The 61,185-nt window shown below is 42.8% G+C and overlaps 2 protein-coding genes across 3 annotated transcripts in view; one reads left to right on the forward strand and one right to left on the reverse strand.

Moving 5' to 3' along the window:
- The window catches only part of LOC103612874 (trefoil factor 2), a 3,807-nt gene extending 3,709 nt beyond the window's left edge, over positions 1-98 (forward strand). Inside the window, exon 4 of the mRNA XM_008630585.1 lies at positions 1-98. This exon is cut by the window's left edge and continues 40 nt beyond it. Within this exon, the coding sequence (XP_008628807.1) occupies positions 1-98 (98 nt within the window).
- Positions 99-9,971: 9,873 nt separating this feature from the next.
- Positions 9,972-59,042, reverse strand: ABCG1 (ATP binding cassette subfamily G member 1). Of its 2 annotated transcripts, none has more exons than XM_008630581.2 (14): positions 58,769-59,042; positions 28,861-28,978; positions 27,983-28,115; positions 26,521-26,571; positions 24,395-24,540; positions 23,615-23,738; positions 22,410-22,524; positions 21,558-21,706; positions 21,275-21,376; positions 19,984-20,152; positions 19,126-19,226; positions 18,535-18,693; positions 17,565-17,683; positions 9,972-16,221 (listed from the first exon to the last, which is right to left on the reverse strand). In XM_008630581.2, exons 1-14 carry the CDS (start codon positions 58,986-58,988, stop codon positions 15,993-15,995), a joined length of 1,935 nt encoding a protein of 644 aa, XP_008628803.1. In that variant the 5' UTR covers positions 58,989-59,042; the 3' UTR covers positions 9,972-15,992. The 2 variants fall into 2 exon arrangements, with proteins under 2 accessions (XP_008628803.1, XP_017585665.1); XM_017730176.1 differs by lacking the exon at positions 58,769-59,042 and adding an exon at positions 32,291-32,363.
- Positions 59,043-61,185: the final 2,143 nt, after the last annotated feature.

Genomic DNA, 61,185 nt, shown 5'->3' on the forward strand with positions numbered 1-61,185 from the left:
TTGGATCTACTCCAATGGAACAACAGACGGAGCTCCCAACTCAGACTTTATATTTTGCAACAGTCATGATTTCTAGACTGTTTTTTATCTGGGATTGACTCCTTTCTGATGAAAAGTTACTGGTAGCTTTTATTCTCTCCGTAGCCTAGCACTGCACAGGTTTTCACTGTAATAAAAGAAGTACACCACAACTTGTCAGGCTTTTTTGGCTGTCTTTATTTTAAAGCTGTGTATTTCTCTGTTTCTCAGGAAATTTGGCATGTCAGCAACCTGCTGATGAGGGAGCAGCCACCAGTGCTTCCAAAAGGAACACAGCACTCAGCTTTTTGTGTTAGTTACACTTCACACTTGCAAGTGACTGCTTGAATTTGTTAGCTGGCATCACATGGGCCACTCGTCTTTCTGAGTGCTGGAAATATTTAGTGTTTGCCTTTATATAGATATAGCTGTGGGTTTGGGCTTTTTTTTCCCCTTGAGACATAGGGAAGGGTACCTTTGTTAGCTGATCACCGAGCTGGTCTCACTCAAACACCTCCTGCTCTCTGCATCACCCTGTCTCTGGTGCTCACCACAAGTCGGTCCCATGGATCACGCTCAGAAAATGTCTCTGCAACACTAAAAGCAGCACATGGGCTCTCCCAGCCCTGGCCTAAACCTGAAATGGAGCTGCTGTGTCTCACCAGACACAGGAGAATCTTCTGGTGTCGAGTGTGGCTGCTGTCTCCTGGGAGTCTTGAATGCTCAGCACAGCAGCTCGAATGCTTCCCTGCTTCAGCTGAGTGCCAGCTCAGTAAAGAGCCCAGTAAAGAGCCTCTGAGTCCCCTGTTGGGAATAAAATGGGTGACCTGAGACTGCTGCAGCAGCAAACTGTGCTCAGGGCTCAGCAGGGGAGAACTGTTGTGCAAGGCTGTACTGCAAGGAGAGAGAGGGATGGAGACACAGAATCACAGAATGGTTTGGAGGGACATTTAAAGGTCATCCAGTCCAACCACCCTGCAATGAACAGGGACATTTTCAACTCGATCAGGTTGTTCCAAACCCCATCCAATCTCTCCTTGAACTTTTCCAGGGATTTCCAGGGACTTTTCACCTCTCTGAGCAATTTGTTGCAGCCTTTCTCCACCCTCATTGTAAAAAACTTCCTCCTTAACATGCCTCCTTGGTGGTTTGTTTTATCCCAGTACACTTTAGTGATGAGTAAGTTTATCCAGGCAGGTAAAAAAGTAGTCATTCATGAACCACTTCCAACAGGCTCAATAATGTGATTTGAATATGGTTGGATACTGGTTGTAGTATGAGAAATAAACTGAGCAGTGTACTGCAGGTCTTTGGAGGTGTTTCACAGAATCACAGAAAATGCTGAGTTGGGGGGACCCATAAGAATCATCAAGTCCAACTCCTGGCCCTGCACAACCCCAAGAATTCCTGTGCCTGAGGGGGTTGTTCAAACATTCTTTGAGCTCTGTCAGGCTGATGCTGTGACCACTGCCCTGGGGAGCTGTTCAGTGCCCAGCCACCCTCTGGGGAAAGAACCTTTTCCTGGTATCCAACCTAAACCTGCCCTGACACAACCTCAGGCCAGTCATTCAGATCCTGTCACTGTCACCACAGAGCAGAGATCAGTGCCTGCCCCTTCTCTTCCCCTCATGAGGAAGTTGTGACTGCAGTGAGGTCTCCCCTCAGTCTCCCCTTCTCCAGGCTGAACAGACCAAGTGCCCTCTGCATCATCCCTGGGCATGATGTCACCTGCAAACACCATGAACTGCTGTGCTGAGGCCAAGTATTCCCAAGAGCTAAGCCACCACAGGGTCACGCAGCTGTTCCAGACATTTGGGGTTATAAATCAGAGTTAGTTGCTCACATCACAAATAATTATTACCTAAGGATCTGCCATCATCACTAAGTCCAAGGGGATGAATTTCTGTGAATTTACAGTAGGTAAGTGCTCGAGGTCTCTCTAGGTAGACTGTTATCCACACCTACACAAATGAACCAGAAAAAACTGCCTAGAATTCTAAAAATTAACATTTTCGGTGAGAAAATAAAGCTGGCAGAAACAGAGTGAAAGCCACAGCTGCTACAGATTTGAAGATGGCAGGAAGAGGCATGGCAGAGTAAAGTGAGATCCCAAAACAGGAGTGCACACCAAAGAGAAGTGTGCAAGACCTGCAGAGATGTGGCTACAAAATGAGGGACCTTCCTCTCCTCCCCTTCAGGGTCACTCTGAAGGCTTCCCTCACCTGAGGCAGTGTTCATGGGCCTCATTTACAGCCTCAGAGAGAAAAAGACTTGAATGAAGACTCATCCTTTGTATCTGCAGCTCTGCACACCTGCGTTGCCATGCAGTGAGTGCTAAATAAGTAAACAAAGTTCTGTATGTTTTTTCTGGAAGGTTGTTGTGGTCTGATGCTGGCTAAGTGCCAGGCACCCATGAAAAAACCATCTACTTCTTTTCCTCTGCTATAGCTGGGCAGAGGAGGGGAAATTGAAAACTTCATTTCCATGAGTTGAGATAAGGATTATTGAAAGAAAAAATGCTTTAAGGCAAAACAGGTTAAAACTTAAACAGTATAAAGGAAATTTATTTTTAACAGAATTAAAAGTAAAAAGGGTAACAAGAACCAAAGCAAACCTTCAGAACACGTCTCTTCCCCAGTCCCTCCCTCTTTCCACCGACCACGCAAGGAAACAAAACATGGGGTTTTGGTCAGTATTTCACTTCTTAAAAATCTTTCTTCAGTATGCTTAAGGAAAAGAGTTTCTTTTGCTGTGCCATGGGATCCTTCCCACGGGAGATAGTTCTCTGCGAACTTTTCTAGCGTGGTTTTAACTTCCACAAGCAGCAGTCCCGCCTGAACCTGTTGCAATGTGAGCCCCTCCCACGGGCCAAGCAGTCTTCCCACAACTGCCTAGCGTGGGTCACTGTAGTTCATGAGGTTTCATCTTTTAAGGATGAGCTGCTCTAGTCTGGAAGCGAAGGCTCTCTTCCTCTCTCTCTAAAAGCAAGGGTCTTCTCTCTCTGTTCAAGTTCCTTGCTAGATTACAGCTTTTCAGCATCCACATGCTCCATCATGAATGCATTTCTTCACGAGCTGTGCGTGGATCTCTGCACCCCCCCATGCACCTCATGAAAGGGTTTGTTGTATTGCAGTCCTCACCACGGCTTGCAGGAGAATCTCAGCTCCAGCGCTTGGAGCACCTCCTCCCTCTCCTATTTCTTCACTGACCTCGGTGCTGCCATGTTGGTTCTCCTCACGTGTCCTCACTTTTCCTTTTCCTCTGACTTGGAAGAAAGTTGGTGTCTGTAAGATGCAACTGAGAGGTTGATCTCGTCTGGGCTCTGCTTCAGGGAATCACTCGCTCTGTCTCTCGCTGCTGGCCACGTTGTCCTCACCGGCACCTCACGGGTGGCTCTGGCCTCGGGAGGGCCCTGGCCACACAGTCCTGGCCTCGGGAGGGCTCTGGCCACGCGGCCCCTGTGGGGATGGACCCCCACAGCTGCCTCACCACCCCTTGGGAGAAGAAAGAGAACTTCCCGCGGTTTTTCCTTTCTTCAGTTTGTCATCACAGAGGCATTACCAACTTGTCCAATTGGGCTAGTAACCTGCCCATTGTCAGAGCCTTCAGCAACTGGCTCTGTGCCCGACATAGAAGTTTTGAGCAGCTTTTCTCCCACCAAAAACCAGGCTGTGTTAAACCAACACTAAAGGGGGAAAAAAGTAGGTCAGTGATGTGATTTTCGTCAGCAAAGGTGCTACAGGAACCCATTTGTGTCAATTTGTGACACAAAGGCTTTGTGCTGATGAGGCCATTACACAGTGAATGACATTTAAAATCCCAAACACCCAATAGTCCTAAACTGCAACCATGGCAGCTGAGTGCCACCAAAGCTCCAGCTTCTAATAAGGGCTGAATAGAGCATGTTTGACATTGCAGATTGATTGCAATGGTGCTTCAGTGAGTGAAGATGTTCTACCGGCTTTTAAAGCAATTGTCACCAAGGAAAAGGTCTTGGAAATTGTTCATTTTGAAGCAATGCAGGAAAGCTGTGTTTGGCTGACATGGAGAAGTAATGGGAGAAAACTAGGACAAGCTCAGAGCAGATGGGTGCTAGCAATGAAGAACAAACCTGTAGCCATGTGAACAAGGGATTTAACTGCAAACACTTCCAAAAAAGTGGGTTTTTTAATGTGTCACTTCCTTCAGGTGCCGTTCCCAAATGACTCTGGGAAGGGTATGGATCCTGCTACAGTGTCACACACCTCCTCTGGCAAAGCTTGTGTTCAAAAGAAAGATTTCAGACAAGGTGCTAAACTGAAGTGAAAAAGAATATGGAAACTGAAATCTTCCTCTCTTGAGAGCAGCTAAATCACACAGTGCTGCCACAGGTCTCTGCTTTACTAAAGCTTGAAAACTCGACCACGATGCCATTAAACAGCTCAGAGAACTGAAAATAAAACACAACAACCAAACCTGGCTCCCTGTGTTAAACCCAGGCAGAATGATGATCTCCGGACCCAGACTCAGTTTCCAAGAGGTTGCACTCACTGCCAGACTGAGTCCAAGAAGGAAATCTTGCTCTGAGGTGCAGGCTGCTAAACCTTCCTTAGGAGCAAAGTTCAGGTGAGAGTTTCAGAAGCTCTCAGGTGAGTTTTCCAAGCAGCACTCTGCCAGAAACAAAAGTCCTCTTTGGGCAGAAGAGTCCATTATTACTCTTCAGGTTTCTTTTTCCTCATCTGAACCTTCTTCTAAAGCATTTGAAAGCTGCCAGTGTTGGTATATGAACGTGAACTGCCCAGCTATCTTAGAGAGCATGGATAGCCCCTGTCCCAGCACACCCCACTGTTGTAAAGTATTTGAACCTTGATTGTGAGCCCCAGCCAAACCATTTTTAGTGATTTTTACCAGTGCCCTCAGAGTGGGACCAGGCTGGAATTACCCTCACTGGCTTCACCTGGCCTTTCCACCTTCAGCTGCAGCACATCAGCCCCAAGAAGGTTTTTAAGCTCCAGTCTGAAGGTTTGAGGAGAGAGGTGGGACAGGTTTCTATATGTTTCTTGTCTTTTGCTGTTTGGATTTCCTGGACTAATCTGGCTGCTGATCACTGGGTGGGTTTTGCTGCTGTCATCATCTTGACTCTGGATTAGGAGCCCCACCTGTTAGAGCCCTCAGGAATTCATCAAGGACTGAAAGGTAAACTGTGCTAAATTGGGAAAGAATAAGCTGAAAAACTAAATACCAAGAAAGCAAGGAATAGATAAAAAAGGGCTGTGCCGCACTGGATTAAAACCAATCATATTGTCAGAAAAGGGTGTGCAGAGCTCACTGGACAAAATAGAGAGACCAATCAAGCAATGTGAGATCTCATACACAGCAATTGCAAAATGTGTATGTACTGTATCATGGATAAGTTGTAAAATGTGTAAGTAGAATATCAAGTAAAGGTTTTAAGATGTATAAGTGGAGTAACATGTGTAAGTATGTATAAGCAAGTAAAATGTATAACTAGTGTATTAGGTATAAGTAGTGTGATATGTGGAAGTTATAAGTTATAAAATGTATAAATAAGTGAAATGTATAAGTAGAGTATTATGTAAAAGTTGTAAAATATATAAGTAGGTAGAATGTGTAAGTAAGCAAAGTGTGTAAATAGGGTACGATGTCAAAGTTGTGAGATATGTGAGTGGAGTGTATTTTAAACAATAAGAATCACAGTGATTCATTGATCAGAAGGCATGAGTTCCTGCACTCCACCAGGTCCACAGTGGGACAACAAATATGTTCTCAGTACTAGATGAAAATAGCCAGACAAACAGACTTTGCTGTAAAATACTTGTGCTGCAATGCAGAATGCACTCATGTTCTAGAACCAGCTGGGTAGCACTCACAGGTGCTGTAGAAGAGGATGCAGCTTTGTTACAGTTTGCTGTCCTTGGGTGCTCCTTCCCCCACCAGTGAATGGTAAAATTTCCATTTTCATGTTCTCAGTACTAGATGAAAACAGCCAGACAAACAGACTTTGCTGTAAAATATTTGTGCTGCAATGCAGAATGCACTCATGTTCTAGAACCAGCTGGGTAGCACTCACAGGTGCTGTAGAAGAGGATGCAGCTTTGTTACAGTTTGCTGTCCTTGGGTGCTCCTTCCCCCACCAGTGAATGGTAAAATTTCCATTTTTCACTTCATGAAGTTCCATTTCATATAACTTCCCCTTACCAGAGGTGGGCAGGGTAAGAAAACAAAGTACTTTTCTGCTGGAGACCAGTGTTTCTATTCACCCAGCTATGATAACTTCTTCTGCTTTGTGGTCTCCTTTTGCACACCCACTGTGGCACCCAGAAATCCCCCTTGGAGAAGCCACTGGACAAAGAGAGACCCCTGTAGGGTGCTGTTCCCATCTGTCTCTGAGTTAGGTCTCTCAGGCTTCCTTCAACATGTGCCTCTGTCTCAGAGCATAACAGAAGGTTGTTTTGGTAAACAGCAATTTTTAGGGATTCAATACTAAAACACCACAATTATATGAGAATCTGGAAGTCTTGAATCAAAATATATCACTGCAGCTGAGCCAAATATCTTAACTGCTAAAAACGTTGCAGGAATTCTATGAAATTCCCAGGGGTCTGACTTACCACCAGAGCAGACTGACACTCCAGCCTGTGGCGTTCCCAGAAAGATTCATGAAAAGTAAATTTGGTAAGTAAAATCCAGCTCCTTCCTGCCACAAAATGAGATTTCCCCTGCTTCTTACACTTTTTGATACTTGGCAATATGCTCCATCTAAGGGATGCTGCACCAAGACACAGAATATGAGCTTCAACAAACAGAAGGAGCAAAGTAAAAAGGTTTACTGTCCCTTTTGTTCCTGTTCTAAGGACTTTGGGGTTACTATCTGATTCTTACACAGGAGAAAGACAACAAGCACCTGGAAGACTCTTGATAAAGCCATAAAAGCTACTTCATATTTGACTCCACAGGTGCCATGGGGATGAGCAAGAAGATCCTAGGAACAGGTGGAGCTTTATTTCACCTGCCCAGCACAGCAAAACAGGCAGTAGGACAAGAGAATGACTCTGCTAGAAATAACTGGGGGAAACAGTGCAACTCTGAGGGGTGTTCTTGCTGTCAGAGGCTGACAATGGATCAGCTTCATGTTTTGATAACGTCTTCTGTTTGTGGAAGAGATAGCACTGACTTTTTTCTCAGCCTTCCCATGTGTGTGCAGGCACAGGCTCGGAATGGGAATGTCAGGAATCCAGCAAAGCCATCACACAGAGTTAACAGTACATAATAAAATTCACAGATCTTGAAAAAGTCTACAAGGCACAGGGGAAAAAAAAAAAAAAAGAAAAGGACACAAAACCAAACAAGGCTGTGAAATTTAAAATGCACTAAACAATAGAAATGGATGCACTTAGTATCAGTTTGACTAATCCAGCCTTTGACAGTTTTCTGCCCTAAATGGGGCTGGCAACACTTCCCACCAAGCCCTTCATGAAGGCTGTCCCAAGGGAAGATGTCAGTGCTGGTGGCTGACAGCACAGCACCTGCTCACCTGGGCACTGCTCAGATCCCTGCACCCTCCCATGCTCAACAAGCCCATCTCTCTTACTCTACCCACTTCCTTGGCTTCCTGTGCCTTTCAACCTGCATTCCAAAGCAGGCTTTAAATGGATAGCTACTGGAAAAGAAAGTTTCCTTTATTTTCAAAGGCTCTTTATTTTATGAATCCATTTCCAGTGCACAGTGGATGGTAATTGCATGTGAGGTGTATTAATTTTTAGTGTTGCTAATGAGAAGTTTATGGTTGAGTTATTTAATAGCATTAACTGCCATATAAAATGCTTAAAGTAATTTCTGTTGCCACTCAGGCTATGAAAGACTTCTGTTCCTCCTCTTCCCTTCCTGATTTATGGACACCAGTTGGCACAAGGAGGCATTTAGTTTTTGGGAACATAATTCCTTCAATCTAGTATTATATCCAGGGCTATAATAACATAAAGTATGATCTCTGTCATCATGAGAATTAGTATTATATCCAGGGCTATAAATCATAACATAAAGTATGATCTCTGTCATCATGAGAAAACTGTCTTGAAAATGCAATCCTATTGCATCCTTAGGGCAATTCATGCTTTAAGCATCGCTGCTCGTGTTATTTCTGAGTGGGTACTTGTAAAAGTTAGGGCAGTTTTCTTTGAACTGTGGTGAGCAAGGCAGGTAATTTTGTTGCTGTGGAGGTCAGGAGGGATGGCACAAGGACAGTGATGTTTTTTAGGCTTGGCCTTAAGTCCAACACACAAACACCATGAAACAGCCTTAAAGCTGCATGAAAAGCCACCCAGGCAAGTGAGTATTTGCCAATGCACAGGACACCAACACTGAACCCTCCTCCTGGCACTGACACTGTTCTTGGGGCCTCCCACAGGTCAGGATTTCTGCCCAGGAGTTTCCCTGCCAGTGCAGTAGGAAGCAGCAGTCCAGCAGAAACAGTAAGCATATTGTTCTTGGCCAATGTGCATCTTCAGGAGAAACACAAGAAATTAAAATACTGTCTCCTAAACCAGCTGAAGGATTTCCTGGTGACAGAAATGCACAGAGGGCTGCAGAACATTGCACAGGTGCTGAGGCAGAATGAGGGAGAAAGGTGTTTGGTAAAATGGGAAATGGACAGGGCTGACTGGCAGGATAAAACAGAGCTTCTCTTCAGCTGGGGAGAAGGGAGGAAGGAAGCCACACATTCCAGAGTGCCAAGTAAAGGCAAACAGGGAATGATCCTTTCCCACCTCTTGCCATGAAACAGCACAGGGGAACATCTGCTACCACTTGCAGGTAGCAAGGACAAGATGAACAGAAGATCAGTCTGTGGAAGAAAAATCCACCCAAACTGCATGGAAATACAAAGGTAACTCATTCCACTGGTTCAGGAAGTCCTTCAGTTGTGTAGGGCTTCTCAGAGAAGCACTCCCTGATACTTGCTCTGTTTGGGTTGGAAGGAACCTTAAACAGCATCTGGTTCCAACCCCCAGGTGATGTTTTTACGGATTTTTACTGGATATTTCTGTAACCCACCTGTAGTGGGAGTTCTGAAACCACCACAATCATAAATGGGCAATTCTGTGTCCTTGCTGTCTGCCAGAACCAAGGAGCGGGCAGTGAAACTGTATCACTACCAACACACCTTCCACCTCCCTCGGAGTGAGAACAGAGACAAAGGCAAATGTCTGAAAATAATAACACTTTATTTGATTTTTTTGTGTGTGTGTGTTACATTATCATAAATGTTCTCTAGTCTCAGAAAACAAAGCCCTAAGCTTGGAAAATAATGCACATACAAATCTTTTCTTACAGGTATTAAGTATACAGAAATATACAAAGATTTCTCTATTACTGTAATATATCATCAGAACGCCCCACATCCCACATTTTTACTCAGGTCCACTGTACCAGGAAGCATAAACTACAAAGGTAACAAGCAACCTGAAAAAGACATGGTTTGTATAATATAATTACATTATATGTATATATATCTACAACAGTGCAAATATATCACAGCGTGCAGGCAGCGAGGGTCTCTAGAGAAGCAGAATAGAACTGATTCCTAGTAATGCAAATGCATTACAGAAACAACAATGACAGATTAGATACACAGAATATGCACATTTGAGCACGCTGATTTAAAATCATACCTTGCATTGACTCTTGCTTTGAAAAACAAAAGAACCGAATGTTAAGTAATTCAGAAACAGGTTCAAGGGCAGTATCTCACAATAAGGTCAGCTGACTCAGGTAAGGTATTTGATAAATCCATACTGACACAGGTAAAGGCTTGGCTCCACTGCAGGGCTTGCTATCTTCTTTTTAAAAGATGTATCAGTGTAATCTTCTCAAATTTAATTCTTTTAAATTATGTCGAAAGAAAATTTTCTCAATTAAAAAAAAAAAAAAAATTGCTCAGCAACTCATTCACATTCTTTCGACATAATTTAAAAGAATTTTCTCAATTAAAAAAAAAAAAATTGCTCAGCAACTCATTCACATTTGTAAAGGTTGGTATAATGATCACTGAGGCCAGGAAAGCTGGTTTCTGGAAGTAACAGAAAGGAATTTGTATAATGATTACCCTAAATGGGCCACTAAAATAAACTACCATGGGGTCAGAAAAAAAGACATCACAGATGCCACTGAAGTAGAAAACCTCTTCAACCTTTAAAGGCAGAAGCTTCCATGTTGCCTTGCAATCTGCTTAAAAAGACATTTTTGAGTTTTTTTTCTTCTTGAAAGACTAAAGCACACCCAGAGATCCAGCACTTTGGGCTTTTGGTAGCTCAAAGGAGTCTCAAAGTCATCCCTCCAACTTTAACCATCCTGCACTGCTCCCAAGCAGTTCATTTTCACACCTCATGGGGACAGCAGTCACAAATACCCAGAAAAAAGGGACACAAGCATGGGCTGAGCTGCATGGAAGCCCCCAGAAAAAAAAAAAAATGGATCAGCAAAAGCTGGATGTGTCTTGGAGGCATAACCCGTGCAGAGAATGCAGGCTGGGCTGTGAACGTGTTTTGTGCCAAAGGAGACACACCTTGAGTGGCCACCCTCTGTTTTACTGTGCTGGCAACAGGTCTTAACAGAAATCTAAATCTCTTAAAAGAAGGTTCTACAGCTGACAACTGCATAAAGTTATCATTCATTGAAAGATTTCAAAATAACAAAAAGACTGAAGCTGGATTTGTGCTCTGTGGTACAATTACTCCTTCAGAAACTCCACGTGAAATAAGTACAGAAACAGAAATAAAGCATTAAACAGAATTAAAATGAAACTTGCTATGCATGCAGGCTCAGCCTGAAACTTTTAGACATGTAATATGAAGAGTGATATGTGGGTTTATAGAAGTCACTCAGTGGGATACGCCACAACCACCTCTTGGTGTATTATGGAAACAGGTATTCAAGAGGAGGGCAGTAGGAGTTGATCCCTAAAAATGCTACTGTCCCTGCTCATTAATGGCAGAGCTCCTGATTAACTCCAGTGGCACTCAGCACTTAATTTATGCACTCACCAGTGCTGTGTGGCACTGCAGTGATCAGCCTGCCACAAGCTGTCATAGAGGACATGACAAGGTGTCATTTTCTGCCTGCTTCTAGTTCCCAACAGCTTTTCACATGATCATACTTTATAAATGGATCTCCACACACAAATTCCTGAGCAATTGCACCCTATGGGGCTGTTCTGGTAGGAAATAAAGGATGGTATCCAATGAAGGATGGATACTCTCCTTAGCACTGTATTTACAGAGCTATTTTTTATTGTCTCTTATAGCACTAGCCAGATTAGGTTCTAGTTGGGCTTTGGACCTTCTAATTTCTCCTTACATAACCTCACAACATCCTTGTAGTCCTGCTGGGTTGCCTGCCCCTTCTTCCAAAGGTCATACACCCTGTTTTGTTCCCTGAGTTCCAGCCAAAGCTCTCTGCTTAACCAGGTTGGTCCTTCTTCCCCCCGTGGCTCATCCTTTGGCACATGGGGATGGATGGGCTGCTCCTGCTGTGCCTTTAGGATTTCCTTCTCAAGGAACCCCAGCCTTCCTGGACTTCTCAGCCCTTCAGGGCTGCCTCCCAAGGGACTCTGCCAACCCAGCTCCCAAACACAGTCTGCCCTCTGGAAGTCCAAGGCAGCAGTTCTGCTGCCACCCCTCCATCTGCCTGAGAACCAAAAACTCCACCATTTCATGACCACTGTGCCCAAGAGGAGCTCCAACTATCACATCACCCACCAGGCCTCTGTCCCCAACAGGTCCAGTGGGCACCACCCCTGGTTGGTTCCCTCACCAGCTGTGTCAGGAATTACCTCCCACACACCCAAGGAACCTCTTGGACTGTTTCCTCACTGCTGTGTTGTATCTCCAGCAGATATTTGGCAAGTTAAACTCTCCCACAGGAACAAGGGGGATGGATCACAAGACTTCCCATGGAATATTTCATCTGCCTCTTCATCGTGGTTGGGTGGTCTGTAACAGACTCCCACCAGGATAGCTGCTTTGCTGGCCTTCCCCCTGATTCTTAGAACCCAAAAATCCACCCAGCATTGTGTAATTAGGACAGGTAAGATCCTCTGTGAGGATCACTGGGGTGGCACAGGTCAGTATGTACCACATGTCCTTGCAGGAACAAGGGTTTAATAAAACATTCCTTTCTGCTGAGAACACAGACTTTGACACAAAAGTGTGGATGGAACTGTCAATCACCTGAGACATCCAGTACTTGGACTCAAGTTCATTATCTCCCACTTACATAACCAGCTCTCCCTGTTACATGTGCACATATTCCTCTCTTTTAATGAAAATAGGGACTTTGTGCTCTAAATGCTAAGAGCTGAAGAGCATCTCAGCACCAGTCAGTCTTCTATTACTCCCTTTGGCCTGTAACAATGGAATCTTCTCAATTTCCTGTGAGTAGAATCTGCTTTCCAAATCTTTTATTTAATTGTAAATAATGATGCTTCAAGTTATTTTTAACAACCTTCAGGGTTTTTCAGATTATAGCAAGTTTCCACGAAGAAAAACAACAAAAGAAGGGTGAAGGACCTACAGTCTTAACTAATGCACACAGTAACCAAAGCAAAGTGTCAAAACAAGTCAAAATATAACAAGGAGGCCAACAGGACACTAAAGTCTTCCTACAATCCCAACAAAAATCATACATTCAGTTTTAAAGTGACCTTTAGAAACCTCTAGCCTCTTACACAACTTTTAGCCAGACTGTGAGTGGTTCAAATGGTAACAGTGGCATTGATTTCAAACAGGTTATGGCTCTTCATATATGGCTATAAAATTGAGGATTTGAAAATTGGGGATTTGAAGTCTTCAGAATCTTGCTGGCCTTGTTATTCCTTCAAGTGAAGCCTCCAGAGCTTCACAAAGTGCTGCTCAACACAACAGCACATGAATGCTCAGCCCATTAACCTGGGAATGTGATTTATACCAGCCTGTTAGAATTTATCATAAAGAGAAAAAAAGCCAACCTGAGACTACATTAAAAATCTTTGCAGTACATGAAAACATAACTGGGATGGATTTTAAATGCTTCTGTCCCAGAGCAGTGACAAAAGAGAGATCATTAGTTAATTTGTGAGCTAGGGAGGGAAAATATTATTATCTCATCTATGTGTATCACTGAGTTTCCAGAGAATTACTTCTTTACTGGGATACTACAGTCTGGAAGCATTCCTTAGAATAGTAACTTCCAGCTAAATGCTGCCAGCAGAAGGCTGGAAAAAGCATATCTTAAAAAAAGAGTGACAAAAATTATCCCAGAGCAGGAATTTTCTCAGGAACACCCGTAGAGGACCAGATTTTTGGCTTCTATAACACAACACAAAGTTACAGTACAGGAGGACATGCTGCAGGCTGAAAACATAAAATGAGAAAGTCTAAAAACAGAGGAGCAGGCACAGATAACAAGACAGTATCCAAGGAACTCACACTGCAAAACTGGTCTAGATGGGAGAGAACAGCATCCTGTAAGTTACCAGTGTTGAAGTGCCAGCAAAGTCACCTCATCTGGAACTCTGCAAGGGATTGTCAGGGTGGTATTTGGTAAATGGTGTTGGTAAACACAAAACATGAACCCTGAAGGTATTCAATGCCAGGGATGTCACACTCTTCGACCTCAGCTTGGAGCAGATGTCTGCAACCCAAGAGTAATTTGGCAAGTGTAGTCCTTTGTCTGCTTGCAAAACGTGTTTGAACTGCCTGTAATATTCACAAATACTTTGAGAGTCATGAAATAATCAAGGCACGTTGTGCCAAAGGGATTTCAGCTTGTGCCTTATTTAAAAACTGTTCATAGCCGCAAGTATTATTTAGAATAGCTCAAATTCTTAATTTCTCAAATCTGACAGCCATATGGGTTTGTACCTGCTCGTGATTATGCCTGGAAAAGTTGCAGAGATATACAAAAGCTTTTTGAGAAAAAACAGCAACAAAAATTATGCAAAGAGGCTATCCAAGGAATTTGTTTTTTCTTCTCCAGTAAAGACTGATTTTTTACTTTCACAGGTCAACCTTATTTTCAGGGAAAGTTCAGCTAGCTTTCCTAAAATATGTGACTTGATTTAAAGCCTTCCAGACCACAGGCTTAGTTCAAATGTCCTGAGTTTAACAGATACACACAGTCTATGTCTGTATTGGTAAATCAAACAGAGCCTGGGCACGGGCCAGGAAAACTGGGAAAGAATTGTCTTCCCTGCTAAATGGCAGACCTTCATCCCAGCACAGCCAGAGCTTTTCCAGACAGTGTTTGGGCTGTTTAGAAGTCAGTACAGGGGCCATTCCTAATAGCCCCAGGTGTCTGAGGACTAACAGAGCTGGCCCTGGCACTATTTATTTCACTAGGAAATAAATGAGTCTCAGAAGTTTGTGAATTTTTGACTGCTGGGGGCCAGCAGATGCACCAGGTCTCTCTTATCTGCTCTGCTGCCATGAGCTGTTGGGCTCCTCAAGGGTCTGCTGACATTGAGCTGCTTCCAACCTACAAGACTTCAGCATCCTGATGGGAATAATGCATTTACAGAACCTGCAGGCCTCACTCAGGGGGTCTGGGATACCAAGATAAATTCACAGCCATGGCAGAAGGTTGTGCAGTTTGCACCAAAGCTCGCCAAGGCGTCCAGCGTGAGTATGGTGGATTCATTTTGGGTTGAAAATCCAAACCCATGAAAATCAGTGACAAAATTCACATCAACTTGGAACCCAAATTCCCCCTGCCAAATTTACAAAGTAACTCAAAGTAACAGTTTCACTGATGTTCAGATCAATTGATTCCCATGTTGTGCATGTAGACTTCGGGATGAGAACAAAACTGCCTGGCATAATTAGACCTGCAGCCTTACAAGGTCATTTGTGTATTTGGAGGGGAGTCCTACACAGAGTGCGTTGCAGATAGAATGAACACCTCTGGATGAGTCAGTCACAGGTGTTTTAACACAGTAGCCCAAGCTTTGATCTGTGGACAGCTCTTGCACTCCTTTAACAACCACTTTAGGGATAGATCCTGCTTTCACAATTTAATTAAAAATGAGCCTTGGAGTGCCTTGATATTTTCATTCGCAGGAGGTAGATCAAACAGATAATGAGCAGAGTTAGTACCTCAAAATATTACAAATACTAAGGATTTAAAGACACTGCAAAAGAATATTTTTTTCAACCATTCAGTGACAGCTTGACCATGTCTAACTGCATGTGCTATCCAGTGCTGCTTCCAAATAGGATCAGAGGTTTAGTGCAGATTCAGAATCTGCCTTTTCCTCCTATCATTACAGTTTTCAGATATGAGACCAGCTCAACAAGTAAAGCACCAGAATTCTAAATTCAGACAGAAACAAAAATAATTACTTGAATCACTTCAGGTTTCTTTTTAAAAAGTATCCATATTAAAAAGATGTCTTTACCTTGTTAATACATTTACAGGCTTTTAGCCAGAAGGGGTAATTCTGTGGAAAAGAATTGCAAAATAATACATAGAAAACTGCAAAGATGAAATTCTGAATTTAAAAATATGAGAGAATCCTATTTTCTTTGCATTCTTCATTTTGCATCTCATTACCTTGTCAACTAGAGATGACATTACACTGTTCTGGCTACCAGAACTGATCCTGGTGACCTTATCCCAAAATTGGTTTTCAAAAGGAAAGCTCCTGCAGCCAGGTTTCTTGTTACAGCTACACTGCCTCGGTATTGATATTCTGTGGTGCAAAATTCCCTTCTAGTTCTTCTTCCTAGTTAAAGCTAGAAAGTGTAATGAAAACATGACCCAACCCAACTGGACTGATTGGCTTAACACTGTATGTCCACTATCCCATTGTGGCTCTCCATGGGCTCGGTCAGGACAGCATCGGGCTGGGCACTGGGGACCAGCCTGCCACAGTGAGACAATGTCAAGTGCCCTCTATTGCATGTCTAAAGTTCTCCTACTGCATTGGTTTAGCTGCTCTTCCTTTACCTCTCTGCTCGGATTTTGTATCTGAGGACAAAATAGGCAATCAGGCGCAGAGAGAAGAAGAAAATCCCAAGAACAATGAAGTCCAGGTAAAGTTTGGCATTTTCTACATCCAGTTCTCTCAGGATGGCCTCTGATTTTTGAAAATGGCAGGTGTCGTCTTTGTCACAATGCAGATCTTCTCGATCCAGTCCATAGATGGAGAGGATGACCCCTTCGAACCCATACCTGGGAAGAAGAAGGAGGGATTACAAGGAAAATCCTGATGATCTGGTCAGAAGTGCAATACAATCCCTGTGAGAGCTCAGCTGAAACTCTGAGGGGTTCAATATTGTTCTGACACATCTGTCTCGGGGCACAGTTCTGTCCCTGTTACAATCAGGCTCATCACATGTCACGGGCATTTTGCGTAAGAGGGAACAAGGGCAGGAGTTCTGCCTTTGACTGCTTCCAGTTAGTGCACAGAAAAACATTAAATCAGAAAGCAGCATCATTTCAGCTCATATGCAGGAATTCCCCATTTAAAAGTGACAACATAATTTTGCTTTTTTTTTTTTTTTTTAATAAGCAGCAGGGATGCAATTATGGCTTGAAGTCAGAAATATATTAAAACCAGCATCAACCTAGAACATCCCTTCTCCTTCCCTCTGTGTACTAATGGTTTCACTGACAATGCTCCCAGGCATTTGATTTTGCAAGCAGATAAACATCATGGGTCCCATGCACATGGGATATCCCATGCATAGGACAGCTTTCTCTGGCTTCAGGAGACCCCACACGGGCCTGCCAATGGTTTAAGGCCTCACCTTGAATTCCAGGTATTAATTCAGAGGGTGCAGTCTCGTTATCTTTGATAGGAATCTGTGTAAGACCTCACTTGGAAGCAAAGAGGATTTTTTTTGCCTGGGGTTTCTCAGTAACAGTGCAGCTTGGGCAGGGTAGGGAAATGGGGAACGGGAAAATTCACCTCTCCTAATTTCAGCTATAAACATTTCAGTGTCTAGTCTAAACTATCCCTCCAGAGATTTCCTGATGGGAGTTGTCCCATCTTAAGACAGCTGTGTCAGACACAGACAGCATATAAGGTGCCTATGGATCTTAAAGCAGCAGTTTAAATTAGAGGTGACACAAATCCCGTGCCTCTTGTGGCAGTGCGCCTGGAAAACTTAAAAACAGGCCTTTATCCAACAAACCTATCTAGCATACAGCAGTGAATTACACTACTTTTTCTTCCAAAATGAGGTGCTGGCATCAATTTCTCAGCTGGGGATGTCACTGTTATTTCAGAAATCCCTATTTATATTGCAAAATCCAGGAGGATTTTCATGCTGTGCAATCCCACTGAATTCAAAGGGACTGGCATGGTCTTGTGGCCTGTAACCTGTTCCTGTTTATTTCACAACACATAACAACTTAAAATGCAGTGAGATAATGTGGTTTACATCACACATATGTTTATATTACTAAAGAACATGCTGTGAACAGTCTCTTTGGCACCCAAAATAACCAAGCAAGCAAAGGCAAACAAACAGCATTTCCAGATGGGAAGCTGAAGGCTTTCACAGCAGTACCTGACATAGGAAATGTAGGACATCCACTGGAGGTATGTTGGGATGGTATCAAAGCTGACAAAAAACCCAGAGAACAGAAGGACTGGGATGGCAGTAACTGGGCCCACAAATGTTGCCACCTGTGAAGACAAGGAATAGACAGTCTCTTGTCAGAAAGACAGAGAAAAAATAAAAACTGACTTACTTTTCTGTTATTCTTCAGAGTAATTCTACTCCCGAAAGTTATCACATTTTGAAATACTAGAAAATTGCTGGCTTTTTTTTTTTTTTTTTTTTTTTTTTTTGGTGAGATTTCTTGTGAGGGGAAGAGCAGAAGCACAGGGATCACGCAGTAAGGTTATGCTGGTCTCCACAGGGTGGCACAGAGAGGGAATCAAGTGTTCTACTGCAGAAATCTTGACAGCATCAATGCATACTGAGGTCAGAATCATCAGTTACCACCAGCACCACAGAGCAGTTCTGCTGTGCAATGGTCACCTCAGCACATCTCCTGCCAGGAATTACCTGACCAGCTTCCAGTCATGCCAACAGCTGCCTCTCTCCCTCCATTTCTAGAAGTCTGGTTTTTGGACAAGCCTTTTCCTACCTTTCCTTCTACAGCTTTATTAAACCAAAAAAAACCTTCTCCTGAGCTACTGTGGAAAATTTCCAGTTTGTAGGGACACAGAAACGCATCAGTCCTGCAGTCCACAGGACCTGCTCAGTCTGGGATGAACAGCAAGTGACAATCCACCCAAGCAAGGGCAGGCACAGCCCCTTCAGGTGAGGCAGGAACTTCAGAGCCTCACATCCAGGGCAGGTCTGTGCCCCTTACACTGATGTGAGTGGGGAGCATCAGGAGCTCTATCACAGCAGGACAACTTTCTGCCTGTCACCTCTCAACAAACATCCTGGGGACACAGCAGCAGTGACAGGGAGCAGAGTTAGGAGACAGCAGAGCTCCTGTGAGACCACGAAACACCATCAGTACCTGGAGGGATGTGGAGGCTGCACCTATGAGCAGGCCCAGCGACTGAGCCACCAGGGATGTCATGGTCCCCAAGGCTGCGAAGAGGACGAAGCGGAGAGCGTCGGAGGGCTGGGAAGTCATCCAGTACACGATGCTGCAGTAAGCCACAGGGAACATGATCTGCAAGGACAGGCACTGGGGGTTATCCCTTACAGCTGAACATTGACTGTTACTCTGAGTAAGACAAAAACATGATGGGGGTCTAATTAATCCACAGCTCTCAGCCTTTCCATTACAGGACAGGTGTGATACCTGCCTTTCTGCTTGGGCATTTCAAAACAGATTCCACTCACAGCCCTTCACAGTTCCCCTTCTGCAAATAAGCAAAGCTTGTCATCTGTTTGTTAAAAGAATGTTGGGTCAGGTCTCTGCTTTTGTCAAGTCCTGCACTCTTCAGGGTGCTGCTGATTCAGCCCTGAAACTTCAGCAGACACATATGGACATTTTCCCCACTATTCCAATGGACAAAATACCAGTACTTATCTTCTGGGCAAGTGGGCTTGTCACTCATGAATTTAAGGATTCTCTTTTATTGAAGAGTAGAGCATTTACCTGAAAAGGAACATCAGCCATGGTTTTGGCGAGGTAATAGGCTTTGAGGCTGTACCAGTAGTTCAGATGCTCTCTGAGAAACACTCCCATCTCAAGGGGAACTGCAGAGAACACAGATTGTTCAGTCAGATTGGCAGGGTGCAGTGTTGCTTCACATAATAACAACACAGTTTGTCCATACCTAATCCTGCACTGCTGCAGTCCCAGGGGAACTCTCAGGTCGTTGACAGAGCAGCAAAAGTTTCAGTGATTTGTAATGAAATATAAAAAGTCAGCCCCAAGAGCTGCTCACTGTTGAGACTATGGACTAGTCTACTCAGATGGTATGAACCTCCCTTGAAGAGGATTTTTCAATTAAAAGTGATGTGAAAACTTAAAGAAATTGGTTCTTCCTTTTGGTCCAACAGGGACTTTAAGGTAGCAGCACTCCCAAAGGAAGTACAAAACAGTCTATTCCACAGGCATTTGCTTCTGATACCACATGAATAAGCTGATTTTATGCAGGAGTCATGACTTGGAAGCTCCAGAGAAATTATTACATCCTCCTTAAGTCCAACCATGAGTTCAGGGCATGGTTCAGATGCTCTGGGATAAAGAGAAATTCCAGTCCAGGACTGTAACACTGAACTGTCTGTGCTGAAAAACCCTGGCAAAACGGGGGAGGGAGAAGTGCCTCTGGCCAAGCCTGTTTCTGCTTGCACAGCAGTGCTTCTGTGGGTGCAAGATTCATCCCCCCACCTCTCTTAGAAGTAGAATCACAAGTCAAATGTTATCTTATACAAACCAGAGACATCCCAACACCCTCCCACCTCCCTGCAATGCCCTCCCCTGTGCTGTGACACAGTGCCCCATACTCACAGGTGAGGACAGTCGGCATGAGCGCAGCAAACATGAGGAACAACATGGAAAAAAAGAGGAATCCCGAGTTGCTGAGCACTTTCTTGGCCTCATTGCCAATGCCCAGGTAGAGCAATCCAATGAGCAGCCCAATGCCAATGTGTGAGGTGATCCGCAAGTGTGTCAGGACCTGTGACAAGCAAAGAGCAGCATTTATCAGAAAGTCTGGGCTCAAAAACCTTGACAGCGTGGCTGAAATCAGATGGAAAGACTGCAGGAAAGGAGCACTTATGCCCAGAAAATCTTATATAGAAATCATTGAATGGTTTAGGTTGGAAGGGACCTTAAAGATCATCTAGTTCCAACCCCCTGCCGTGAGAAATGTTAATTTCCTATTGGCTAAGAAAAATTATGAGCTTCCCACGAAAATTTCTTCCAGTAAATACAGGCTGGAATGCTGCAACCTGATATCTCACTGTCTGACAATATCATGGAGCCGCTGGCTCTTATTCATCAGGGGAAAGAGACTTCCTGACTAAAAGAGAAATTTCCCCAGAGCAGAAGAGAAGCAGAAAAGGCATTTCAGGCTTCTGTAGACCAAAGTAACTTCATCAGGAATAAATTAGCTTTCTGTGCCTTCTCTACAACACAGTATTCCCACAAGAGGCTTGGAAGAACAGAAGAAATAATAACATTGGGAACAACTGCAAGCCTTTAGAGCTGAGCAGGAAAAAAATACCTTGAAAACAACATTGGCCTTCAATCTGTGTAACAGCAAATCAGTTACGGTTTCCCCTGATCTTAACTCATTAACTTAATTAGTCCTTGTTGACAAATGCACTTACAAAAAGCAGCAAGGGAGAACAAGTTATGGCAAAGAAGCAAACTTTTTATCCACCAGTTTTCTATTTCCAAAAATGAAGACTTTAAGTAGTAACTTTCCACCACACTGAAATTATTATCTCCGCCATCCTGAATTTTCTGGAAAACCTAGTTTTGTGACACAGCAGTACAACTTCTCAGTCACTTTTCAGTAGGATTAATAACTGTATAAGGGACCTGCCAGCACAGAGGGGATTTAAACTTTAGGTTTTTAGGCCAGGTGCTTCTGAGTGCTGTGTAGAAAGGTGTAGTTCACAATGAAGGTGATACAGTTAACAGCAAGACTGGAAGATCAGTCTCTTCCCTTTGAAATTCTGTGATAATGTTCACAGATGGGCTGCTGGACAGGACCTTTGAAGTGTATTACACTGCCTCACACCCAGCTGAACAGACCTTTTGGCTACAAAAGTTATTATAAAGCCATTCTTACCGAGTCCCTCATGATGGTGAGGAAAGTTCTTTTGAAGAGGATGCAGAACTGGGTTAGGCAGCTGGCAGAGAAGCTGTGGCAGCCTTCTGTGGAGGAGGAGTCCTGCAGAAACACATCACAGAATAAACTCCTTCCTTCGCATATCTCGTTTGGTTTTCATTCACAAAAGCCCACTCACATCAGCTGAGTGTGCCCAGAGACTCCTCCACTGACCGGGGATTTGAATTCCCTCCCTCCCCCTGCAGCCCCAAGCCTTGCCCCAGAGCTGTGATGCACAAAATACCTCTTCAGAGGGCCGGTGCCAGAGGAAGGGGTTCAGCTCGTTCTCCCCACCCACGTCTCTCTTGTAGTCCGTGTCACAAATCCTCTCCCTCACGGCCCTGACCAGGCGGCTGTTCTGGTCCCCGTACTCACCCGAGGCCACTTCCATAACTACAAAAACAGAGGGTTTAAGTTACTGCTTTGCACTGCTCACCAGGTACAAGCCTTGTTATTAAATCCCACTGATGCTGCAGCACTGAAAAAAACAAAGAGTTTTTTCAGTACAGGCTTTAAAAATGCCACGTGCAAATTCTTATCTATACAAACAACATTTAAATGCATCTTTCCACAAATCTTCAGGGAGGTCTCTTCATCCTGGAAGTTAAAGGAAGCATTTCAGTGGAAAGGCAGTGAATACAGGTAACAAAAAATGACAAAAGCCTATTTTTGTGGCACTTTCCGCTTTTTTTGGAATTAAGAAACAGCACTGAAAACCCCTCAATGCTCTTATCTGTACAATACCACAGTGGTACTGCTCAAGATAAAAAAAAACCAAGCAGAATACTGGGCCCACTTAAAAAAGCCATTAACATTAGTTACTATGAAGCACTAAAGAATATGCTTTATCTTTCATTTCCTGAACTTTGACTTCCATCACACAGAAATATTCACTGAACTGTACCACTAGATGGCATTCAAATTACTTAGGAAAAAAAAAAATCTGATTAATTTTATTTTGAATTTTGGTACATATATGAACACACACACAAAAGAATACATGTACAGAAGTATAAATCACACCATGGTCCCCATTACCCTGAGGGTGCCGACAAAATACAAAATAAATGAAATAAACTATTCACGTTGTCCTTACCAAAATCTGCTGGGTTGTGGTAGGTTGGGCAATTCAACCCCAAATCTCTCAAGTAAGGGACGAGGTTTGTTACCTTCCCACGGTAAATGCATTGACCTTGACTTAGAACATAGAGCTGGGAAACGAGAAGAAAAGAAAAAAAAGAAAAGAAATAAGAAAAAAACTGAAATAGTACCAAAATATTTGAACCTGTTGCCTAATAACATCTCCTTGTCCCTGTGGGAAGAACACCTTGGGAAGATCTGTCACCACTTGAAATTAACTCTGCATGGAATCACGACTAACGGAAAACTGAATGCCTGAGGTTTGAATTCTGCACACGTTGCCTCCAGGACGTGGAGCACATTAGCACAGAAACACACTAATTCCAGCCTTTGGCACACGCTGAAAATAGGCAAGGAGCTGGAGAGCCAAGCCATCTAATTTCCACACATTATGGATATTTTGGGCTGGGAGACGAGGCTGGTGACTGCAGGAATGGAAGGAGAGCTGGGACAGCACAGCAACAGCAAACAGCTCGATCATTCTCATTTTTAGCCACACTGTTGACTTTAAATAAACCTCCCTGCCAGACTGGCAATCTGCAAGAGTTTGTTCACCTGTGGTGGTGGAGGTTTTCTCTCAGCTCTCACAGGATTAATCTAAATCCTCCAACACGACTGAAGTACATTTTTATCTAATCTAAACACACACAGTCCACATCCCATTGTTAGGTTGGAGAAAAGTTCTCCAACTGACTTAATTTCAATTAATTTTCAGTACTAAATTCGATTATTATTATTATTTCATGTGAACTACCTCTTCTCAATCTACACCTGTGTATCTAGGCTGAGAACATGTACTTGCAACATTGCAGACATTGACACTGCAGCTCTCCTGCTTTTATATTGCTCTAAGGTACTTCAGTGACAGCCCTGTGCACAGGAGCAGTGCTGGGTGAAGGCATGATAATCAGCAGTGCAAAAATCACGATTTCACAAACCTAACAGCCAGATTCTTCACAAAGACGACACGTAAATAAAGGAAACATGCAGATAAGAAGGAGAAAACCATAATCAAAAAGTATGTTCTGCTCTTATTTCTTTAACTTCTTTATCTGATTTGTAACCACCAACTGGAATTATTCATGTTTTTGATCAAAGAGCGTAGCCTTGAAAGCACAACCTACCTAAACTACACATCAAGAGGAAGTTTGAGAGCAATACCTGGTCAAAGAGCTCAAACAGTTTTGCACTGGGCTGGTGAATGGTGCAGATGATGGACCTGCCACCCTGGGCCAAAGCCTTCATCAGAGACACCACCTGAAAACATGATGCACTATCCAAGCCACTGAGAAAAAAAAACCAAAGAGAAGTTTGTTATCCACAGGCACCACTCAAAACTGGCACATGCATTTGCTACTTGGTCTCTCATTATTGTCCTTTTACAACTTTTCTCTGTAGCAGTTTAATTTTATCATATGCCAACCTTATGCTTGTATTTCTCCATCAGGCTTTTAATTATGTTGGAAGCATGCCTGAGAATGAAAAAGAATATTCTCAAAGCTGCCTTAAGGGACTTCTACATCTTCGGGCTGCAGATGTAAATGCTCCCAACTTTAATGAATAGATACATATTCATAGCTTTCCCAGCCTCCTCCCAGACTGATCACATTCATTACCAAAAGTCACATTTTAAAATGTTTATATTCAAGCTGTCTTCGCTTGAAAAAGAAATCCATGCCACAATATTTTCCTCTCTCTCTTCCTTCCTGCTGCAGTTTGTGTCTGCTTTAAATATTATTTATAGCCCCACAGTCCAGCAGTTGCGGCAGTGACCCAAGGCACTAAGTACCCAAAGCAAATTATTTCTTGGCCTTATTCAGTGCTTGCAGGCAACACAAAATGAGCCTTTTCCAAGGAGTTAGAGGTGAATAACTTTTCTGCAGTGCTGTTCTACTTTGTAAAACCATATTTGTCTATCTTTAATTTTTGGCCTTGAAGTACCTGGTTGGCTCATCGAAGAACATGACAGGAGGGTTGTTCACCAGCTCCAAAGCAATGGCAAGACGCTTTCTCTGGCCTCCAGAAAGACTCCCAGTCCTCGTGTTAGCACATGTCAGCAAACCAAGGGCTGTCAGGATTTCCTTTACCTGCAGGGAACAGAACATTCCACGTTGTTAGAACATAAAAAACCTCCAGCCTCTTCACTGATTTTCATGGAGATTGTGAACCAGCTCATGACTTTGTTTCATCACCCACACACTTAAAGCCTTTTTCCATCTAATGTAGCATTTATTAGACTCAGTGTTAAGAGTCCACCACTTACTGTTTCGACCCAAATTCTGCCTGTTTGTCCTACATGACCTCACTCAGTAAAGAGGTGAAAAAGAAGTGGAAATGGGTTCTTCAATAGCTGTATATTTATGGATATGACACTGACATCAGAAGAGTTTTGCAGCATTTGAGGGGTAAATTGCACAGTGAAACCAAGAAGCTTCTTTCAACAGAACTCTGGGGTTGTCTCTATAAGGGACTCTATAACAAAAACCAGTGGTTTCTATAGAGCAGTGACCTCCTTTATCTCATCTGTTCTCCACAGTCTCCTCTTTAAAGTGCAGTCATTGATTTCAAGTGTTTTCATTCCCCTCAGAGTCAGTTCATTTGTCACAGGTATTCTCAGATGTTCGGGATTTCCTCAAGGCACAGCCTCAGGAAGGGCACAGCTCGTCCCTGGGTTTTTGGAGCAAAAGCAGAACCATCCCAGGCACTATGATTTTTTCTGTTTCAGCGACTGTAGATCTGGTCTGGTAGCCCTATATAAGGGGAATAGCTTTTTGGCATCAGTAAAATCATGGACACAAAAATGAGTGAATCCATGAGCTACGCTGCTCATGCAAGTAACAAAATCTACCACTTCAAAGGCAGAAAGCAGCCCAGACATTTAATACTTCACCTAAGTTCAGGAAACAGAGCCCACCATTTCTCAAAGTACCAACCAGGGCCTGACCCTTTGCTTGTCCTGATTTTGATTTCCAGCAGTTCCCTCTCCCACTAAGAGGGAGTAAAAAAAAAAAAAAAATGCACTAACCCTTGTTCTCAGAGAAAAGAGCCTGACTCCCTCATTCCCTTGATCTCTAGGAAGGGTAAACAGGGCCCAGGCAGCACAAGCAAGGTCAACTAGAAACACAAACTGTGGTTCACTGGAGGATTTTCACTTGCCCCTGCTTTAAACAAGAGTCTGTAATCCTGCTAGCATGAGTGTATAAATTCATAACATTTATCTGTGATAAACATTTACACTGGAATTTACAACAATAAAATGAATTATCTTCTCCTGCACAGGCCTCTAACACTAACCAGAAAATCCTTCTAACATGTGTTGAATAAACACAGCACAGTATTTTCCTCAAAGAGCTGCTTGTAATTACAGTGACAGTGTGAACAAGGGAATTAACTTGCTTGGCCTAACTTCACCAATGTGTAAATGAATCAAGGCTTCCAAAGTACAAATAAATCAACAGCTGTTTCTATATAAATTTATTTTCCAATTAAAAAACAACCTGTGTTTACCAAACACAAGTTGATTCCTGTAAGCTTCCCTTCTGATTTTCAAGGATTCTTTTGAGTCTGAAGAAATGCCAGTTGCTTCAATTTCAAAATAAACACAAAGGATAATCACAAAACCAGCTGCTCTACCTAGGAAGTTGCCATAGTTTTCACCTTTTAGGAGAAGTTGTACTTTTCCCCATGGATGGATGAGAGGAGCACAGTTCCTCATGCAGGTCCAGCTGGGTGATTTATCTCACCCCACATGAGATGCCTGAGCCCTCAGACACGCACGGAAGAGAATTCAAGATGCTAAGGTGCATTAACAGGAATCCTGCAAAACCTGTGAATTTATTTCAGTAAATCTTTCACAATTTTGCAGTCTCGTAGTGAAAGCAGCTTTCATGGAGACTGCAGTGAACATTCCCTCCTAGTGACACACGTCAACCTTGAGGTTATGATTTATTCTGTCATTACAGGTCCAGTGCAATTCAGTATTAGATAAAATACGTCTGCTTTACAGAGCTCACTCCACAGCTCTTTGGCATCCCCCAAAATTCTAGTGTGATGGGCAGTGTACATACCATTTCTCTCCTCCCTTCATCTTTCTCTTGAAGTTTCAGATGAGCAGATACCTGGAATGCAGAACAACGGAATTTGATTTTAATCTGGTCTGAAGCACAACCACCAGTTACAGCAGATGTCCCAGGCACAACACTCCAAGGCACCATTTAAACAGCTTCTTTCAAGCCAGTCAGAAAATCTGAAGTAGACCTATAATGTTCCAGTCACAAGCATCACATTTTTCTGTACAGTAAATAACTGACTCAAATTTGACTTAGGCAAAGCACCTGACAAAAAGTGTATTAGAAAAAAAGGCCATTATGAAAGTCAAAGAGCTTGAGAGGAAGATGGGACAGTGACAGAATTTGCACACCCAAGAACTTCCCAGGCAATGCTAGAAACACAGTTTATCTGTGCTTCATTCCCACTATAAGGATAACTGAGCTCTGCCATTCTCCAGGATGCAAACAAGTGAGCACAGAAATAAATAATCTTGTGAAAGATGTCATCTTCTATCCTGAGAGGCGGCTCCACAAAACATCATGATTAACCTTTATTAAAAGCAATTAAACTGTTAAGTAGTTATTTTTTGTCAGAGCCTTGATTGATTAATTTTAGACAGCAACTATAATCTGGGCCCAATTCTGCAAAAGTGGTCCCGTGGGATTCTGACGAAAACACTCAAGTAAACAAAAGAGAAGAAAAACTTCCTCACAGAAAGGAATCTTTGCAGAAAATTAGCCATATAAACACTGGAGTGATTTCTTCTTGCCATGAAATTTGTGAATTTAGCTGGCACAGTGTGAGCAACCTAAGCCTTATTTTGATAATAACCTCTGAGAAAAACTGGCTCATTTCTCAAGCTGAGCTACAGACACTTCCAGACTAACTGGTCAAGTTGGCAATTCATAAACCTCTTGATGCTATGAAAACCAGTGAGAACAATTTACATTCCCTGTACATCTTGCACTTATTATGTTCCTGGCTTTTTTTCCCTGAAGAAATGAAAGAGATTTTATAAAATGACTTTATTTTAAAAAAGGCACAAAAGAGTAGAAGTGGCAGAGAGATCACATTGAAGCGTAAATAACAGTTTTCAGTCAGAACATGAAAGATGGGGAGAAAGAGAGAGAGGGATGAGGTTACTCATCCACCACCCAAGCAAACAGATGGTCCCTACAAAGGCTTGTTTGTGAAGAATTTCAGGTTCCATTCTCTAGGAGATCTAAGGAGCAGACACTTAGATCTCCTTCCAAATCATAATGCTGGGCACAAATTGGAAATTATAGAGCTAAAGAATCCCTAGATGGATGAGCCAGAAATGGAATTCAAGGCATCATCAAATTCCAAGAACTTTCGTTGAGCGGGATCAGACAGAGATAACAGCTTGTGGCACTGCCAGGAGTTAAGAACGAGGGCACAACACAAACCATTTTCCATTTTCCCCTGCTCAGATAAATTAGAGTAAGAAACAAAGCTCACCATCATGGCTTCCTGGACAGTGAGGTGAGGAAGGAGCATGTCATCCTGCATGATGTAGCAGGAGACTTTGCGGAAAGAGCGCAGGTCACGGGGCTGCCCGTTGATGAGGATTTCTCCTTTCATTCCCGTCTCTCTGAAACCAAACAACAAAATAACCAGAGGTGAACCCTGCCTTCCCTTGTGCTGCCACGTGACTGAGCATGTGGAAGTCTTAGGTTGTTATTGCCACTACGAAATAGATTTGGTAGACTGGACAGAAATTAACTTATTTCATGATTATGTTCTCCTTCATACAAAGCTTCGTGCCATGTGGCTGAAATTTTTACTCAAAATGTGTGCTGTCGCGTAGAAATATCTGAAAAAATATCAAGACATTGAAGTAGGGGTTTTTTTAGGTTTCTCTATCCTGTTCCTTATGCCCCAAATGACAGCAAGACAGAAACACTTTGTATTTGGCCATACAAGAGGGGATTTAGAAAGATGAAGCACAGTTACTTCAGTCATTGCAGTTTGGTCAAGAAGACATCAACATTATGAAGTGGTGAGTAGATTTTTCAAGTGTTTATGTGATTTAAAAAATATCACAAACAGAAGACACTGAGTCAGATTTGTTACACAGCCAAAAAAGGAGATTTTCTTTATGTGTGTTTTTTGGATTTTAAATTGCTTCTTATTTTTGGATCAGACCTGTTAAGAGATAAATCCCAAGTGACCAAAACATGACACAGAGAAAAAAATAAAAGCAATAAGAATAATTCAAAATTTCTGAAGTGCCTGTTTTCAACAAACTCTAGGCTACACTTTCTTCTGGTGTTGTCTCCAAGGAGCCCTCAGGCTCGGTGATCTTATCTCAACCTGGGATTTTCATTGGTACTGACCTGTATCCTGCCAGAATATTCATAAGCGTTGACTTCCCAGCTCCTGAAGGACCCATAATTGCAACGAGTTCTCCACTGCTGAACTTCCCTGAAATTCCTTTCAAAAGGGTCTTATAGCCTGGAAGAAAAAAGAAAAGTTCACTGAACTCTTAACAATCACATCTGGGGAGCAATGGGAGTTCATTTCCACCGAACATTGATGACAAGCAGGCGTTAACAGGAGCCTCCTGGGAGGCTGATGCCAACATCAGCACTCTGCAATAATGCAATAACTATCAGAAGCCAAATTGTGAGTGGAAACAGCAGCTTCCTCCCATGACACAAATGGTACAGTGGGATGACAGGGTCTCACACTTTTGTTTCACAGCAGGATGATTTTTGAACAGGGCTATGAAGTCTTGCTACCATTCTCTAAGTGTCCTCTCAAAGTATTTTACTAGGATGCTGTTAAAATACCCAATACTCCACAGCAAACATGACTCCACAGTCCTGGAGCAGGCTGCCCTCCAATCACTGCACTTAAAAGTGCCAAAATTCGCCCTCTCACCAAAATAACAACTTCTTATAGAAAGAGCAACAGCTGAGATCTCAAATCCCCTTTCCTTTGTCCATTCCCCACTAAAAGAGGTTTGACAAGAAAGACAGCAAAAGGAGACACACAAACTACTTCATTCTCTTACCACAAGGACTCTCTTACCAAGCGAACTCTAAAGGCTTGCCTAGACAGGGAGACTGACCACAATAACTCTGTAAAAACAATTTCTAGGGAAATACTTATTCCAGATTAAGAACATGCAGGGTTTTCTTTTTTCTCTTTTTAGATTAATCCATTTCAAAATATCATGCCACTGTAATTACATCCTCAGGTAAGGATGTTCTAGAGTGACATCATCATCTCCTTCAAGTATTTCAACATATTTCTGAGTTAATTATCTTTGCCAGTAAACCTTTATTAAAAGCCTGAACTCCATGTTACTCTAGGTGTAAGCAAACTGGGCTCCAATGAGAATTACAGACTTGCACCAGTTGCATCCACCTTGCCCTGCAGGATTTCCACATAAAGGCATGAAAACTGTGTGGGGAAGGTGGAGAGAGGCCTGACCAGCATTTAAAATTTTCAGGATCTTTCCCTTTTGGTTTTTTTGCTCGCTTACTTTATTTTAATTATCGGTGCTTCTAATTAAAGCACTTAATAATAAAAAATGCTAAGTAGAGTGCCAAAAAAACAATCTCATATATTGACAATGTTTATGTAGTTCAATTAAAACCAAAACAGAAGGGTAGAAAATCCATTTACATGCTGAGTCAGGATTTGGCAATCCATTTTGCCACACTGGTGGAAGTGCAGGCAGAATGTACATTCCACATGTAAACTATGCCAGACCTCTGATCATCAGCACAGGCTGTAACTGGAACATGGAAATGCTCTAAAAAAATCACACTGTCTGCAAGCTCCTAGAAAAAAAAAAAATTGTGGGTTATCTTCTTCTGATGCTGGAACATGGAAATGCTCTAAAAAAATCACATTGTCTGCAAGCTCCTAGAAAAAAAAAAAAATTGTGGGTTATCTTCTTCTGATTTCTATTTCTTCCTAACTTGATAATTTGTTTTCGTCTCCACTTACTCTCTTTAGATTTTCTTCTTGTCTCCATTCTCGGTTCACACTCCTCCTATGCCACAAGAGAGCAAACTTTGCACCAAAAACCATTGTCACGCTGCTGTGAGACCTCCCAAATCCACAGCAAACCCTCTTCCCTGAGCACACCCCAGCCCAGGGGGAATGCAGTAGCCACAAAAACTCTCTAGAATTATCTGATCCTACTGTTTTCGTGGCAAATGTCCACGAAAATGGAATTGACTAAATGTATCAAAATAGCCAATTTCTCGAGCACCTTTTTCTAAACAGGCCAATAATTTTTCACTCTAAATCTTGCCCTGGATCTAAAGGAAACAACAGGTTTTGAAGCCACGAGGCAACATGGGTATGAAAATAGCAGAGTATCCACGTTGCCTGTTTATGGCACAAGTCCTGAAAACAAAAGCAAGGACAATCCATCAAAAGCAACAGCGACTTCGGAGAGAGAAATCCATGGCACCCCCACAAGGTCAGCCGGCTTGTCCTTCACACCAAAGCCACCACCCACATCGGCATCTGAAGGGAAAGTGCAAGGAACAATCAGATCCTTCAGACACAGCAATATTTTAACAAACAGGATCTGTAGGGACAAAGTCCTTTATTCTACCCCTTCGGTGTAACGAGAACCAGCTCCCTCCCAAGCCTGTTAAACCTGGAAGGGACTCCAATACTAGAACGTAACACCAATTACTTGCATTATGCACCCACGCAGTAAATGTTGCACGAACTCTCGAGGGAGGATAAAAAAATGTGTACTGCCATCCACGAGGGACATGCAACCTAAAACACAAACTCAGCAGCTGCAAACACATGGTAACATAGGTATCATTACCTAAAACTGAAACCTCCCTATGTATGACTGCGAGATTTAACACTACACACATTAAAGCCACTTTTCCAAACAGAGTTTCACAAATGATGATCAGTTTACCTTTAAGTGCAGTACCTTACCCCTCATGACCTGCACGTGTTTCAGCCTCTCTGATGGAGGATTCCATTTTGAGTATCCCGCACACTGTGTTAAACCAGAGCAGGGATCCTCACAAAGAGACAGAATCAGCTTGAAAAAGACCTCCAAGATCGTCAAGTCCAAGCTTTGACTGATCACCACCCTGCCAACCAGCACAGAGCACTGAGTGCCACATCCAGTCGTTCCTTGAACACCTCCGGGGATGGGGACTCTACCACCTCCCTGGGCAGCCTGTTCCAATGCTTGACCACCCTTTCCATGAAAAAATTCTTCCTAAAATTCTCAGCAAGTCATTTGCAATACAGTAGAGAAATAGCTTTAAGAAGAAATAAAAGCCCCAAACTTATGAATTTTAGATTAGGATCCCAATCTCTGGCATTTTAAGTTGCTACAAACTCAAACCCGTCTCTTCCTTTGACTGGAAGTGCATAATAAGTTTTTCTACTACAAAGGTTAATTTAGCAAACCCACAAAAAGATTTGACACCGCGGCAGTAGTGTGGTGCCCCAGTATAATCCTTTATGAGGAATTAAAGTCCCTAAGTAACCACAGTCTTCTCTTTCAGAATATTGAGGCTAATCTTCAACTGAATCAGTTGACCTAAAACTTCTATATTGGGCCACATGTCTTTCACAAGGAACAGATTATGCATTTGGAGGGGATTGTATTCTCACAGTACAGGGACTGTTTCACGTCCATCTGCCATATATCAGGAATTTCTCACTACTTTCAATCCCAGCCCACCTCGTTTTCCTCAGTCCCTGCAGCAATGAGTTTGGATACAGCAGAGTTTAATGGAAGACTGGATCTCAAGGCCAACTCACCCCAAGGTGGAGGCACATCATGAGCCATTCAGTTCCAGCACCACAGCAGCACTCTCCCTTTGGACCAGACTTACACCAAGAACAAGTTCAGCATTGTGACTTTCTCATTTTTCACTTCTCCTGAAACTGTTTCAATTTCATCAGCATGGATCTTTCAGTTTTCCAATGTCCCCTCCTGAAGTTAGCGTGACATAACCTTTAAAAGTATGTATTTAAGGGCTGATACCCGTGGGAATCTTAACATCAGTTTTCAAGAACTACTTAAAATAGGGCTTTAACATTAACACGCCGTAACGAACCAGAACAACCCCTCAGCAGATTTCTCAGCCCAACCCCCTAAAAACAGAACGCAGCAGAAAGAAATCAAAACTGAAACAGAAAATTCTAGCGGTACAAAACTTCTTGGTCTTAATTTCTCCTCACATTACATTCCAGAGCACAAATGCTTCTCCAGAGAAGCAGAATGTGTTCTGTTTTTCCATGTTAGGATTTCCTATTCAATCAAACATGAGGCACAGTGATACTTGATCAGTTTCACAGCTGAACCACCTGCCTGGGCTGACCAGACCCCGTTCCAGAACTGGAATTCCCTCCTTGCCTGGAAGCAGCACAGAGCCCATGGCAGCCCCTTTTCCAGTGAGTGGACAGAGGTGACCTTGTGTCTCTGATGAAGATTCTAAGGGAGCTCTCCTTGCTCAAGCCAACAAAATTTTTACTACTGGAATGAGCATGGGAGAAATGTGTTGATGGTTTTACCTGCTTCCTCATGGATTTTACAGAGATTTATGGAGTGATCTGGTTTTACCATTCCCACAGAAATCACGATTAATCTGGAAAGAAGCAAGCTATCCCCTCCTTATCCTCAGGGTAAGAGTACACGCTTCAGGATGTGTCTGAATCAGCACCAATAAAAACATAACCAAAACTCACTCCTACCTCACAGTGAATTTCCTCAGGTAAATACCACCTCTAGGCTTTTGACTGAAATGCTTCATTCATTTGCATTCCGTTGTCAGTAATACTCATTTGTTACTCAGAGAAATGTCACACAGACTCCTGGAAGTTTCTAGGTGTTGTAACCTACTTCTGCCTCCCATCAATAGGCACCCAGACCCCGTCTCAGGTCCCGGGTGAGCACAGCAGGCAATTAGAGCAAGATTTGCCCTTCCCAATGTATTTGAACTGTTTCTCTTTCATCACAAGCTCTTCTCGTGGCAAGAAATCGCTGCTGGTGCCCTGCAAGCACCACTGGTCTGAAATGGCTCAAAGGTTTCTCAGAACATTTACTGAAGTAAAAGGTAACACAGGAAATTTCAACTCAAACAGCACGAGTTTGGCAAAACTATAAACAACTGGAAACTGAGCCACAAAGAAATCAGCATTTGGCACTTAAAAATCAAAAACAGAGACATCATAACCTGCTCTTTCCACACTCCCAGCCAGGCAGAAATGAAGCATTCCTTTATCAAAAATAAAATAATTATACAAGGACTATATTTCTGCATCTTTTTGTGGTGCTGTTTTAAGATCAGATATATTTCTTCTGAGAAGTATCCTGTTGGAAATACAGAAGACATCTCTGGCAAGTACTGTATTGCTACCATGCCTTACTTTAATGCTTTCAACAAGAAACATACTTTTTAAACAGCAGTTTAAATTTCAACACACAAATTTGTTCTCTTACTGTACCATCAGCCAAATTGTTTCTTAAATCACGGCGAGAAACTGCAGCAATTTCTTGGCACTGTATATTGACCCATTAAAGAATCCCCATTGTACTTTCCTACTCTAAAGTTTATAGGCTCAGCCCTCATCTCACCTCCTCTTGTATCAATTAAGAAATCCCCAAACTTATGCAGAAGTCCAGGGGAATTCTCCAACCCAAAACTGAAATAAGGGAAAGTGGAATAAAGGTGTGACATCTGCATCTTTCCCCTTGAGGCAGGAGTAAGGAAAAATGCTCCTCGAAAATTAATGACTTTGCTTCTGCCTCTGAGATTCACCAGAGTCACACCTCGATGGCCAAAGGCCATTCCCTGGATTATGAACTGGACAACAACTGCACAAGTAAGGGAAGAACAGGGTAACTTGGTCCCATATCATATTGAAGGGAGAGTTAGTGACTTCTGGCTGAGAGAAAGAGCTTGCAGAAGTCCACCCAGATGTTGAAAACATCCTCATGTGACCGGTCAGACATTTCATTTGTAGACTCTTTAGATTTCTATCACAAAACTGAACAGCTGGGAATACTGGCAGAAACTCTACAGAGGGGCACAAGATGAGAAACACACTCACAAAGAGGAAACAGCTCAAGGCCAGATTTACATTTGGAGATGTAATAAAACATTGGCTAGTAAACATTTTTCTTTATCATTGCTACATCATCCTTTTCCATACACCCAGGCGTAAATATGCCAGAAAAAAATTCTCTTGCCTGCTCCTTCTCAATCTATTACTCACTTTCTGCATCTCAGCCCTTTTTTCACTCCTATGAAGCCATTTTCACAGAAAAGCATATTCGTGTTTACTAGAACGGACTACACCAATCTGCTTCATCCCATGATAAAATGAAATAATTTGGGGCTTTTCACCTAAACCAGTGTTGGATCAAAGGCAGGGTGTTTCCTTAAACCGGAATACAGTCAGAGATATCTCAGTATGGGAGATGTTTCCCATATATTTCTAATTCTGCTTTAACCAACCAGAGCACCCTGTTCCTCACCCACTACTTGAGTACAGAACACTTTCCTCTCCCTGCTATCAACAGGGTTTGTAGATGTTTCAGTTTGTAAATTCTCAGGTGAAAGGGATTATCTGTATCAGCTGATGATTATTTAAATAATTTGAATTTTAAAAACCCTCTTGATGGGGATTATTTAAATGGAGGTTTCTTTCCCAAGCTCCACACTGAGTTCAAACAAGCTTAAGTTAAAGTGAATTACAGGTACAGGTACTTGGGAAGAAAAATGGCATCTTTTAATTCCCAGAAAATCCGGGGGACAGAAACAGCCTTCCTGACAAACAGAGTGAAAAAATATATTGCTTTAATAACAGGCACCTTCCTAATTTTATACTGGCTTGAACTGTACCTCTGTAAAGCCTGGAGGGGCAAACTCACACGAGAAATAATAAACATGTTTAAGCCTACCAAATAAAACCTACATGTGAACTCATATGTCATTGGCTCATGACTTCTGCCATCCCTTGTGCATCACAAGTGAATAAGCCTTTTTACCAGTCATTTTCTCACTCTAGTTTTAGAATCAACACATCCACATATTTCTGTTCTGTTCACAGTCTCTCAGGGACACTGAACAATAGGATTTTCCATTGTTTAAGCTCTGAGCCCTGCTTTAGGACAATTAAGGGAATTTGCAATTGTAATGTATTCTTGTACCTTGCCTCAGAGAAACGACCTTCGTTATGTAAATGTCTATAAAACAGCATGCCAGGCACCAAAACATCAGGACAGAAAGGGCAGAAAAGCCAAGTGAGTACTTGAAGTAACCAAATCGAGTTCCTCTGCCTCACAGTTCACTCCAATTCAGAAATGAGGAATTCATTCCTCACAACCTAAAATAATAAGTGTTTCAAGATTTATGAAAAAAAAAAACAAAAAGAAAACCCCCTGTGGGCAGCAAAGCTCTTTCTTTGTAGTGGACTAAATGGCATTTCTTAATATAGCCCACAGGCAGGCCTTCTTAAACATTTTGCTCTTGATCCACAGCCGATTTCCCACTTAGTGGTCATGGGGTGGATTAGTCGTAACTCAGATGCAGGGCTTAGCCCGTGCTCACAGCAAGGCTTGGAGTGTTCAATCTACCTAATTTGACACATCTAAATGTTTGATGCTTAACCTAAATTCATTTCTAGGGCCCATAAATTATCAGTGGATAGGAACTGGCACACCAAACTGGTGATTAATTCCATTCATTTGGAATTCCTGTTCTGGGAAGGGATAAAAAACCCTCTGGAAGAGCCTCTCTCTTAACTACAGTGGGAGTTTAGGACAATTAGCTTAGGTGAGACACCCAGCCTCTCGATGCTGTGAGAAATCCCATCCACTGCCAAAGAAATGATGGCTGACTTTAGGATCTTTTCTGTGGGTTTAAATGTCAGTTTGATCATGGTCCCTCATTTGCTTGCACAATTGCAGCAACTAAGCACAGCAACTGCACACTCCCAATCTTCAGGCTGGGTTGGAACTCCACACCTTCAGATGCTCCCTGGGAACTCATCAAGAAGAGCAGCCTGGCCATGTTCAGGCTGTTCAAAGGTATCAGATACTGTGTTTTAACTCTGTCTTTAATGCCTTACTTTGCACTCTGATAACTGGGGACAGTTCACACATTTTTTCTTCAAGCTATCCACTAGCTCCAGTACACAGTGCAGTACTGGTAGCACTGGGTTCAAACTTAACCCATCTCAGAGCCTGAAAAATCCAAATGTGCTTTGGAAGATGAGATGTTAATCAAAACTAAATGTTTGAGGACAAACTTAAAAGCAGATTTTGAATTTTGTTTGTGTGAATGCCTAACGTTTGACACCAGTATACTTCATTTGTGCTGAGCAGTAACTTCCTTCTGTGGCAAGTCAGAAAAAGACACAGCAAATTGGAGCCTAAAGGGCAACTGTAAACCCCCAAGCCAAGATTCATGACACAAAATCCCCAGCAACTGTAGGTCATGTTGTATAATAAAAGAGAAGGATGAGAAGATGGCACACCAGGCAAGATACTGAGTTCTAGCACAGGGAGAATCTTACACCAAGCTGTAGGTTATACAGAATCTGAAAAGTCCTTTAATTTCATTGTTCCCTCAGATCCCTGGACTAGATATTAAACTTATGCAAGACACTGGATGTGACAGTTCACATTGTGCAGTCAAACAAAAAAAGCCCTGACTAAGTAGAGATTCCACTCCTTTGAAACTCTGCAATAAGAGTTATGTGCACCTTGCTCTTTCTCTATTATCCTGGCTGCTCATCACATTATTTTAGTATCTGAATGCTGCTCTTCCTCAGAATAACTAATTAGATGCGACACCCTGTTAGGCTTGCAAGCTCTGCAACCCCCTGATTTCGAGTTTGAAGGTTTAACAGACTACACAACCCCGCTCCCCTTGTTTGGAGAACCCACACCTCCAAGGGACAGAAAACTGAAGTGTCTGCAGGTGGACACAGAATTCACAGATTTTCTTGAGACATGTTCCTCCAACAGAAGAGAGGAACAGAGTGTCACCAATACTGGGGCAAACCTCCGTGCTCCTGCTACTACTGGTCACACCTCCCAGCCATGCTGGGTTTGTGCCAGCCCCATTTAATTCTGTGGTTTTTATGGTTATGACCAGAGCAGAAGCATCTAAGTAACCTGTGTTTCCTTGTATTCACCTTTTGTGTCTCCCTTTATTTGGTCCTGCAGCACAGTTCCAGCCTTCCACTGGGGTTTACAGCGTGATTACCATTACATGTGGGTCCAGGGGTATTATTCTTATTCTTGTTGTTGTCATTCTTGTTACTATTTTTATTATTGTTATTATTTTATTATTATCATGTTCCATCCATGTTAAGATTCAGTTCTTGTTGTTTTTTCTGTTGAATGTTTCTGCCTGAGAGAGTTAAAGCTGCTGCTCCTCTTCCTTCCACAGGCACATGGAGCCATATGCCTGCAGCCGGGGATAGAGAACGACAATTAAATAGGTCAATGAACGAAAGTAACCTTCAAACATGAATGCAAATAAATCTCTACTTGCAGCAGGACCTGATGCCTCCAGAAGCAGTATTTACATGTTGAAGCATTTTGGAGATCTGGGGCATAGCTTGTACTTTGCCTGCACAGAAAATAGCTACCCTAATTTATCTTCAACCCTTAGGAAATATGAAAGGAGGAAAAAAAATATGAATGACGCACAGCTTCATCTTTCTTCTGAATCTAGTAGAATTGTCCTTTCCAAGTAATATCCATAGCCTCATCTTTGTTTGATGATTGCTTTTGCTGCCTTTTTTTTTTTTTTTAATTGCCTTTGCTTCTGTTACTTAAGCCCACAGGAAAGGTCTTTCCTGACAAAAGAAGAGCCAGCCCAATTCGAAATGAAAGGCTGACACATTCCCTCGAATGACAAACCGAAGTCACGAGCCTGATACACTGTGAGATGAAAGCTGTTTACGTGTGACAATCAGGCAGAAAGCAATTTCTTATAATTGCAGTACCTTCATACATCAAGGTACAAATAGTGTTATTCACAGTTTTCCAAACAAATAAAACCAGAACCCTTCCCAACAGCCCCTTCCTTTCAAAAAAAAAAAAAAAAAAAATCTTCAAGTAGGAGATACTCTGAAATATCCCAGCAGCTGTTCTGAACTGAACTGCCCCATCTGCCTTCCCTGCCAAGCTTGGATCCAGCTGGGTCATTCTGCAGCAGAGTGAAAGAAAAAGCCTTCCTCCCTCAGAGAACACTGCTCTGGCTCTCCTGTGCTGATGTTCAGAGTCCCCCTTCACTGTGAATCTCCCCCTCCCTCCTCGCAGCCTCCCCACTCACGCGCACCCAGAGCAAGAAGGTGGGCAGGGAAAAAAGCAAAAGTAAAACTTTGGCTCTTTCCTCCTACCCAGCTGTGTGAGGGTTAGAAGGGAGCCCTGGGGCTTTCTAGAGTTACAGCAGAAGCAGCTGAAGTTATTTAGCATCTCTTTACTCCAAATTTGGCCTCGTGGCAATATCTGGTCCGAAGAGCTTGGTGCACAAAGAAAAGCCTTCTGTGATCTTCATCCCAAACTCCAGGTTAAACTGGAATGTGATGACATGTCTCCTGTAAACTGCATTGGAAAAAACCCTTTTCTCAGACTCCGAGAAACAGAGTTTTGTCTAAAACAGACTTCTGCCATGGTTCACATGCTCACAAGACAACACTCTGTCCCCAGCCCTTACAGACATGAGGAGAGACATTTCTTGGATTTTGAAAAATGTTTCCAGTCGTGGCCACTGCAATTTAAAAGCTGCCAGAGTGTCTGATGTCAAGAAAAAAAATCACAGCTCATTAGTCAGCTTTGGAAACTCCAAATGTTACATTTGACTCCAAACAAATTCCATTTCTTCACATCAGTCTAACTCAGCCGCATTAGTGATGACAGGAAGTTTCCCTGAGGAACAGGCAATCTCGGCCATCCGACCCTCTGAACAACTCCTGCACATCCCTGCCCTGCCTCTGCCCACCCTCTCAAAGCAATTCTGCACTGCAAACTGCAAGACACACTTCCATCCCCTCACATTCCCATTGCTCCTGCCCCATTCTCTCCCACAAGAAGGTGAAGAACCCTTGGAGCCCAGAGGACCCTTTGAAACACGCTCGGGGGCAAATAGGTGTTTTAAAAAGTCAATTTTAAGCTCATGCACTGAGTCTTTAACCCTACTATACACACCCAGGAGCAGAGACATGGACAGAAACTTCCTGATGGGCCTTCAAACCTGGAAAAGCTGTCAGAGGGAACAGGAGTCGTGTTCAGGAGAGCTGCTGGGGCTGAAGCAGCTCCGATGGCAGCAGGACATCCCTGCTCCCTGCCATATGGACAGCTGGAGCACGTGTCCTGGGAGACTTCTATTTTCAGAAATAGCCATGCTGATTCTGATCACTTCTCCTCCAAACTGTCAAGACTTTAATGAAGTAGAAACATGGGATAATGTATTTATTTCAGCACTAATCGAGTAAAAGATACAACCTATAATCCTGAATGCAAAATTAAAGGAAAACCTGAAGCGTGTGCAGAAATAAACCCTCCATTACCTCCACTTCTCTCATTTTACTTAGAACAACTGTGGTTTTATCTCTCCCTTCTAGAATATTTACACTAATGAAGTTGCCCAAATTAAAATACTTTTAGTTGTCAGCAAACTAAATACACAATCCTCTAAACACCACTGAAATAATTATCATCTTCTGCAGCATGTCAGTGCTGAATACGTTGCAAACAAAAGCCACTGCACAGGGCATTGCTGCTTCTGGAATGGAAATGAGGTAGAACAAGCACCTTTCAGGACTCTGATTTCTGCTTTTTTTTTGCATTTGGAGAAGTTGGCATCCTCACAGGGACATATATCCATTGCACTACCATAAACTCCTAAATTTCCATCTGTTTTTGAAAGCTCCAGCTGACCTACATTTTATGTTATGGATTAGTTGAAGCTTATAGAGTAGCATCAGCAAAGCAGGAGTCTTGCTGCTAACCACATATCCTAAGCAATTAAATGTTTCATCAATAATATGTCCCACGTAAAAATCAAGTTTTCAAGAGCAAAACTCTTCAACATTTCGCACACAAAACAGAAAAAAAATCATTTGATATATGCATTTTAATTGCAGTATAAATATCATCAATTTGACTAATTTTGATTTCACAGACTAAAAAAATTCAAATGTACACATTAAAATGATTTGAAGTTTTAAAAAAAGGATGAACCTTGATTCACATTTTCAGGACATACTAAAATAAGGCATCAGAGTCACTCTGCATTTTGGAAATCCTGTCTTTTTGGAATTATCTGCAGAATTATTTTTGAAGCAAGGTGGGAAGCAGTAAGTCGTATCACAAAAGCATGACTTCCACTACAGGTTTTCCACTTTATTCTGAGAGAAAATTCAACTTTGAGTTTTGGAGGTGGATTTTTTTGCTTGGTTATGTTCTTGGCAAACCAGCAGCAAGTCACTCCAGAGGCCAGTGGAACTCCTGAGGTGAGGATGATCCAAGTCTTAAGTCCTTGAGTCAGATCAAGAACTCCAGCTTGGGTCTCTTAGAGTTTCAAGAGCCCTGGTCATCCATTTGGCTGGGTTTTTCCTCTTCCTAACTATAAAGTCCTCGACCTAACAAATCTCCTGCATTAAAATATAGTCAGAAGAAAATATAGTGAAGAAACAACATGTTTCTACTCTGACGCACTGTCATTTTTCAACAAAGAGAGGATATTAAGGATTTTCAGAGGGATTTTCGTTACAGGCTCTTCAGGAGGCCCTCTGTGCTAACAGCCTTTTCCCTTGTATTTTTTACTCTGCATTGGTTCATTTTCCAGTAACAACTGTAACTTCTTTTGACGTTTTCTGTCCTTCTTTACAATTAGGTTATTCAGCTCTTCAGTGAAAAGGCAAAGGGTAAGCTATGGACTGATTTAAGCTGGCTGGTTCAACTGGTCTAATTAGACAGGAGAAATTTGGTAGTAAAAGCAGCTGCTTCCTCCACAAACTGGAAGTCCATCAAAAGAAATGAGCTATTTTAATGGCCTGAAGACTCATGTATATCATTAGTAAGAGAGACACACATAAAAAATGTTGGTCTTCTCATAACTTTCTAATTAGATGTCTCTGTAAACCATATTCCACAACACATCTTTTCTCCCAAAGTCAAGACAACATGTTTCCATTTCTTCTTGTCCACCAACTAAACTGACAAGAACATTTCAAAAACAAGTTGTTTGGATACATTACCCGAAAATTCAACTTGACTGTCACGTGAGGTTTCTTTATTCCCTTATTATAGGACTTTATTTCACTGGTCTACCTATACTTTATTACTTCTGTAAGTCATTTATCTCTGCTACCTATTAACACACCAGTACACACAGGAAATAAAGAGGAGATAAAGAGTCCAGGGTGTTACACTGTTTTCTCCATAAATACTGTCACTTTAAATGAAATAATGAAGGGACACAGTTAGAAGAATATCCATGTCACCTCAAACCATGCTTTGATCCTAAAATTCACAGGCACTCAACACACCCAGCTCCTGCCAAACAACGCAGCACCACTAAAATCAATACAGTGGCACAGGCTTGTGTTGGTTCAGAAGCTGCCACAGACTCAGGGATCAAAAGCAGGGATTCATGACAGCCTAGACACAAGGCAATACTGCAGGACTCCAAAGAGTGGAAGACAGAAACCTTCCACGTCGGAACACCGATGTATCGGGAACTCAGAATCTCAATATGGGGCTTATTTTAACCAGCTGCCAACATCTATAATGTAAACATTAAATGTGAGCTGTTCTACTGGGCCTGGCAGGGACAGAGAGGATTTTCCTGCCGAGCAGCCCCCATGGAGCAGCTCTGGGGCACTATTGATAACACGCTGGGCAGGGCTTGCACAAAGTCAAGGTTTGCTTTTTTTAAAGTAGCCCTGGGTGTGCCAGAAGCTGGGAGGGGGCACAGGCAGCTTGGCTTCACTAATTAAACTGCCCTGATCTTCATCCACGAGTTTTCAGCTTTTGCTCTTCTCTCTCCTGTTCTGGGGGCGTGGAGGAGACACTGAGGGAGTGGCTGTGTGGATGCTCAGCCACTGGCCAGGGCCACCCCACCACAGCTATTTCCCTGTGGGAATGTGGAGATTCACTTTTCTGGCATCTTTTGATGAAATTCATAGTAACTTACAGTCCACTGACCATCAGTGAAATCTTCTGTCAATAAAGGGAGCCGAGGTTGCTGACTAATTTGTACACATGCTCTTACACAGTAGGAACCTACATGGATTCAAAGGAGTAGCACCTCTGCTATGAGGAAAGGACTGGAGAATTGGGATTATTCAGCCTGGAAAGGAGAAGCTTTTAGCCACCTAACTGTGGCCTTCCAGTGCCTGAAGGGAGCTGACAAGAAAGATGGAGAGGGACTATTTACAAGGGATGGAGTGACAGGACAAGGAGGAATGGCTTCAAACTGAGTAGATTCAGATTAGATACCAGAAAGAAATTCTTCCCTGTGAGGGTGGGGAGGCCCTGGCACAGGTTGCCCAGAAAAACTGCGGCTGCCCCTGGATCCCTAAAAAAAGGGCTGGATGGGTTTTGGAGCAGCCTGGTCTGGTGGAAGGTGTCCCTGCCCATGGCAGGGGATTGGAGCAAGATGATCTCAGTTCCCTTCCAACCCAAACCATTCTATGATTCTAGGAATGTGTCCAGCCCTGTTTCTCACTGCTGTGAAACACCTGAGGAAAAATTTGGTCTACTGCCTATTAGGTACAACAGCTCATGCAATCCATGTTTTTAAAAATACCATAAAAATAAGTAATATCTTAAAATATTTTAAAATCTCATTGTGACATGAATTACACACAGTGATAAAACAATTGTGGTCTGCCAGGCTACAGACAGTTCTCAGGGCAGCGTGTTCAGTGCCATATGGGCAATGCACAAGTTCAAAGTTTTGAAGCAATTTTTTCTAAGTGTATGTGACAGAACAAGGCACAGTAATAGCAGCCGTAGCCTGTGTGCAAATGGAAAAATAAGCGCCTCTAATATTGTTGGTTTTCATTTCAGTGCTGGCTAAATGCTTTTGATCATTATGTGCAAGTGATGAATGCACCACCTGTGTCTTTTTTTGTCCTTGTGCCAACAGGTGAGATTACCCTATTCTGACAGGGGCTGCAGCAATCTGGGTAATGGCACAAGTACAGAACATTGCTCTGTTACCAGATCACAACATTTTCAAAATATTGCCATGTTTTTAAATTCCTGTGTGTATGTGTTAAAACTGAGTCACTGCTCCACTTCCAAGGACGACCCGAGTGAAACCCAACACGCTGCTTTTAAGCTCTGCTATCTGCCCCCAGCGGATGAGTTTCTACTTCTGTACTTGTAATATTTGTAACAGTTCTTGTGTATTTACAGCTAGTATTACTGTTAGCACAGCAGCCTCCACATGCCCTGGTCCCATATTCTTAGTCTACTGACATCAAATATTAAGCTCAAGATCTTGGAGCAGGGACAGCATCTTACCCACTCAATTCCTGTCTCCCACACTCTCCATTTGTTTGCTGTTGATAAATTGTCCTTATACAACTGAAGGGTTTGCTACAGTTCCTACAGCACTGCTCTTAAGACCCTCATATGTCAGTAAAGCGAAGGTCACACCAGGATTAGTTTCACACAGAGTGGTTTATTCAAAACATAATAAAAATTAAAATCGGGCTTTTCCCACAAAAATCCCACTGCCTGTTATGTTAGAATAATGCCTGGGCAAACTGCACAAGGCATGCTCGTGTGGAGGGGTGTTTGCTGAACTTAAACCAGAAAGTGCTTTTAGAACTGAGGAAGAAGCAAGGGCAGAGAATAGGGCTTGACTCCCAAAGTACTTAAACCCCAAGAATGGGACCTGGTCTGGTGGAAATAGCTGATGGATGACTCAAAACCAGTCTCCTCATGAATCCAAGAGAGCTGCTGTTTCTGTCCCAGCATTCCAGGGACAGCAAAGGCAGGGGTCACCCACGGAGATCACCCATGAGCTGGGGGTGCAGGAGTGTCTGGAGGCAATGAGCATAAGGAGAACATGCCACTGCCTTTGGGGAGGTTTACATCTGTCACTTTTTCCATCTTGCAAAGCCGCAAAGAAAATGGTGTAGGTGGACGGCTCAAGATTGCTCTTCTCAAAGGCTTCCTCCTGAAATGGGCGCCTACGCTCTAATACTGACTAAGCTGCTGGGCTTTGCTTCTGATCTCATTAGATAATAATACTGCAATACAAAAGGAGGGGTTAATCTTGACTATATCCCCAATCTCCTTTCCTTGTGTACAGTTGTAAACACCCTGGAAGCATCTGGAGCCACTTCTTCCTCTGGTTTTAGTGTCAGCACCCGCACAGAATGGCTGCCACTGGAGATGGGGGAGCTGGAGGAGGGGAGATAGGTGGGACCATCTTTTAAAAGACACTGGGCAATTCACACAAATCCTGAGCTGTGGGAGTGCCAGGGTGGCCAGCAGAAAAGACAACTCAGTACAGCTCTTGTCATCTTTATCTCACTTGCCTCACCCCTGTGATGAAGAGACCACCGAGCACTCCTGCTCACAGCTCGGAGATGTGTAAGGGGTACACAGTGTGGATCCCCTCCAGGCTGACCACAAGCAGGCAATAGCCTCCCTAGCCCACTCCCTTTCCCACATCGGAGGTGCTCAGGGAAGGCAAATGCAGCCACAAGGGAACGTGGACACCCACCATGTGCAGAGAGCTCTTCCTGGGAAGTGCCCTCCAGCTGTGGACCTGCAGTGCTCTTATTTGCCTTCCTGGTGCAGTTAAGGAACGTTTCTAGTCCCCAAAAAAATCAGTCAGAAGAACATCTCTACCATATCCCTGTTCTCTGCACCCCTCTCTCAGTGGCTCTTGCAAATCGAAGCACATTATTCTACTTAAAACCTCCGTATTTTCCTTCGGCACTCCAAGATACACAACTCCCCCCAGTTTTCACCAGCAAACCACTGTTCAAACAAACAGAAGTAGCAGACATTTATCTGGCACGTAAACATACTCTCCTTTACACCCAGCAGGAAAGCAAGCTGCAAAAATGTTCAGCTAATGAGGAAATTCAGACAATGACGTCGGCAGCTGTAAACAGCAAAATTGCCCAAACAGGTCTGAATTGGACCCACCACTGCTACACATGAGAGCTCCAACCAATTCTTACAACTTCTAAAGGAAACAAGAACAAAGCACAAACAATCTGATTACAAGAGAAATGACTGGGAGCAGAAAATTACTCAACTTATGCAAAGTAATAAGTCCCTATTGAAAAGCATCTGCAAAATGCTGCCTTTTCTTCCTGCTATTCTTTACACCACTGGCACTCAGATAAAACAGCTTCCATTTTACACTCATTTTTCCTGCTATTTTAGCCTGTTATGCAGTTAATCCAATAGCAACAGACCTGAACCACTTCTAAGCAACCGATACTCTCTTGCTTTTCATTTAAAAAAAAAAAAATCAGGCTGCCGCTGCTTTCCCATAATTACATCATCTTGTCACTACAAAGGAGGAGGAGGAATATACACCTCGATAAAAATGTTATCTTCAAAGTGTTTGTTGCAGTGATACACAGGCAGTTTTTGTACATAAATAAATATACCTGAGTGTATGTGCATACATACATCTAAATAAGGAAACAGAGATAACCTATAAATATCTACATATAACCTATATATATATATAGCCTGGGTATATATATACTCACTAATATTTACAGGTATCTATATAGATATATTAAATGGATATATATTGAACATATTTATATATAAAAAGACAATGCACATACAATATACTTGTAACACATTTCTCTTAGCACTCTGAAAGGAGATCCTCTGATGCTTTCAGACACACCCATATTGCATGGTGTCTGCTGACACATTCCACCACCATATAAACAGGCCTTGAATACTGGTGACATTCAACACTGACATTTAAAATTAATTACATTGGCTTCTGTATTTTTTAGAATGCAGTTTTAGCAGTGAAACATACAAATAAGTTGAAAAGTTTCTTCTGGGTATTAGGCCATACCCTTCCTTCATCAAACTTTATTAATTTCTGTTAATTTGGTCCAGAATGTTCTATCCTAAGACAGCAGCGCTGGCAGAATGCTGATACCTGTTCTTGGCTAAACTCTGTCCAATTTGTCATTGCAGTGATTCCAAGGTTCATTTGGGCCTGTACTTTTAGAGCAGAACAGTATGAACATCTGAGAAGAATTGTAGGTTGACTTTGAAGTTATTTTTGTTTACTGTAAAATATGTGCCACCTTTTGTCCCAATCCAGTTTGCTTGGGGAGTTTATTTTTACTTCCTGTCAATAAGAATCAAAAGATGAGTGCTGAAATGTCACAGCCATGCCCTATATGGAAAAGCCTGCTTTATTTTTATGTATTTGGTTGATTTTATAATGTGAATAGAATATATGGGATTCAGGAGACTGATGCCCATACCTCTGCTTGGAGACTAAAGAGTAAATCTGTTAAGTATTATCATGCATATTCTGAAGTTTCATCTTTCTTTTGGTGTCCCCAGATGTCACACTACTGCACAAGACACAATCATGCTCCATGAACACCAAGTCTTACAGTAACCCCAGGGTTTATGGACTTGTGAGTACTTCAGGTTATGTATTTCTCCTTCAGGTTTACATCATCATTCTCCCAGGCAAGAAATCAAATAGTCAACCTCCTTCAGGGATGTCTGTCAAGCTCCTCTGACTGTTTGTGATATAGCAGCTCACACATATTGTCATAACTCAGCCTTTAAGACAGCAGAACCTGATTTATTATAATCACAAGTGCACAATTTATTATAATCACTCCATTCCCTATTTGCAGTCACAACTTTCCTGAAACTTTCACATGAGAGGGTAAAAATGTGCCTAATGCGAGTTCCACTTCAGTGATGATTTACACCACAGGGAAACTTTCCATGGGCTTAAACAAACAACTGGCCAGCCATATTATTTCATTTATTTTTAAATACAAAGCTTAGAAAAATCAAACCAGCCAAGAAGGTCTAAAAATGGTCTGTGCTCAGTTATGTGATAAAAGGCCAGTCAGAGTGAGCACAGAGACTGAGCTGAGGCTCAGAGGACGCAGCCCCCTCCCTGAATTGGCCACTCTGAAGATGTGAAGATGAAAGGGCCAGGATTACTGTTCCTGGAGGAAAGCCCACCAAGATGTGTCCACAGGGAAATTCTCTCCCTGGAATGCTGTACTTTACCATGTTGTGCAGGGGGAACAGAAATTTGGGATGGTGTAAAACCAGCCAAAGGGGTGGCTATGGGAATTACAGAGTGAGAACTACCCATCACAGGACATTTAGGAGAATTGCAAAAGGCAGGGAAAGAAATGGATCAAGGACTGAGGAGGAACAGGCCTGAGAAAGTAGATGGAAATGGGGATTAAAGGGGCCAGAAGCATGTAAGGAGGCAACTACAGCTGTCTGACAGGGATCCTAATGGGACTCCTGATAAGCACTGTTCCCAGATTTCTCACGTGGGAATGCCCTCACCACTGTGAGTTCATGTGCAGAGATGGTCTCAGCATGAGCAGCAGAAGTTTTTCAGCTGCTGGAGCAAGAGGCTGCAAATCTGAGGGGTTGTAGGTCCAGGTGCCAACAACAACTGAAGGAGACCAGAGTCTGAGGACCTGATTGGATGGACAGTGTCCAAAACCCACTGGGGCAGAAACCTTTTGTGTGTGCTTGTGTGTGGAATCCACAATCACCCAGCCAGGAGGAATGTCAGCGAGACACCAGGGCTGCTCAGGTTTGCCCATCTGTGTTTAGGAGGGTGCTGGAAAAGCCCTCTGTCCTCCTGCTGGTCCATAGAGCTGGCTGGGTGCCCTGCCTCACCACTAACTGGCCTTGGAGTTACAGAAGCAAGGCTGCCACACACCAGGGCAGGAGGAATCCCCTTATGTCTCAAAGCCCCACCAGCTCCAGCCACTACTAACAGTGTGATTTTTACAATCATTATCATTGGACACTCTTGCACACTCCTTGTGAAGGACACAGCAGCTCTGGTTACAAAACAGACTGACCCAACTCGTTTTCCAAAAAGTCTCCCATCAATCATCTTTGTATCTATGTACTGTCAATTTGTTCCTCTGGGGCAAATTCTTCTTCAAGTAATTCTTCAAGACTCAGGATCAAAATGAAAACCCAGGGGAGTAACTTTTCACTGCCAGCTGTGCACAGATGTGCCCCTCTGCACTGTCCTCGCCTTTCTGACTCACGTTTCTCTGGTGACAGCATAAGACCGTCACCTCTCCAAGTGGAGAAGGAAGAGGAACTCAGTTCCAGACAGCCACTCACAGGCTTCAGCTTCATGAGACTCAAATAGCATTTTAGGCAGTCAGGCCTTGATATTCATATGCAATAAGCTGGCTGCAGTTTGTGGCTTTTTGACCCAGAAAAAGAAGATGCTCTTCCTCTAATTGCAAATATTTAGCTTCAATCCCCTTTCTTTTAATTGGGTACTCATTTACCCATTCTAGCCCTGCCATGCTGGTGTTATTAGAGTGCTTAATATTCAAAGCACTTGAGGTAATAACATCATGACTAAAAAAAATTACAGTGGCCATGCTCTGCTGGTGCAGCCCCATCCACTTGACTGCTTCAAAAGCACAGAACAGATGCAACAGGGCAGAATTTAACTCCATCGCTTAACAAGAGTATTAAAAGCTTCAGTTTCTGGGGTTCTTTTCCTTTAAATTTCATATTAACCAGGTGCACCACTTCATTTGAAACTTCTTTGTTCTGTCTGGCATAAAAGCTTACCCTCTAAAGCTCAGCAAGAGACAGAGCATGGGTCCATTCTCATTCACCCAGGAACCTGATCACTGTATATTCTATCTTCTCCTCTCTTTTGCAGCAGAAGAGCTGCAATTATAAACATTTGTCATTACCCTAAACATGTGAAGCTGGAAGAAATATGATTCTTACACAAAAGATGCAGGCTGTACGTACCAGATGAGAGGTGGATGTGAAATTAGCTTGTAAAGCCAAGGTCTCTGCCATTTATTTTTATCTGGAACAGATACATAACAAAAAAACCTGAACAAACAAGCGGTCATCTCTTTGGCTATTATGTAATTCCACATAGTTCTGCCTGGTGAGAATCTGGATGGCTTTATCCCTGTACCTTCTGAAGAAAATTAAGTCCTCAGAATGCACCTGTTTCCCTCACAAATCAGCAAAGTCTAAATGAGCTGTAAATGGGAATAGAAGCCCAGCAGTGACAAGAAGGTCCAATAAGGAAACGCAGTCCCACGGGTTCCCACGGCATGACTCGAGCCATACTGCAGCACACACCCCCAGCCACACCACTTCCTAGACAGAATTGCTTTGTCCTCGTTCCAGAGACACCTACACAGGACCAGTCCTGCTGTATTTTATGCCACCACTCACATCTGATCAAATATTCACTCCAAAGTCTACTTTTCTAAGAGACAAAGTGTCCAAAGGCCAAATTAAACTCAAAACGTCTGCACTAAAGCACAGAATTCACAAGGGAGACACTTTCAAAACAATCATTCATGGGGATATTTCAGCAGGCCTCCTTAGTTACTTGTAGGAAGCTACTGAGGTTCAAAGTTACTGAAAACAACCAAAACTGTTCGGCCTTCTCTGTCTGTGCTGTTGCCCTTTTCCATCACACTTGGGGATGAACAATTTCAAGAACTGGTTGAAGAGGGCAGTAATTCTCCCATACATATTTTATTATGTGTTCTTCTCACGAAGTTGGTGAAAAAGTGACTACATTTGGACAATTTGGGGACCCTCAGTCTTTCTATCTCCTGATTAACATAGGCTTTGATATCAGGAAGAAGACTGCTGTTAAAGCTTGGTCCTGGGCTTGAGAAGGAACACTCTGCCAGTCCTAGGGACTGAAGCTCTGACTATAAATTTCTTTCACAGAAGAAAACTAAATTTTCCACATGGTAAGAGCTTGTGGATTTGTTGTCCCCTGTACCAGTGGTGTTAACCAAAAATTGGTGGCTGCTGGGTTCAAAGCTGGCACAGTGGTCAGGCAATCTGAACCACCAACACCTCAGCTTCTTACTGTCCCAAGGCTTTTGGTAAGAGAGATAAGATCTTGTCCAGAAGTTTCTGATAAAAGATTTGGCAACATTAATTGTATGTGATGTCTTTTGGAAGGAATACCTAAAAGAAAAGAGGGGCATTTTGTCATCTGGCATGGATGTCATGTTTCAGCAGGGTCTTTTATTGAAGTTCCAAAATAAAATAATCCCACAAGAAGGTAGGTGGCCAGTTCTCTCAGCTGCCTGCTGCAAAGGAAGGGACTCTGGGCACAATGACCCAAACTCCCAATTTACTTCTGACAAAAACTCAGTCTTATGTAAGACACATATCCTTCTGCAAGTCACAGAGGTTCTAGGAGTAAAGCATGGCTGCTGCATTTAGGTTTTGCCTCAAGGACATTCACTTTGAGAATGAACACCCACCTTTCAGTTTGCACCGCTTTAATTTTAAATTCAAATCAGTTCATTCCCACGTGCTAAGCTACCATGTAAATCTTCCTGGGGTTCTCCTTGCATGTTGTTTCTTGTAAGTCTTGACATGTTAATTTTAATAATAAGACCGAACACTGTTTTCTAGAAGAAGACAAAAGCATCCACCAGTTTAAAGGGTGCAGATGTAAATCATAAAGCAGTGCAGATGTGAATTATAAAGCAATTGAGGCAGGACCTGCCACATTCTCAGTAGTACCATGTTCTGTCTCCCCAGTTTACCTACAAGAACAATGCTAGAGGGAAGAGTGAAGCAAATAATTTTTTAGAGAATACAAAGCCGAACTCTGAGATACTAAAATCCCTGATAACAAAAATCTGCCCGAGTGAGCTGGTAAGCTCAGACCCCATGGAATTCCAGAAGGCACTCTCCAAAGTGGCATGTAAGTGCACAAAAAAAAAAATGAACTTTAACAGCACTTTTACTCGAGTTAGCTTCTACTTTTGGCTGCTCTTGTGATTTCTCTTTCCTTTTAGTGAAGTTGTGGAAAACCCTGACCAACCATGTGATGTCTGAAGCCTCCAATTGCAAAATGCCTCTTGCTTCATCTTCCCTCAGCCTTCAGACAGATCTTCAGACCACTGAAACCAAAGCTACTTTGAAATGTGACAGAAGTACACCCAGAGATGGTGCACGTTGTCTCTACCTCCTCAACACCCCAAGCAGGACATGACCACGTATGTGCAGAGGATAAATCATTTCATCAAATCCCACTCAGCATACAGAAAGTTCTAGTGGAGGGTGTCAGGGTGAATTGCAGCCAGACCCTAACACATTCTCTGAGAGATGGAACAACAAAGACCAGAGCTCAGACTCCCAACAACTCACTGTGACCACTTCTTGGCACATAAATTAAAAAATGTTTTAATTGGTATCTCTCTAAAACTTCCTTCCTCAGTTACAAGTTTTCACAGCAGCAGTTAATAAAATGTATTGTATCAAAACATTAGCTAGCATGAAAAATAGTGAGGAGATCATAATGTTTAGGTTTAATAAACAATACAGCAAAGAGAAAGAAGAAGGTGATGTTCTGCTCACACAAAGACTCAGTGACCAAAACTCACTGAGTCAAACTCAAGGCTCATTTCTAAAAAAGCTCCAGGTCAAAAAAAACCCCCAAACAAACAAGCAAACAAAAATCAAACCCCAACAAAACCAAACCCACAGTAACAATGGGATCTGCTTGAAGAAAAACAAGTAATGCTGAAGTAAGGTCTTACTCAGCTGGAAAACAGTAGAAGGATCAGACAAAGGGGCTGACCAAGACCTGTACCCAATAACCTCTGTTTTATGGAACACATGCAAAAGGACACTGGGAGTTATTTATCACTTAATGAAACACTGTGAACTATTCCAGAAACAGTGACTACTCAGTATATTTTTACCATCTTGACACAGCCGAAGTGTTGAAAGAAAAACTGCACGGATTTTATCAAGGTTAAAACATGTGCTTAGAAGCCCTCTGCTAAAAAATCATGTTTCATTTTTATTGATTTTGCCAACATCTTAAGCTGCTGCCAACGAATCTACACAGTATTTGCCTAAAAAGAACCTTTTACCATATTTGCCTAAAAAGAACCTTTTACCAGCATCGCAGTTGGTTGCAACCGGCCTAACTTGTTTATTCTTCCTAACATATGGATCTTAATTTGCACACATCCTCCTCTCCGAGATGAAAACACGCTCTCAGACAAAGCAGGCAAAAAATGGTCGAGAACAATACAACCCATCTGTCAGAGAGAGGCGAGGGGGGGAAAAAAAAAAAAAAAGCAAACTCTCGGAAAGTGGGTTTTGCTCATCCCGGCTCGGCATCTTCCCCTGCCTCCTTCCCATCTTAGCAACAGAGCCTGGAGCAGCCAACCAGGCAGGAGCGCATCCCGCCGGGTTACTGCAGTGCATCGGCCGCGAGTAACCGCGCCGGGCGGGCATGCGGCACCTCCACCGCACTGCACCTGCCCCGGCTCCCAGCACGGATCAGCACAGCGTTCAGGCCAAATCCTCCCCTCCTCTGTTTCATCTGGATGTCTCCGGAAGGGATGGGAGAAGGGGGAGGGGGGGGGATCTTTTAAATGAAGTCGTAGAAAGGATGCTGCAAAAAAAAAGAAAGGAAGAAAGAAAGGGCGCCCAACTGAATAAAGGAAACGGGTCGGTGCGAGCGTGTGTACCAGAACTAATTCCTAAGACAGCACCGAGGCAAATGAGCAAAGCCCAGCCTGTTTAAATCTCTGCTGATGGTTTGACAGCGGCTGAAGTTTCCATCTTATGCAGAGAACGGTATTAACATAATATACAGCCCTCGGAGCTGGAAGGCAGAGATCGCGCTGTTCTGATGACACTATCTCGGGCTGTGACGGCCACTTTTCGCCTTTCATGAATACCAAAGAACCTGCCAAAGACTCCATGTTCCCCATCGGACACCTCGGAGCCCCCCGGAATGAGCCCGGTCCTTCCTTCCTCTCCTCCCGCTGCTGCCGCTCAAAGCTGCGGAGCAACAACCTTGACAGCAAAGACAGCACCTCTCCGGTTTGTTTCCAAATGTCTGAGCCATCAGAACAAACCCAAAATAGCAAGAAATACCGCGTTTTCTGCTGAGCATGAATTTCTGTACTGCTCCAAAGCCACTCCACGAAAATCCCCGGCTGCATTCTGCCCGGCCGGAGCACGTTCCCTCAGAGGTTACTAGAGACCAAATCCTACCAGAACTCACACTCGAACGCGGCACAAATGACTCATTACAGTCCTAAAAATAACAACGGAGAAATTTCCAACTAAAACGCTGCCTAATTAACCATGAATACTGAGAAGTGTGAGAGGAAAGAAAAAAAAAAAGCTAAAGCAATCCCTGAGTTGTTGTGTTTTGAAAGCAAATTTATCACTGCTTTCTTGCTGGATGCACTCCATCAAATAGGCAGAATATTTCTATTTCCATCCTATATTATAGCAAAGCCACCTAGAAAGAATAGAGCTAATGTCTTTTCATGGATATATAGAATGTATATATATCTTTTTAAAGTAAAGCTGAATGACTTTGACCTAGACAGAAAGCTCCAAAGCACTTTTCATGCCCCCTTTGTATAGGAGACTATACATAATTCATCCCCAAACCACAATTCAGATTATTTCATGGTGCTTTTAACAGAAATGGCAGAATCCTGAGGCACTGACTTTTCTAACAAATCCTCTTGCAAACAGTTTTCAGGCAGTCCTAGTACGAAAACCTACACATCTATAATCTTTCTATGAACTGGTAAAACCAATCTCTGTGTTTCTGTGATTTGCATTTCAAACTGCAGTTTAAACACACAGCTCAGAAGCCAAGATAAGACCCACTTTCATCTCTTTCTCTAACCTTAGATAAATGGCTTTGTGACAAGGCAGTGAAACTTCGGCCACGCTCTGTTCTAAGCTCTGCAGATCTTGCTTTTTCACATTTAAGGATCCACACTGGATCTAACACAGGACTCTCCTCTTTCTCTTTGCCTCCAAGCTAGCTGGGTCCTTCATCCTAAAAGAAAGGGGAACTATCCTGGGGCTAAGCAGCCCTATTATTTCTATGTGTGCTGAAGTTCCCTTTTTCCAGCTTTGCCAGTCCATGTTAACCTCACAACAGTTCCTCCAGGAGTCCTGGGGCTTTCTGAAATCTTGAACCTCGCTGTCCCACAGAAAACCCCCAGGACATGCTCAAACATAGACTGGATTCAAAGACCGAGACACATTTTCAGTTCTGGAAGATCCTTAACCTCACAAGTCACTCAAAAATCTCTTTACTTCAAAACTGAAGGAACAGTTGTTTCTACCTGTTGACCAATTCCCTAGAAGCTTTATGGGGAAAAGGCCAAAGTCGACTGAGACCTTCTGAAACTTGTATCTCTTTAACCTCTTCAAAATTCCCATTTTGGCAACAACTCCCACGGAATGGAATGGGTCAGATACAGCTGCTTTGATCAAGGACTGACCTGCCATATTCCTTCCCTGTTAATCCCACTGACCTCAGGGGAAATTACACCAGGAATTAATCAGATCCAGAGTCACACAAATCTCTGCTACGAATTTGATAAAGCCTCATAAGGAGAGAAGCATTTATCATATAAAACTTAGAATCAAAATGCCCCTCCTTATATTTAAAGAGAAAATTATATTTAATAGTTTAATTAGGCAGTTTAAGGCTGAGACAAAAATCAATGAAAAATTCCAATTTGAAGTCTACTATGTCTTATTTAGCTTCTTTGTTGTTGACAAGCAATACAAATTCACCTTTCTTTGGGCTTTTAATGAAAAGTAAAAGACATGACATACCATGAGTTGCATTGTCTGAACAATCAAGCTAAGTACAGAACACAATGGCAGCACTACTAATTATTCCTCCTTCTGCTAATTTTCAACCTAACCTTAACATTACTTTGCAATGCCATTTTAACTGAAGGGAATTGCTCTTCAGTTGAATTCCTCTCCAACATGCTGGCACAAATTGTCTTTGCAAGGAAACTATACTTTCTGCCTTTGTGATCCAACAGTCTTGAAAGGTTTTAACTAATTCATTACAGTCGTAGAGAATGATGTAGAAATAGTAGATTTTCTTTTTCAAGCTCCATTTCAGAATAGAAACACCATTAATTTAAAAGGCATATTTTTGAAACAGCATCCCTTATCGCTTCTTACCACAACCAGCACCCAAGAACAACGTGAACTGAGAGACATCTCCTTTCTTTTTTTTCCCCAGCATGTTTTCTGCTACTCTCCTCATAAAAAGTGAATTCAAATATTTCATATTACAGCAATGAAAGAGACTTTTAGCACAGGGTATCCACAAGGAGTGCTGAACTGCAGCCACCACCAGTGTTTGGAGGTACAACATTGCCCTTCTCTTGGGCACTGCAAAGTCCCAGTTTCCCACTGGAGCAGAAACCAGTATAAGGCAGTCAGAATAGTTTTACATGTAATGCACTCAGCTACAAATCCATCAGGTTTAAACAGAGATACCCCAAATTACACACAAAATGAAATTCTACTTGCAGAACCGCTAAAACATTCAAAGAATCTGAACTGTTTGGTTCCTGCCTTCATTGGAGACTATTCAGGCAATTTGGTTTTTCATTTCTCTAATGGAAAATCTTTTCTGTTAAAACCAATATATTGAGCCAGTCTCTGGGGTAGGGAATGTGGCTGTGAGGAAAGTTTGGTTTCTGTAATCTGACCAGCAACTCACTGAAACACTGAAGCAAAAGACCTTCAGAGGGAGGTCACCTGGGCCAGCCTTCTACTCAAAGCAAGACAATCAGCAACTCCAGATCAGATCAGCTGCTCAGCCAAATCTCCCACACTCCCTGGCCATGGAGAAAGCCCCACTGTCCCTGGCTGACACATCCCAGAGCTGCACCTGGGGAACAGGTATTTATTTCCTGGGGTCCACCATAAGCCACCCGAACTGCAGTGTGTGGCCATGGGCTCTCGTTAGGTATCATCTGGCACCACTGGCAGGAGTTTGGCTCCTCTACTAGAGGGTAACTACCCTCTAGGCAGCTGTATGCCAGAGTGAGACCATCCCCCAGCTTCCCCCTCACTACACTGAACGAGCCCGGACTCCTCAGCTGCTCTTTGTAGGTCCCCTGAACAATTTTTTACCCCTTTGTCAGACCCTTTCCAGCTTCCTAGTATCTCTGTTGGTATGAGGCACCCAAAACCGATCTAATATTCCAGCTGTGCTCTTACTGATGAAGAGAAGGATAATGACTTGCCTCCAGCTGGCCATGGCCTCAATCACGGGGTGTGATTCACCTTCCTGGCTGTGAGAGCACTCTTTGGCTCACACTCACTTGGCACTGAGTGCAGACCTCCCAGGTCTGTTTTAGGTCCTTGGCAAGCAGAAGAGAGCCAAGTGCTGCTGGCAGACAGCAGCTCAGCCACTCCAAGGCTGTCCTTGGTGGTCCCAGGAATGACACAAGGTGTGGGACCAGGTGAGGAGGATCTGAACCCCTGCAAACAGGCAGCCAGGAAAGTTCAGTCTCCTCTTTCAAATCCAAATGTCACAGCCAGTCATAGCCATACCCCAGAGCTAAATCCCTCCACAGGTCATTTTCAGCTGCAGGACATTTTTGCCAGGACATTGTTTTGTTCAAGCCAAGTCACCCAGGCACGTCAGTAAATGTGAACAGAGGTTTTTGGTATAGAACCCCTCAATCACTTCTGGCCAGTGAGAAAAAGATCCAGTTAGAAATCTCAAGCTTCTAAATCTTAAATGAGACATTTTGGCATAGCTCTATTTCTTGGAGGACAAAAAAACCTTCAATGTTTTGTGTTTGTTCTGATAAGATAAAGAATAATTTTGAATGTACCAAAGTTGCTGCCAAACCAAGTTGTTCTCCTATGGACAATGTGGCTCCATGCAATTCTAGCAAATAATTAAAAGAAGGCCAGTGTGTCCACATTCAGTTTTGATGTTGAAAAGCCCATTAAAGCATGAAATCTGCAGATCTTTCAATTGTATGCACAGCCTGTCCACATACAGTAGCACTTTCATGGCAACAGCTCCAGTTCTTTTCATACCACACATTTTTAGACTACTGAAGCCTTGGTGTTGTGATAATAACACAATTTACAGACAGCAGCCAACTACTTGGTGAAACAATTTCAAGTGGAACCTTTAAGCCAGTGGACTTACAGTTTCAGAGCCAGTGCAGGTATCAAGTACGGCTCAGGTGAGCGCTGCACTGGCAGGGCCTTATCTCATAAAAGATCTAAAGCACACAACCATACAAATTTACATTACTGAGAGAGAATTCCTCAAGGAAGAGCAATTATATCATTTAGTACACAGAATCCTCCTGAAGATTTCAATATTTTCCCTTGGGCATACTTCTTTTCTCTGGCAGGAATTTACTGCACGACCTAGTTTTCCTTTCAGAGAGGACTAGTCACACACACCCAAAAAACCCCCCAAAACTCTCTAGGAAACACACGGTTACACAAAGCAAATGAAGGTATTAAAGGAATGGTTGCCAAGCAGAGGAGAAAGGACAGAGCCACCTTTCAGAACTGGAATCAGCCAAGAATATATAAAAAAGAGAGTTGAGAGTTCTTACTCCCAACACTTCTCTTTCCTTAAGAAGTGCCCAATACCTTTTGGTATGGCCTGTGTTGCAGGCTGCGAACTCTTTGCAGTGTGTATCAGCAAAGGAGCTACCCAAAGAGCATCCTGGTCCTTGACTAAACCACAGGATGACTAAACCACACCACTGGCAAGAGCCAGTGATTTCATCAAAGAAATTAGAAGCTTAGAGAGACCCATCCAAGCTGCAGAGAGACCTGTAGCTCACAGCACTTCTTTCCAAACATAGCCTTTAAAGAAAAGAATTTTTTATCCTGGTGTCTAATGCCTTCTGAAATTCTGAGATACTCGCTGTTCTGAAAGAGTACTGAAAAAACAACCATTTCACAAAACAGCCAACTGCAGGAGTAAAAAACAAAGCCTCCTCATTTCCCCCACCCCCATCTTTAAACTCCTGCATGCTCTACCCACCCTCAACAATAAATTGTAGACAGGCAGGATCACAGGACAGATATTTGGCAGCACAGCAATACTATATTTACATCAAATACTTAAGAATTGGGAGGCAGAAATAAGCAGTTGTATGAACTACTGCATCTACAGCTTCTCGTGGATGAAACCTTGTTTTCCTCACCTTTCTTTCTCCACCACGGCCCTTCCTGGATAGAGTAGGACAGTTCTTTAAACTCAATGTTCACAGCTGGCCTACGGGGCAGGTAGGAGAACCTGTGAGCTTCTGTCAGAGCATTGTCCACTTTTTTTAGGTGTCCATTCATGAGTCGAATGTCCTGGGTGTCTGTGCCATTGGAGACCACCTCGTCCACTGAAACACACACGGACTTTGGCTCGGCCATGGTGCAACCAGAACTGCTGCCACCCTGCAGGGGAAGTGCAGAAAGTTCACAGACTTTTGTTTAGGAACATGTTGCAAAGCCTTCTGCATCAGAGGAATTATTCTGTAGACAATGCAAGAATCTGGCACCGTAATGTGCTGAAAGGTGGAAGAGGAGTAAAATAAAGCAATCTTCTGTTCATTCTGCCTTGACAGAAGAGGTTAAAGAGCTCTTGCAGCACATACAGTCCCTTTAGCACTAGTTTTCCTTTCAGATCTTGCACCAGATTAATACATTTATAAGTTTAGTCCCCATTGTATTTGGTTTCTCATGCACTTAAGGAATTTGGTTCTCGTTACTCTGATTCCAGAGCTTGGGACAGAGCTGAAGGGGGAAGGGAGCTGGCTGAACAATTACTTGTGCAGACATTTCAAAAGACAGCCACTCAAAATGTCCAAAAGCTCTCGTTCCTCTGGATCAGCCTATGCTTCTGTAAAGGTGAAATGATATTTCTTAGAATTTTGAAATATACTGTTTCCTGCCTCCCTTTCTTCTGCACTGACTGTTCTGGAGACTTTTGCAACCTGGGACAACAGTAAAAGTAAAAAAAAGGTTTTTCTGGAGGTCTTTTAGGAAAGCACAATGCTTTGCACCCAAAATCCTTGAGTTCTTTCCATGCTCAATAGTGGTAACTAATGGCAATCTTATCAGCTACATAAACATACAAACCCTGCTCCAGTTCTTGCACCACTGACACTGTAAGGTCAAAGTTCTGTGCTCACAGCCATACCTCTTGCTATATTTGCCTATCACAGCATTCGGTGCAATTCCACTTGGCACTTTTTGGACTACATGACTACATCTCCTTCCCCTTCTCCCCTGACCATGACAACAGCCTTCCTCTTCTTTTTTTAAATTATGCATACAAAATCTGGATTTTTTTCCACTCCTTTTACCAGCACAGGTGCCTTGCACCAATATGAACAGGATGTGTGTAAGCTCAAAAGAAAAAACAGTAATGAATTTTCTTCAGCTAAACAGAATTTTGAACAGTTCAGAGGCTGTTGGCTGTCATCTGTTTGGTGGATGTCATAAGCAGAGCTGAACATCTGCACAGTTGTCTATTAGGAAATTTCGTATTTTTAATGCAGATTCATATAGGAAAGGACTTCTGTAGATGGCTTAAGTGCCAGGCTTTCCATGCTAACGCATCTGCCCAAGGATATACAAAGTTATCTCTTGGAAAGCAGATGTGCTGCACTACTTTTCAATGCATGAATGCAAACAGAGCTGCGGGTCCTGCCACTGTTTCCCTCCATTTGTCCAATTCAGATAAGAAGTGACATTGCCCCCTCTTCCCTGTGCCACTTCCATCCTCTCTCTCATGGTTCCTGGTCTTCCCATCTTTGCTGTAACAGCAGCACAGCTCAGATCAGTCGTTTGTCATGAATGCTGGCAAAAACATTAAAGAAAACCACAGTCCTACATAATCACTGATGAAAAAAAGTACTCCTGCATAACCACTCCATAGCTGGTGTCTTCACATTCTTTGTGCACAAGCCCCAAGTTCTGGGAAAAAAAGCAGCTCTGCTCACCACATTTTCTCAGGGAAGAGATTTTAATCGTGCTCTCAACTTACTTAGAGGTCTGGTATCCAGTAACACTTACTGTCAAATTCTTAAATAGTTGACTGCCATGGTATGTAATTTGAACATAACAAGAGTAATGTGAAACATCTTAGAACTCAACAATTAAGGCAGGGGAACTTCCCTAAAACCTAAGAGAAGGTGAGTTAACAATATTCTTCCCTGAATGTTTCCAAGGCTTACTATGGCACTCATAATCTGTTTTGTTCCGAGGAACCACTGAGCACCTTCACACATCGGAGGGAATATCCAAACTCTAACTCTCAATGAGCAGGTCACCTTGATTATTCAGGTGACAGTCAGAGCTTCTCCAGTTTAGATCGATTCAAAAAGAAATACCCTTTGGACAAGATCCTTGCCTCTGACTACTCAATTATCTGAAAGCATGAAGCCAACGACTTTTGTTATCGGGACATTAAACAATTTCAGTCACTCTGTGCACCGAGCTGCCTGTTCACACACCTGCCTCCTCCAGGGACCACCTGCTACGGGTGAGGATCCCCCCGGAGCACCTGGCACGCTCCAAACGCCTCCCGGTCTTGGGATCACCTTCGCTTGGAAAAAGCCGGGCA

Source organism: Corvus brachyrhynchos, unplaced genomic scaffold (assembly GCF_000691975.1).
Source record: "Corvus brachyrhynchos isolate BGI_N302 unplaced genomic scaffold, ASM69197v1 scaffold413, whole genome shotgun sequence".
Lineage (NCBI taxonomy): Eukaryota > Metazoa > Chordata > Aves > Passeriformes > Corvidae > Corvus > Corvus brachyrhynchos.

Excerpts from the sequence above, each read along its gene's own strand:
- ABCG1 (XM_008630581.2), bottom strand. The coding sequence starts at position 58,988 with ATGGCCGAGCCAAAGTCCGTGTGTGTTTCAGTGGACGAGGTGGTCTCC. Across the intron at positions 28,979-58,768 it reads GCCGTGGTGGAGAAAGAAAG|GCTATAAGACCCTTTTGAAA; the intron begins GTGAGGAAAACA and ends TTTTTCTTCCAG. Across the intron at positions 18,694-19,125 it reads TGGCTGATGTTCCTTTTCAG|ATCATGTTCCCTGTGGCTTA; the intron begins GTAAATGCTCTA and ends CTGTCCTTGCAG.